The sequence below is a fragment of the Candoia aspera genome, chromosome 18 (genome assembly GCF_035149785.1).
Source record: "Candoia aspera isolate rCanAsp1 chromosome 18, rCanAsp1.hap2, whole genome shotgun sequence".
Classification (NCBI taxonomy): domain Eukaryota; kingdom Metazoa; phylum Chordata; class Lepidosauria; order Squamata; family Boidae; genus Candoia; species Candoia aspera.
Genome location: NC_086170.1, coordinates 4269056 through 4328376, shown reverse-complemented (window position 1 = coordinate 4328376; position 59321 = coordinate 4269056). Strand labels below are relative to the sequence as shown.

Here is a 59321-nt window from a genome sequence, read left to right as displayed (position 1 = left end):
TTGGTTGGGTGCAGTCCAAACAGGTCCAAATATCCCTTGGGCACTGCAAGATAGGAAAGGACAGGCTGTACACTGATTGAGTACGAGAACCTGTAGGATCTCCCAGGATGGGGGTCTTCAGACAGGAGGAGGATGCCTTGATTCTAGATTTCCATTACTCAGCAGGGGGATGCAACAACTGATCTCTGGTGTCCAACTCAGTGATTGCTCAGTATCCATATGTATATGTAGTGGTGAAATGCATTCATTTCATCCCCATGCCTATTTTTAACCTCTACTGAACTGGGGGAAAGGACACAGCTTCTGAATGACAGTTCCAGCTACCCATAGTAAAGACGGTGCAGAAAAGTCCAAAATAGGAGGAGCCCATAAAACGGGGGCTATTAGCAAAAAATTGGGACCAGCTCTGCTCAGTATGTGTGCCTGGAAAGTTCCTCCCAGTCCTATGAAATCATGGTGATCTTTCACGGTTAGAAGGCATGGTGAGAAGAACTCTTTAGGAGGTATTGCTAACAACTACCTGATCTGGCTAATAAATCGCTAAACAAACTCACTGATGTTTGGATGGGAGTTTTCTGTTTGCTTTTACATTGCAGGGAATTTAGCAGACGAGAGAGGTTTTGCATGCATCTTGTGCTTGCCATGGCCTGCTTCAAGCATCTCGCGCTGTCCAAAATTTGAAATGGGGTCACTTGGCCATCCGATCTGTGCCACGTTAATATTCTTCTTTCAACTCATCCTGGCTTCAAAACTGCTTACAGGAGAAGGGAAAAAGGAAAAGGACTGCTGTTATTTCCGCACAAGTTTTAGATACTTCTTTTGAAAAGCGGTAACTTCTGTCCTGTTAAATCTGGTGTTCTCCAACTCATTTGTCTCTCGAGTAAAACCACTTGGTAACCTGTCCAGGTTGTAAAAGATTCTGGACAGCATTTTCATACGCATCCTATGTATCAGTGTATCTGAACATGTACTGTTAATGTCAATAGGGAAATGACCCTAAGAGCACAATCTGAGAGCCACCGTTTTGCCAGTTCTGGAAGACTTGCCATATTCTCCCACAAAGTGTTCCAGTGCTTATTGCTGGTCAACTCCTTTGCCCAGATTCAGATAGGTGGTTTTCAGCAGGTTCCAGATCAACAAAACAAAGACAATTGCCTGGCCTTCCCCTACAGAATTGTTGCTTCAGCCATTTGACAGAAGCTAGACGTTCCAGCAACTTTTTTGCCTTGAGAAATCAGCTCACAAAGTAAGTACTCTGAGAAAAAGCTGTAAAAAGTGGCATAGTGAAATCAAGCTGTTAGCCGCTGAGATTAAACTTGCCGCCTTTCAAAATATCAGCTCTACAAAGTGCCATTCTCCAGCAAACCTATGGAACTCTTGTTTGCAATAATGTATTGGGTACATATGATACGCTAACTCAGAGGCAAAATGACCCATTATGCTTATCTTGAATGCACAGTGTAAGATGTCCTGACCTTCCCCCCTCTTTTGTCTGGACCGTGCCTCCTTATGGTAGTCTGCCTAACTCGACCCCCACCCATAAAGTTTGGAGTCCTGTGTTTGAAAACCCCAGTTGAACTTTGAGGCAAAAAAAAAAAAAGTCTCCAAACCAGCCTTTATAAACTTGGGAGACCTCATAAACTATACAGAATTTCCAAACGATCATTTATAAATTTGGAAATCTGTTATTCTCTGCCAACACTTTACATATGTTCCAGGATTTTTTGCACCTTGAGACACTGTATTGCTAAACCGTGGTAATAATTGGGAGGGGGGGAAGGTTCCAAATTTTTGCATGCTTCCTTTATATCAAATTCAACTAACATTGAACAAATGAAGTACTACTATCTTTATCAAAATGAAGGGCAGTTTTGGAAATTGGAAAGAAAAAATTTATATCCTGCCATATACTTTTAAGGAAATGTGATATTCTGCGTCTTATACATTCAGCTATTCAGAAGGAATAGTTTTTAAAGCAAAAGAGAGAGAGAGGAAAAAGAGGAAGGGTGTCCTAACAGTCAGGAACCACGCTGAGACGAGGAGTAGTTCTCTAGTGTTTATTGCTGCTACATAAACAGAATCCTAACAAACTGAAGAAGCGTGGGAAAAACCCAGACAGATAAACCCCAAAGGCTAAGGCGGGTCTGATCTGTGTCTCTTTGAATGGCCGCTTAATTCCTCGGTACTACGCATGCGTCTTCCCCCCTGGATCGAGGCCCCCTCCTGCTCGCCATCAGTACTCATGACAAAGGGGGACTTTTGAGCTCAAAAAAAGGACAGTTTTATTTGATTTCATCTTTCTGGAACTCTGAAATCCATATTTGCGTGTGCATTTGCAGCCGAGAGAACCTTCTCTCGTGACCTCCCCCCAGCCAGTTGGTCGAGAGCTGCTGTGGGAACAAAATGCAGCACCTCAGCCTGCTCCAGAGCAGATTCCAACCCTTTTGGAAGGCCCTTTGCCTGCCTTGACCTTCCAACGTTGAGGGGGCGCTTTCCTTCAAACAAAATGCCAAGTTTGACTTCTACATTGTCCTAACAGCCAGGAACCACGCTGAGACAAGGAACTGGTCTCTAATATTTATTGCTAGTACTTAACAGGAATCCTAACAAACTGAAGAAGCGTGGGAAAAACCCAGACATATAAACCCCAAAGGTTAAGGCGGTCCCGATCTGTGTCTCTTTGAATGGCTGACCAATTCCTCAGTGCTACGCATGCGCTTGACAGTCTGGATGGGAGCCCCCTGCTCACCATCCTTACTCATGACAAAGATAGGCTGTTTGGAAAAAGAACCCCGGAATGGCCTTGGGAAGATCTTTTGGGTGAATAGCATCTTTATCCTGTTGTTCTGACTCAGTTTGAGTCCGAGGTCAAAAGCAGTAAAGAGTGAGGACCTCTTTGGAAGCCTTCTCCTGATGTGAAAGCGGGGAAGCGTTTGCAGCAACAGCTGCAACAATTAGCAGGGAGGAAGATTCTGCATTGGTTGAAAGTGCTATAAATACCCTGCACTTCCCTTGTCTAGCCAACACAGTGAATCAACTCCAATAAGAATATAGCCTTCTCAATGGGGGCATCTCAGTTCTGGAATGGCCTTCGTGGTGGTGGTCGTCATTACATTACATCGCCAGGATGATAATGGTGATTGCCAGGCTGCCTTTCAAACCATTCACATTTTCAGCCAAGAAAATTTCAACTGGCTGTATCTCACTCTGCTCAGTCATTTAAAGCATTCAGCGATGTTGATTTTTCTCCAGCTAAGGGGAGATCACTGTGCTGCATTTTACTGGGTTTTTAAAATTGTTTTGATTGTATTGTGATATTTTGTTTCTACATTATAAGGCATTCAGAGAACTTGTCTTGAGAGGCAGCAATATACCTATTTTTTTTTTAAAAATCATAATCTATGAGACTATGATAGATACAAACTATAAAGCAATGTAAATGTAATTTAATAGGTAATCTTATTTCATTGCTAGCATTATCTGCTTTCCCATGTATCTGGTTTCACAGGTGGCAAAGTCAAGCCTTTTTTGAGCTAGTCCTAGTGATTTCATAGATCCGTCCATGTAATTTTCTTTAGCACAAGAAATACCTGCTGATTGGTGGCTAGCCAACTAGTAAAAGGGCTGGAGCTGGTGGTGGCAAGGCTTGGAGGTGTTCAGCAGCATGATTTTGGGGGTGTTCGCTGTAAATTTACTACCTTTTAAAAAAAGTTGGCGGGCCACATGTTGTGTGGGCCTGGTTTAGACACAGATATCTTCAGGTTAGGTAAAATTTAGATACTTTGTCCAACACTGGCTGCTCATTCTTTGATGAGAGGAGAAAAAAAAAACTTTAAATACACCTTTGATCTTGACAAACGCAGTTCTAAAATTCCCCAACCCTTCCGTTATATTTGTTTTAATCTGACAAGTTTACCCCATCCTTCCCGAACCTGGTGCTGCCCAGAGGTTCTCAAGTTCAATTTCCACAATCTGCAATTATGAGAACTGCAATCAGGCACATCTGGGGTGACCGTTTGAGTCTATGGCCTCGTTCGCACATACCCAGTCATCTTATTCTGAAGCCTTTCTAGGCCTTTACAACCCTAGAGAACTAGTTTGGCACTATGGTTTTGCTTCCCCTTAATGGTCATTTCTCTTACTGCAAGCTCTCTGAACCTGCTTAAAATTAAAGGCAGCTTCAGGACACAAGGAAGGGGTTGAGGCAGCTAGCCTGTGCTGTGCTTAACCATGGTTGACTGATCAGCCATTGGCTGAGTTTGCCCAAGAAAACTGAAACATGCACCCTGCTTTCCAAACCACAGCCCTGGGGTTCCTACCACACATTACACCAGAGGATTTAGGGCAATGTGTGAATCCAGTTGTGGGGAGAGAAATAGGGTTGTTGTTGTTCTTTCCCCCAAGCTGGGGAATTCTGGGAGTCGAAGTCCAGACATCTGAAAGTCGCCACGGTTGAGAAACCCTGCCCTAGGGAATTAGATGAACCCCAGTTCTAGCTATGATGGCTGAGAGCCCAAAGGGAAGGATGCTCCGGGGTTTTCATCTGGTTGCCCACTGGAGGGAACAGCCTGCAGACCTGGATGGGCTCTTTGGTCCCAGTCAGCAACGGCCCCTTTGAGGCAGCTCCCCTTTGGCCAACAGTTGCTGGACCCGGATCAGACGCCAAAGGCATCGGGCGGCCACCGCGGAAAGGAAAGCGTGTATCTGATTTAGGATACCTCTCCGTGATGTTTGTTTTGAAATCTGGGAAGATACATATTAGATACGTATTAGATACGGAGGCAGTTCCGCTCCCTGCCCCTGGAGAGGAAGGGCTCCCCCCACCCCGCCAGCTGGGGAAAAGGGGATTTGTAGTCCACCACATCCACAGTGTGAGTTTCAGCACGGCTGGTCTCCGTAGTTCCCCAAAAAGCGCAGGCGCTTGGTCGCCCGTCCTAGGAACTTCCCTCCGACTAAGGGAAAGGGGGTGTAGCGATCACCTGACCGCCGAGGAGCGATCGCATTGGGCACCTCTGCAGAAGGGGGTGCTCTCGCTCTGCTTCTTAAAGCGCCACCTCATCAAGCGCGTGCACGTCTGAGCCGGCGGGGGGTAGCCTCGCCAATCCCCCCGCGCCTGCCCCTTTGATTTGAGCTGCGCGCGTGCGTAACTGCGCTGCGCCTTTTGCCAAGAGGAGCGCGCGTGCCTTTTCGCTTCTTTGCACAAAAAAAAAAAAAAAAAAAAAGACCAAACAAAATCGGGTCCCTTTAAACCGGGTGGGCGGAGAGGAGATTGTCAAGGAGAAAGGAGGGCTTTGGAAGGGGAGAGGGAGCGCGCGCGCGCGCAAAAAGACGTTTATTTTGCTCGCCCTGTTCAGCCACCGATTCAGCTTTGGGGGTTTGTCTTCCCCCCACCCTGCAAGCCATAACCTTCCAAATTCAAGCTGCTTTGATCCTTTTCAGCATCGCGACGTTGCCGGCGGCCGTGTCCCGATTATGAGCCTTGATTCGCTATAAACGCAGGCAAGGGGAATCAACCGAGAAAGAGATAGCTGCTGCTTTCATTGCTGCTATTTTGTTTTTGCTTTTTGAAGTCCACCTCCTTTCTTTGGCGCTCCCCCCTCCCGAGTTTTGGAAGAGACGATCCCCCAGGCAAGGGTGCAATTTTCACGCGGCCGCTGCCCCTCTGGAGAGGGGAGAATGCTTTGCGGGGAGGCCTTGCCGAGCTGCCTTTCTCCTCTTCGGCCGCTGGAGGGCAATATGGGGCGCCCCAATCCTTCCGCGCAGGGCTTGCTACGGTAGCAGTCAGGCATTTTCCCTTCCTGTTTGGAGACCAACCTTGCCTTGTTTAAAAAAAAAACCTAGAAGAATCCGAGGGACTGGCACCTTGAACTTGGCCTTGGTTTATTTCCCCTGTCCCTCCTTTTCTCCCTTTTCCACCCCCTTCTCAATCCTTTCTCCCCTTCTGCTCCGCTCTTTAGCAAACCTCTCCCTTCTCCTCCTTTTCTCCTTCCCCTCTTCCCCCCTTTTCCACCCTCCCTCCTTCCTTCTTCCATGGCGGAGACAAAAATAATTTACCATATCGATGAAGAGGAGACCCCTTATTTGGTGAAATTGCCCGTTTCTCCGGAAAAAGTCACTTTGGCGGATTTTAAAAATGTCCTCAGTAACCGGCCGGTGCATAGCTACAAATTTTTCTTCAAGTCGATGGACCAGGATTTTGGGTAAGTTGGCCTTGTATTATTGTTTTTATTTTAAGATTTGTTTGGGGGTGGTTGGCACTGTGACTGTTTTGTTTTTGCTGGCGTTTGAGAACATCTGGCGTTCCCTGACTTTGTTTTAAAAAGCCCCGGAGTGTATTTCTTAACATTTTATTTTGTGGGGGGCAAATCTGATTGGTTTTATGGAGCTTCCATGCCGTACACCTGTCTTATATCCCATGGGGGAGATACATTATATGCTTGCCTTGAATCAGTGTGTAATTCTTGCCTGTCTTGGAAAAAACAGTGCATCAAATGTCATATTTTACAAAAAAGAGCCTTTTTTGTGTGCTCTCGGTCAATAAACAAGTCCCAGCTAAAATGGGGTTTTCGAACATCTACGATCAGATTCTTATGTTCTACCTGAGCTGTCAAGAGTCATTTGATTGCAGCTGGATAGAAATGTGATAAAACACGTGGAGAGGGAAGAAAGGTACCTTGAGCCACACTGGAAAAGGTGGGTATGTTCAGACAGCAAGGGCAGAAATATTAAATTTAAAAAGGAGGAGCCTAGATTTTCTGAGATAGGAGGCCCTGGACAGAAGCTGGGCATGTGTGACCCTGTGATTGCCTGGAATTACGAAAGTTTTTGAAGACAATTCTGTGAGTGGTTGGGGGTCCCTTTACTCCACCTCCTGGCAAAGGTAGTCTGAAGTTTAGCTTTTCAAAAGCTAGGTTGGCAGCAGCATGCAGGGCCAGCCTTTCTGGTGCCAGTCGCTGTTTCTGAGATGCCAGCCAGGCCTATTTATGTATGTATGTATGTATGTATGTATTTATTTATTTGGGGTTACTACAAAGGAAGACTTAACAGCAGGAAGATTTTTTCTGGGGGGGAGTGGGAATGTCACTGTGATACTGATCATTTACTCGGCAGAAGGTTTTGTGTTCCTTTTCTTTCTCAGGAAAGCAAAAAGGTTGTATTTCTGCTGGAGGTTGGTTTTGTCTTTCCTATCTGTGTTGGTGGTGCCACATAAGCAGGGACAAGGAACTGTGATGTGCAAGTCTCTCTCTCTTAAACCTAGGTTGCTAAGGAGGACTGAGTCTATGTGGATTATATTGATTATTCTTTTCTGAGATGTGATGTTTCAGGTTTGGGATGTTTTATATTAAGGAGATTGGGGGTGCTTGGTTTGGCTTCCCTAGCTTTTAAAATTGATACCTCTTAACATGGTGTTAACAGTGTAGGAGTACTCTGCTTAAAAGGTTGGATTTTTGTTTGTTGTGGGCTGAAGGGGAAGATGACAAATAGCTGAAAATGTCAGAGCAATTTACTGGGGCTACAGAGCATTCTTGTTTGGGCCATTGATACATGGGGCACCGGGATTTCTATTAAATGATAATTGTGTTTCAAAGGCTGGGAGTGACTCATATGTAAGAGTGCCAGCCAGGCTTTCAGATTTATGAATTTTAAAAAAAGTAGTTAAATGTAATCATATTCAGGGAGCGGAAAACCCCAAGAAGGGTAGTGTCTCCTTAATAAAAGGTTCGAGGAGGGGAGAAAGGCTGGGCCGTAATGTTATCTTGGGGTTAGGAGAACTGTGCCTGTAAATACCAGTTGCAGAGGAGCAATGGTGGGAAGGGGTTATGTCTCTGATACCTGCTTGTGAGCACCCCAGAAGTATCTGGTTGGACACAGCGAGGAAGAGAAAGCTGGACTAAGGTGGACTTTGGCCGGATCCAGCAGGGCTGATCTTGGGACCGTCTCCTGGGGTGACTAGGAACAAAGCTGGGGTTCTTCTTTGCGAAAGTTTACTTTGGGTGGCCTGTTCTAAGTCTTCCCCTACTGTTTGTTCTGCAGGAGAAGAGATGACTAAGAGCCTTAGATCGCCCTGCTGTGTACAGTACTGGGGAAAAGGCTCTGCCAAAGCCCCCTTTGTTATTTGCACAGCAGCAAAGGAGCAAAACGTCCCTGATCATGCCTGTGATGGGCAGGAATATCAATACTGCATGTATATAGATATAATTGAATAAATGAAGTGGAATCAGGGGAAGAAAAACTGAATGAATGTACCCCTGCAAGAGTGCAAGGTTTAGAAACGATCACTAACCTAAAATGTGAGTGGCAGGGTCTGTGGGAGCTGACACATTACATTAAGCCCTGGGTGGTTTAAGCATAGTGTCTTGAAAAGCCACAATCGGCTGGTTTTACCTATAACATTAACCCAAGAATCATGGCTTAGAAACCACAGAGGCTGTGTTCCTCCCCTGCACGCTGCCAAAATAAAACAAATCATGGAAAGGCATGGTGTGTTATATGTCAACTTCATCTTACCTGTAGGCCAGGCCACTATGGCTTATTCAATGAATCATGGTTAAAGCAAATCACAGCTTCCTTTCTACAGAGCCAAAATGGTGCCCAAGGTACCTGTGACCAAACCATCTGTCTGACTTAAAACAAATCTGGCTTCCTTTGGATGTTCTGCCTCTTGGTTGAGGCTACTGGGAACTGTAGTCCAAAATATCTTTTTGCCTGCCCCTGCCCTAATTTAAGAGCCCTGATAACTGAAGAATAATCTTCTTCCATATGAAGTTAATTATGTCTGTAATAACAGTGAGTTTTACTCACCAACCTGAGTATAAATAGAGCCTCTGATGAAGATCTTAAGTTTTAATTTAGAGTCTTCATCAGAGGCTCTATTTATACTCAGGTTGGTGAGTGCTTGAGAAAAGTCCTTTTCTGTAAAAGCCCCCCATGAGAGTCCCATGCTATAGTGGGGAAAAGGTTGCCTTTATTATGATTTTAGCTTTATTCCTAGTATCATAGCTTACCTTGGTTACCTGGCTGATTATACCTTACTTCTGAGACCAGTAAATGACATGATCCTACACTCCCAGTTTTTCTCCATCTGAACTTGATCTGTGCCTTGGTGAGAACTCAGTATCATAGCAATATATATTTGCCCCAGGTGGCTTACACTATGAATTTACATATGATATCATGGTCTGAATTTTCCCATTGTTTTTTAAGATACAGAATCTTCAGTGTTCTAACTTCGTGCTCAATCTGCCTTAAAGAACTTCTAGCACAACCGGTTTAATTGGCTTTTTTAAAAAAAGGAGTTGGACAGTGTTATAAAGGAAATGTCTGTCGGTGATCATTGACATTATTTGATGAAAGAGATATTAGGCATAGAAAATAGTTCCAGATGTGGGGGATAAACAAAAGATATCTGTTTAGTTGTGAGTTTCCACAAGTAGCTGCTGTCCCCTCTCTGGAAACAGTAAACTGGATCAAACTTAATGAAATGAACTGTGAGTTGAAATATGAGGGTGCCTAATTTAAGGCCTTTAAGGTGAAGCCTTTTTTTCCTGGCTTTTAAATTTTTTTGATCTGTTGGCATTTAAATAATTTGTTTTAAAAGAGTCGTAACACTCAGTTCTTTTATTACTGTCATGAATCAGCATTTGAAATGTAATGATTGCTTGGTAATAAAATCTGTTCCTTCTCTGTTGGATTTCTGGTACCTGGATCTATTTCTAGCTTGAGGAACTGGTGTTCTATATCATTCGGAAAGGTCAGAACCAAGCAGAGGAAATATTGTGGAAAAGCACCGATGGATTATTTTCATGCCCTATGATTACATTAGCATGATGAAAAATTCTGCATCTTTGTATTTTATTTTTTTTTTGGCCTTGATTCCCCCAAACCAATTCTGGCCCTTCAGGTTATAAAGATGGTATGTGTGCCCATGGGGAGGGAATCAATGGAGTTTGATGGCCAAGTAGTATTTTCCGTATTTGTGGTTTTATAATTTAATTCCTGGCATTTCCAGTTTTACAAGATTAAATAGCAGATAAGAAGGAAAAAATCCTTGATGTCCAAATCCAAATGTCGTTGGCTAAGCCATAATGTGGCACATTTGGTTTTGGCTTACTATGGTGTACACATCCAAGCTTTGTGCTAATTAAGCCATGATTGATGGCTTAGCTTGGTGCATAGATCCCGCCAACTATGGCTGGGTGGCATTATTGCTTAGCATGTGAGTTTGGCTGGCGTCAGGCAGATTTGACAGGGACTTGTTCGTTCATTGTATGAAGCTGTGGTTTGCTCATTGAACCAACATTGTACTAAACCACAAATAATTATTTATAAGCCTAAAATGGTTGGGTTTACACAATAAGCTAAACTGAAACCAAGTAAGTTAATCTCAGTGTTTTCTTTTCTGAATGTATATAATTCTCTTCTTTGTTATCATAGTATTTTTGTACACTGCCCAGAGTCTTTGTAGAGTTGGGTAAGCCTTCTACATTTGACAAATAAATCAGATTATAGTTTATGGTGATAAAAGAATCAAACTCTGGCTGAGCTCACATAAATGGAGTTGGGCATGGAGGTTTGCTTCAGCCCCACTGGCATTCTCATTATGGTGCATAACATTTTGCCAGCTGACTTGAGACCGTCTTGCCTTCTAACCATCCCCCTTGAGTTTTGGAGTTTTTCCTCCAAAATGACAACGCATATTTTTTTCAAATGCTGTAACATCTCTGGCTGGCCTTCTCCAACATGGTGCTCTCTAGATGGGATGAACTAACCTTCCGTCATCTCCAGTAGGCGAGCCAGTTTTGGGTCCTCGGTTGGCTGCCCGAAGGGAAATCCCTTGACCTCTGTGTCCGATCCTGGATGAAGCAGATTACCTTGATCTCTTCCAGGCTGGTTTCAGACCTGCTTGACCTCTCAGGGGGCTGCCTGCAAGGAATGGGGATAGAGAGCCCCACTGGATGGTCATTCTGCTCCTTCCAAAGTGGATAGTTCCCGTCAGGGATCATGAGGAAGAGCGGTCAAGCCATTAGCCCCTCTTCTGTGGGGTGCCGGAGAGCTTCGTCCTCTCTCATATTCATTTAATGTCTACATGAAACTGCTTGGAGGCATCATTTGTAGCTTTGGGGTAAGGTATCTTCTACAGTATGTGCTGCTGATCCCCAGCTGTGTACCTCTACCCCAAGCCATGTTGGAGAAGCTTTAGATGTCCTCACCTGGTGTTTGGGGGTTGTTAGGGACTGCAGGGGATGAAATAAGCTCAGGCTGAATCCCAGCAAGATGGACTTGCTGTTTGTCCAGAAACCATCTGGCTCACTGCCTGCTCCTATATTAGCTCTAGATGTAGTCACACTCCCACCCACCCCCATCCCTCCTGGTAGGAGCAGATCCATGATCTGGGGTTCCTTCTGGGCTCACAGCTTCCCTTTGTCCATCAGGTGGAGTCCGTGGTCTGGGAAGCCTTTGCCCAGGCTTGGCAATTGTGACTATTGTGGAGCGGAGGGCCCTGGCCACACTAACCCATGCCCTTTTTACCTGCAGACTAAGTTGCTGCAACCCTGTCTTCTCTGGGCTGAGTTCAAAGGCAACTCAGAAGCTTTGGATAGGGTTGGCAGCACAACTAATGACAGGTGAGAACTGGATGAACAGAATTGTGGGTGCTGCACTGGCTGCTCCCTTGTTTCCAGGCTCAGTTCAAAGTGCTGGTGATGGCCTACATGGCTTGGGTCCAGGTTACCATGAGGACAGTCTGCTCTAACTAGAATCTGCCCATCCATTGTGGTCAAACAAGGAAGGGATGTTGGGCTTTCCTGTCCCCTGGGCAGTTTGAGAAGTAGGTGCAAGGAGGCTGGCCTTTTCTGTGGCTGCCCCTATCCTAGTTTGCCTAGTTTGAGGTTCAGATGGCTCCTTTATTTTTATTTATTTAATTTTTATCCTGCCTATTATTTCTATAAATAGCTCAAGGCAGCAAACATCCCTAATTCTCCTTCCTCCTCCTATTTTCCCCCCAACAGCAGCAACCCTGTGAGGTGAGTTGGGCTGAGGGAGAGGGACTGGCCCAAGGTCACCCAGCCGGCTTTCGTGCCTAAGGCGGGACTAGAACTCACAGCTTCCTGGTTTCTAGCCCAACACCTTAACCACTAGACCAGCTTGGCTCCTTGCTGTCCCTTGGCAGATGAGAGAGCGTGCCTTTTCCTGCCGAGCCTGTGTGAGCCGTCGTTGTGGTCTCAACTGTAGATAAAAAGCGTCACTCCAGGGCAAACCAAAAGGCCATCTAAAGTGGTACTGTTTCCCACAGAAGCCATCCCGTCAGCAGCACACAGAAGGATGGAATGTCTTCCCTCCATTTCCCCTCTTATTCTGGAGGTAGCAGGCAGCTGTCAGTAGTCCTTGATACTTTTCTTCTCAAACAAATCCTTCAACAAATGCTTTCCACCTGAAGGAATGTAAGCATTGTACGATGGCTTGAGGGTGAAAAGCAGTTTACCAAATTTTCAATGTGAATTAGAAAGAAATAAGTGAGCCTGTAGTTGACTCTTCACGCAGGGCACTGGCTTTCTTTGCCAATGATAACCGGCAGATCTTACTGTTCCTGAAAATATTTCTCTCCTAAGATCTTCTCCCCACCCCTCTGCCTTGCAAGTGGTAATTAGATTAACTGTACAGCTTGAAATAAAAATCCAGCCTCGTTTTCTTGGCACAGTTACAGGGTGGCTGCAGAGAGCTATAATTTGGCAAGTGGTTTCCAGTTTGGCATGTTTTTCCCCCCCTCCCCCATTGAGAAGCACAGCCAGGCATGGGGAGAGGAGGGAACTGTGGCATTGAGAAGGCAAATGGATTTGGGGAGCTGAGCCTTGCAGCGGGACTGCCTGGCCGGATCTGCTGTGTGGTACCGGACATATTGTCATACAGGCCTGGCCTTTTCCTGGTTTCTCTTGGAACAACCCTGAAGCAACGCAATGCGGCCCAAGAATTGATGGGGCAGCTGAATTGGTTCCTGTCCACAAAGGATAAGGGGAAACTGTGGTCAGCCACGGACTGGAGCTCGGCCAATATCTGGATACGATGCAGCTACAACCCGGGTTCAGTTTCCTCTGTCTGTTTCTTCAGCGGAACATTTGATCAGTGCATCGCAGAGCTGTGGGGGGAGTAAGAGGAGATGAGATTGACTGCGCCACGTCCCTGTCCTGACATCGGACAGATTCTGTGAGCTGTGGTCCAAAGTGTCTAGAGAGCACCTGCTTGCCAATCCACCTTTGCTGCATCCCAAAAAGAAGCCCTTTGCTCAAACCGACCTACCTGCAGAAAGGGAAATGCACTGGTGGACTTTTGTACAGCAAAGCTTGCTGTTGAACCCTCTCCAAGCACAAAGAAATGGGGTGGACTTAAAAGAAGAGGAACCCACTGAACCCACTCGGGGTAGAGTTGTGGGCAAGGTGGGGGAGAATTGAGGGGTGGAATGGAGGATGCTCAAAAAGGGCACTGGCAGCTGGCTGGCACACTGGTTAGCACTGGGGCAAGGTTGGAGAATATGGATGGGAGGTGTCCTTGGACTGGTTCCCCGTGGCTGGGTGTTTGCAAGCTATTTCAGGCCAGCCTTGTAGCAGTTCTAAGTAGGCAGCCGAACCAAGGAAACCATTCTGGCCTGGCTGGGTGGGGCACGTTCTTTATTACACGCAAACATGGAAATACGGCAAGGGATGCAGGAGGCCATGGCCACTTCCTGCAGTGGGGGTTTGGAGGACAGGCCCGTTAGAAAAACAAACAAATGGCAGGACGTCCTGTGCTGCCCTTTCCAAGAAAGTTTTCTGCCCTGCTTGGGTTTTTTTTTTTAAATTTATCTCTTTGCCAATACTGAAGGATCTAAAGAGTGCCTCTGTGTCCAGAAGCAGGATTCTAGTGAACCCTGACAGCTAGGCAGATACAGTGGGAAAACGTTTGGGCGACCACTCTCAGAAATAGTAGGGTGGGCCAGGGGGGTTTGGATACTTAATGGGGCTCTTCTTACATAACGAGGAGGCAGAGGTTGAGCTTAGAAATGGCAGGGATCCGTGGGTGAACTCTAGCCTGCTGCATTCTGCAGACAGAGGGTAGAGAAGACCACCTAGCAGATTTATTTTGAACTTTGAGCTTTGGCACTGACCATGAGAAAGAAGCACCTGGTGAATGGAAGGCTCAAAACATGTGCCTTTGGGGAGCTGACCAAGGTGCGTCCTCACCTCTCCCCTCCCAGCCTCATATGCTGTGCATTTGGTTCTTACTCCACAAATGACTTTTCCTCTTCTTTCATGCCCTCTCTTGCACCTTAGCCCCGTGCTCATGTCTAGTGGCTGGCCTTGGACAGCTCTGAATCCACTCACTGCTTTGCCTGGAGCTGGGCTTGCCCCTGGGACATTTGAAGAGATTCCAAGGAGAGGGGGCGAGGATATGAATTTTTAAGAAAAATCAATAGTTGGGAAAAAGCACGATGATTTTCACGTTAAGGTGGGAGGGTAGCGTTGTAAAGAGCAGCAGGGGTGCAGTGGGAAGATCGAGGCTGGGTGGGCTGACGGGGAGATTTGCGAAACAACAGACGGATTTAACGGACGTTTGGGTGGAAAAGTAGAAGGGATTCTGAAAAGTCAGAAAGTGGATTCTGAAAAGTCAGAAAGTGGATTCTGAAAAGTCAGAAAGTGGATTCTGAAAAGTCAGAAAGTGGATTCTGAAAAGTCAGAAAGTGGGGTTGATGCTGAAAAGATTGGGAATCCCTGTTCTAGATTTTTGGGTCTCCCATTTGCACTGGGCTTTTCAAAGCATGGAGTGGGAACTTCCCCTTGAGGTCATCTAGTCTCACTGCTATGGCATGCGTGATTGGCAAGGCGGAGTCAAGTACAGAAAGCCAGTCTGTGCTTAAATGCTTCTAGAAGAGACCCTCTACTTCCTTGGGATGGATTGATTCAGTGACAGACATTTCTTAATTTTTGGATGCTTTTCCCTTCACATTTTGCTCAAACCCACTTCCCTGTACTTTCAAGCCATTGGTTCTGGTCTGTCCTTTCAAGGGCAGAGGGTGAGGCAGGATTTTGCACATCCAGCTAAGCTATGGTTCGTTTAAATCATGCTTTCTTGAATAAACCGCAGCTGGGTGGTTCGTTCACGCTGCTGAACCATAGGCCATCATTAGACAGCTATCCAAATCTCGTGACCCCCTGCTTTTTAGAACGGTTTCTAGAAAACTTGCTTTTGTAATCAGACTTCTTTAAAAAAAAAAAAAAGACTTTACTAATAACTGAAAAGGAAAACAAGTCTTGGATCTCAGGTGCTTAATCGGAACAGAACCAAACTGAATTTGATCTGGCATTGAACAATTCTCAGCCTCCCAAGCTTTTTGGTTAGTTTCTTGCAAGGAATCGGATGGAGATCTGTTCTTCTTCCTCTTCTGTGCTATCACTCAAAGGGGCATCTTTCAAATGATTCAGAGGCATGGGAGGTGTTCTGCCAGCTTTTGCAGTGTATTTTCCTCTTTTTTTAACTGCAGTGGATTTTTTTCCCCTGCCATTCCTTTCTCGAGGAGTCTGATTGAAAAGACACGTCGGCCGTCTTAATTCTCCCGCACCCCTGCCCACTTTCCTTCCCTCTTCCACTTCCTCTGCTGTCTGCCTCTGCGCTTAATAAAGTCACCTACCCGTCTTTGCAGGGTTCCTTCTGGCGAGATCTGTCAGAGCAAAAATGATCAAGAAAAGTTGCCTCCTTTCTACGTCTGTACTTTTTGGATCAAGGCTCCTTGGAGGAATAGACTTTGCCTTTCATCCCTTCTCCTTATGTATGGAAAATGACTCAAACCTGCTGGCTTTGATAAAGTTATCTAGCGTGCAACTTTTCGATTTTGTACTGGAAGGGAATCTGTGGTGTAACGATTGGTATTGTGGTAAAATGCATCTTCTAATTTTGCAGAGCTTTCCTTCCCTGCAAAAGAGCCTTTTTCTTTTCTAGTTCATTCCTTGGGTTGCTTTAGAATTGGGGTTTTATTTTTTAATGTGTGTGCTTCTGCTGTTGGGGAGAATCTGGGGTTTGAGGAGTTTTTTGTGGGGAGGAGCTGTTTGCCCACCTCTCCTTTCCTGTAAAGCTTCCTTGACTACTCACCATTAATCTGGGGGGGAAAGGCCCGGGAGGTGTTCCTTCCTGATATCTTCCCTTGGGATTGAACGGAAGCCTGGGAAAACTGTATCCTTTTGGCACAGAACTGTTATTGCTTTAGGAGATGGAAAAAGACAGCTGGCAAATGGGGAGGAGGTTTTAGATAATGGCTTGGCCCCAGAAAATAGGTATTTCTATTCTGGGAAGAACTCACTAAGGTGCAGTACTTAGCCACCTCTGGATGACCTGACAATGCTAAGCAGGGTCATGCCTGATTAGGAGTTAGATGGGAGAACACCAGAGAATCCCAGGATTAGAAGCTGGACTGGAATGTTGGATAAACAACCTGGCAAAGTGCCTCCATGTTATTGCCAAGAAAACCACATGGATGTGTCTGTGAAGTTACCAAGACTTGGCTCAGTGCTACAAAAAAAAAAAAAAATCCTACTTTTTAATCACAATATATAAACAACAACTTCGTCTCCCCCTTTTCCTCCTCCTGGTGGATAAGGCCATCAGATCCAAAGCCTCAAGCCAGTCCAGCCCAAGCTAGCTCTCAGGTGAAGCGGGCCTTTTCCATCATCCGCTTTCTGAATCTTTAAAATGGACAGGCTGAGGACTGAACCAGAGGGAGGCCTTCTGTGAACAGAGTCAGGTGCCGTTAGAAAGTTATAGTCCTCCTACTTCAATCATCCTGTAGAATCAGCAAGTAAAGAGCAGCAAGTCAAGGTCCCAGGATTCGGGTTCAACTTGGATGGAGTTAGAATTAGTTGGATGAAGCCAAAATGACTGAGATTTTTTTTTTTTCTGGTGTAGGGCCTAGCCCTGGACATGTTGGGGAACATAAGGATTTGCTTGTTGATTTAGCTTCCCTTTCCTAAAAGACACTGAGTGCAACCCCTGGCCGTAATAGCTGCCCAGCTGTAACTTCTGGCTTTACCCCTTTGAATTCTAAGTTTTGTTTGAATTCTGGATCACATCTTTGCCTTCCAGATTATTGTGTATTCCTACAAGCAAAATATTCCACTGCTTGGAGTGCAGGCAATAATTGCCTCTGCCCACTGAATCACCACATTATCTTTAACTGCATCCTTGGCCACTGTTTTAGATCTGGCTTTGGTCCGTCTACTTGGGAGGCCCAAGTGGCATCCTAACACTATCATTCGCCCATTTCAGGACCTCGGAGAGTTCCGAGGGGACATAGATGTATCCATGTCAGAGTGACTGATTTGGGTTTGGATCCCTTGCTGAAGGTGATTACCAGAGTAGTTGTGGTGAGTCTGGGGGCAATGCAAGAATCACAGTTTCCTCAGCTTTGTGCTAAGATGTCAATCAGTGCTTGCAGATTAAGGTATATTGGCCACATGCGATGAGATAAACCAAGCCCAGGGAGGAATGGCATAATCTTTAAATCGACTCCATCTGTTCTGTCCTACATAAGAGGTTTCTGTCTTCAGCATCAGGCTGTCGGAGGCTGGCTGTGCCGAATGATTAATTCAGTGGTGAGCAGATACAGAAAACTTCATTGTGTTTAAGGGTTTGCTTTGAACTCAACCTGTGCCAAGTCCCTCCCCTCTTCCAGAAATGTTCCTTTTGACTGAGCGACCTGGACACAGGGCTTCCTTGTCATCTTGTAGACTAATGTAGCATTCACAAATTGTACTTTTATTGTGCAAAATTGACTAGTTGGGTTAAAGAATCAATAATCCAAGTGGGATCTTCCAGCTAAATGTTTGGACCTGGAGCTCTGTTTCGATTCCTTCTGAATCAGTTATAGGGTTCAGGCATCAAGCTATGATTTGTTTATTAAGCCACAGTTGTTTGGTTTCGCACAACACACTGAGCCCAAACCACTGTTTTACAAATCACAGTGACTAGATCCATACAACATGCTAAACCAAAGCCAAACAAATAACCTTTTGGTTTAGCACGGTGTCCAAACCAGGTTTATTTATATAGGTTTATATCCTCAGTTGCTGTTTAATGGAAATACATTGTATAAACCCCAAATGTTAGTTTTTTAATCCGTGTTTTAAAAATAGATGTATTGTTAGATGTATAGCTGCCTTGAAGGTCTTCAGGAATAACAAAATACTAAATTGATTCCATCATTTGGGTTGTAAAGGAGCTTTATGTGCAGAGGCAGGGCCTGTAAGTAAAACAAATATCCCACAATTGTTTTTTTTCCCTCGACTTAATTATCTGTGTGTGGCTTTTTCTCTTTTTTAAAAAAAGAAGCAGAAGATCATTTTTCCTTATAGCAAGCCACATTTTGGATGAGCACGCTAACATTACTTAACCTAAGGGAAGAAATGTTGCCAATAATGAAAACCTTCCCATCTGCTAAATATCATCTTGGCATAAAAATCATTCCCTGGTTTCTGTAGAATAAACCATCCACTTTGGGTCAGTTTTTCTGGAATGAATAAAAGATGCCTTTCTCTTTGTATAATTTCGCATCATAAATAATAATCTAGGCTTGACAAGCAATGTAGGTAAATGCTAAGCAATTATTTCCGGCGTGGTTAGTTCACCTTGATTAGAAGTGCTGAAAGAAGGAATCCCTCTTGCTGATGCATTTTTATTTTATTGCTGTCCCCCAGGAACAGTTGCCTCCCCCTGCCGGCTCCCCTGACCCCATATTGCAGTGGTAGGGCAAGTGCTGAAAACAAGATCCGTGAAATGGATAGATTCTCCAACTAGGGCAGGGAGAAAAAAGATAAAGGCTCTCTTAAGTTAAATGGACTCCAAGTGGCTGCATGGGCAGAGGCAGCAAGTGTCAGAGTGATTTGCACTTGCTTTCTTCTAGCGTGTTTCTTTATGTATTTCCCAGTCTAGCCTTCAACCCTGGGCTTTCCTGGTGCTGTCTTATCCAAGGACGAATCAGGTTTACATTTCACGATCTGCCAAAGCAGCGGAATCCTGCCACCTGACCCGAGTCCGCAAAGTTTAGAAACCTGGTTGGTTGGAGAATTAATTCACCAGCTGCCTTTTACCCTCCTGCCTTTCTCATCTGGGCCTCCCTTAGCAGATCATTGGCAGAACAACGAGGTAGCGGGGAATCAGAGGATCCTCCAGAGGATTGAACGACGGTCCTGGGAAGAATCTCAGTTGTTTTCAGTCCAACTTAGAGTCATGGTTTTAGACTGTAATGGCTTGGGTTTTTTTCACCTGATAGGAAGGAGAAATATCTAAGGCTCATTCCGTATTGCTCCAAACCCTTGTGCAAGCCAAGAAACCTAGAACTGGAAGGGTCTTCGGAGGTCATCTAGTCCAACCCCCATCTTGGTGCAGAAATTTTAGAGCTCCCCATTCTTAGCTAATGCCTTTTAGATCTCGGAAAGAAATCCCACCCTGTTCTGGCTCAGCCTGAGCCTGTCCCAAACCCAGGTCTGTTAGACCTCCAGCTGCCACCAGTGCAGCTTGGGAGTGGTGGAGATTGTTGTTCTCCACATCTGGACAGTAGCAGGTGGGAGCCAGCTGCTCCTGTCTCATTACTGGATGTTTGACCAAATTCTCCATCAGTCGAGTCAAACCCTTTGGATCTAGGCCTGCGGCAGCTGGAGCAGTTATCTGGGAATTCAGTCTGCAGTGTTTACCGAAGCATGTTTGGAATAATCTTTACAGTATGTCTCTGGAAATCAGCAAAGTGGTTGGTTTTACAAGGGAAAATAGATCCAGGCTCCTCCCTCAAACTATGGCGATGTTTCTCAACCTTGGCAACTTTAAAAAGGCTGGGGAATTCTGGGAGTTGAAGTCCACACACCTTAAAGTTGCCAAGGTTGAGAAACATGGCTCTGTGGGGTATCTATGGGAGGTGTGGTAGAAAATGCATTAATTCCCTTGCAGTGTTCTGAATGGGGGTCTTTTTTAGACCCTCCTCTCACTCTTCAGTACTTGCCGTGCAGACTCAGCGAACACTTCCCCAGCTTTTCTCCCCCTTGTTTAAGAGCACCGTGCTGTTGAAAAGCTGCACGGTCTCTCCATTGAAGAGAAGGGGAGAACAAGCCGACTGGTGGGTCAGGATACCTCATAAGGTCTTAGGTCTCTTGGACGGACCTAGCTCTGCAAAATCCCTGCCTCTCCGCCACAGCATCAGCAAGACTGATTGTGTCCCCGCTTTAATTTTAGATATTTGAAGAACGTTAGGGGTGGGAAAGAGAAAGTGCAAGGGGGGGAAAAGCCCACATTTAAAGGGAATCAGCTTTTATGTCCTCCTTGCTCCGTGCATGTGTTTCCCTCTCCTCCCCCTTTTGCTTCCAGGAGAAAAACTTTATGAACAAAAACGGGCCAAAAGTTATTGCGGGAGGAATGCGCAGAGGAAGGTTTTTAATTGGAGGGAGGAAGGGCCATTGTGTCTGCTGCGGCAACCAGCCTGAGACATAATTGCTTTTGCCAAGCCTGACAGGCTGACAATGAGCAGGTCCTGACGGTGGCTTTAATGCCTGATTGTCTTTGACAGCCTTGGGTCTGTAGCTGCTATAGCCAGGTTGCTTGGGACTGAGGCGAGGCTGTGCATTTCTCTCCCATTGTTTGTGCTCAAGTCACGTGAATACCGCTAGTCTCGACTCCTGGCCAACATTTGGATGCCAGGTCAGCTATGCCTGGTCAGGGCCCCACTCCTTAGCCTCCTAACGCATTCCTATCTAGTTCTCTATGTGATGCACAGGCTGAGGCTGCCCTGCTGAGCACAGCCTTCCTGCAGAAGTTACCCAATTTTAGAGGCAGCGGACAAAGGAATAGGTTGTGGTCCCACTGGAGGAAAAAAAAACATGGTTATCTAGATTCTGTCTTGCTGCCTCTCCAGGTTGTTTTCAACTTTGAGTCCATATTCTCTACCTGCAACTCACAGCTCTGTTCTGTTGATGGGATATGAGGCTTAATCCTCTTCATGCCCGGTGCAAAAGCAACCCTTCCCAGTTGTTTCCAGCATTTGTGTTTGGAGAGGTAGTGCTCCTGATTGCGGAGGTTCCATTAGGATCCCCTGACAGGTATTCGAAGACATTTAACTTTTGTAAGGCTTAGTCACCAGATGTATGCTGAAGTACTAACTTGTTGGGTGAGGGAATAACGTCTTCAAAATGGCCTGATGCGAAAATCTTTGTGAAGACCTTTTTAACCCCCTATTTTTGAAGGGACTTCTTTGAGAAAAAAGTTAACTTTGGGCTGGATCTTGGATCTTCCTGTCATTTTTGGTGAGAAATGGCCCCCTTGCACCCTCTGAACTTAGGAACTTGAGCAGATGGAAAAAGCAAATAGAAAAGCTGGCGATGCTGTGTAAACAAAATGAGAACATTTTTTTCAGTTCAGGAGGAGTGACTTCAATTCCCAGTGTTCCGAAAGGCTAGGAAACATTTGCTAACTGTTCTGGGCACGTGGCTGCGGTAAGACAGAGAGCAAGTCAAGGAGAAATGAATACATTAAAACAACAAGAAGCTTCAGTTCTTCAGGGAACTAGTTTGGTCGCTGTCCTACAAGACTGAGCTTAGGATGACCAGTGCCTCTTTTTACTAAGTTTTAATTAGCCAGCCCCCTCACACCCCAGTCCCTGAATCCCGGATTTAATCCCTTTGCCAAGGGAAAAATATTGAGCCTGACCTCTACAGCATGTTTCAGACTGCTCATGTCAGTGCATTTATTGGCTGCAGAAAACCTCCCAGGATTCAGGAAATTGGAACAGAAAAAGGGCCCATTTGGAGGAGTTAGCTCTTGGCCAGAGAACAGAGGATGTACTTCGGGGGTTTGAAAGATGAAAAGGTTGGGCCTCCCATCTTGTTACGCTCTGGTAAATATCTTTCAGTTCCAAGGATGTGCACAGGCCATGAGAGAAGGACAATTGAAGACTAATAACTGGGGACATTGTTCCCAAGAAAGTAGAGGCAAGTTGGAGTGGGATTTGTGGTCCCAAAATATGCACAAGTCAACATCATCGTAGTTGAAAAAGCAGGGTTGTCTCCTTTTGTTGACCATCTCTTTCCACAGCGTATCTTTATTTTCTTAGCAATCAGCATTTTACCAAGGGGTAAATCATTTGAAAGCTGTAGCCAAGGCAGGCATCCTGTTAATCAGAGGGACAGTAAGACGGTGGGTGTGCAGTTGTGGTGTGCCTGGAAGTTGGGGGGAGATGGGCGGTAACAAAATTTGAAAAATAAATAAATAAATAGACAGACAGACAGAAGGTAGTTGTATTGTGTAAGAAGTGTGTGCGTTTTTGGTCCGGTGTCTCTTTGGTGAGCCAGGCCCCTTTGGCACCCAACAAGCACTTGAAACAACTCTTCCAGCTGGAGACAAAAGTGGCTGAAATCGACCTGTCCAGAGAGCGAGGAGAGTGATGGATCAAGGGGGATTTAAAAGAAGTTTGCAACATGCTTTTTTGAAAGCAATCACTGCATTAATCTGCAAAGTGAGGGGACCGGCAAAATGGTCAGCCAGCCTTAGATAGAATGTAGGATGTTTGTTTGTTTGTTTGTTTGTTTTATTAAATTTCTTTGCCGCCCATCTCATGTACGACGACTCTGGGCGGCTTACGAATAGTAAAAATAGCAAATCACCAGACCATATTTGAATCCCCCAGTAACATGTCCTTGCATTAACCAAGATGAAGCTATAAGTTGGCAAGCCCTAGTTTTGACTGCTTCTCCTGTTCAGCTTCATTTGTCTTTTTTCCCATGCTTTTCGGTGTGTGAGTTATTATAGGAGGGTTGTGGGTAGTGAGAGAATTAAACTGTTCAGGTCTAAAGGGAGCTAGCTGAGCAAGTCAAAGCACTGGTGTTTCTAGCCCAGGATTTGGCATGGCTGGGCTGTTGATAAGTACATATAGTAAATATAATAGAAGAGAGCAGAGATATGGGAAACGGTGGAGCTTCTGCTCTCTCTTTCTCTCTCCAAAAGTGGATTGTCATCAGGATGCGTTCAGACACGATCTGCTCCCTTTGTTGATCTTTATTCCTTCTGGGTTGGGTCCCCCTTGAGCCTCGGTGGCCTTGATTTTGCCTGGAGCGGGGCAGAGGGAGACGGGAAGGTACAGAAGGTTTGCGTGAAAATGAAGAGAAAAGGGAGCTACCCAAATGGAAGGTATTTCAGAGAAAGCGACTGGAGCCATTTATTTATATAGCCGTCTTGTCTGAAGGAGTGTAGCACAGACCAACTTCAATATGGTCCATGAAAAAAAAGTCAGGGTTGCTTGGTGTGTGCGCGCTCTCTCTCTCTCTCAAAATTATTCAGGCTATGAATCCCTCTTGGAGACCCAAAATGATGGCTGATGGCTTTCAAATTAAAGGCCTTTTCATAAGGTTGGTCTCCAGCAGGTTTGCTGTTGACAACGGACAGGCCAAGGGTCTTTTTCGCTTTTATTTTGTGTATGCCAGAAGAGCGTAGAGCTTTCCATCATCCCCCAAATGCCTGGAAACTTCAAGTGACCTTTTCTGCTCCGTGCGTACTGCATTTGGGGCATTATCCAGCCTGCAAAGGGTCGACATCCCTGTTACCAAATTCCCTTGCAAATTGTAATCCCAGAAACTTGGTGTTGTGGCAGATTTAGGGCAATGGGATATTCTTGAGGCTGGCGAGACTTTATAGACAGGTGACACCATTCAGGAAAAGAAAATTCTGTCACTATCCTCACCCCGCAATCTGCTGTAAAGCTCAGTGATGTATGACGAGTTGCTAGAGAATTAATATTTTCCTTCTAGTGGCCCAGTTAGGAAAAAGACCAAACGGAGGGGGAAAAGGGGCACGCCGCACTGGGAGGAAATTTCGGTAAAGCAAACACAAACTTTTGGGGTTTTTTTCCTCCTTTTCAGTGCTTGTTTTTTTGTGGACATGTGGCTAAGTGGTGAGGATATTTTGATTAAATTATGAGGGAGTTGTGAGTGCAAGTGGAAAGAGAAGTTGTGTGTTAGGCATCAGTTATGGCCTTGGACCTTTTGGGCAATAGGAGTGGCTCAAATCTGGCATGTGGGTGGGATTTTAAAGAGAGCTAAATCAGAACGTAGAGGACAGGGGTGCTTGTTGGTGGATATAGCTGCTTGCCAGAAACAGGCTACTGGCATTCAAGCTTGGTCTCATCTGTTGGGGTTGTTCCTTTATATTCCTGAAGACTTTCTTCGGAGTTTGAATGCCTGAAATGCAAATACCCCCAATTTAAAGGACTTTGGATTAGCAAACTTTGGAGGCAACCAACAAAATTCTGGTCATACATAGAATCCCATCTGGAGCTACTGGACATTCTGCTTTGATAAATATCCCTTCCTCTTACTACTCTGTTAAACAGAGGATTTACCGTATCCCCATGCGTTTTGTAACTTCAGTTGGGGAATTAAAGATTCTTGTGCCATACTTGGCAGTAGGCCGCATATGAGAGTATGCTGGCGCTTGCTCTCTTCCTGGCTTATGTTCCAGTGCTCCAATGAACCTTTTGGGGTTGCTGGCACAGGGGAAGAACAGAAAGACCGTCCCAGGTTGTCACGAGGGTTAGTGAGTGTGCTTGCTGCCCTTCCTCCGTTCCCTTTTCTGCCCCAGCACCTCCATTTTATGCGGAGACCCCTCTCTGCCACTCTACAAGCCCTATCTCACTGGGGCCTGTGTGGCTTTCAGTGGCACCTTTGCGCTGCGAAATGCCTCGTGATAAATGGCTCCTTCCCCTCCCACATTTCCAGAAATGGCTTTGACTGTACAGAACGCTCAGTGTAAAATCCTATAGGTATCACCTGGCCTCAGGGCAAAAGCGGTTCTCTGGTGTCATTTGCCACATTTGAATAATGATAACAACAACAACAACAACAACGGCTTTTACTTTCTGGAGCTTGCTAATAGCACAGTACCTGCCTCAACAAGAAACCCGAAGGACAGCATTAAGAAAGCTCAGGCTGTCCCAAAATGTCTTTTGCCCAAGGGGGAGGAGAGAAGGAAAGCCAAATGTTAGGGCTGGTAGTGAGTTTGAAAAAGGCACTGCTTGCCGACTGCCAAGCATTTACTTTTTTTTTTTTTTAAACCATACAATAACCAAAGTTCTCTGGGCGGTTTACAGTGAAGCGTACCACAAAAATACCATCTGAGTAAAAACATATACAATCCAAAATAAAAACATATGAACTAGGCAGGTTTTGAGCTTAGTATGGTAAGTGTGTGTGTACTTGGCTGTTTGATTTGTTGCCAACAACCTTTAATGTTTTGAGTCGAGAAGCAGTGACATCAGTTGCGGAGTACTTGTGTAAATGGAGAAGGGCAGCAGACTTGGACCTTAGGAGGCTGCTAGTGATACAGAAGCCTGCAGCAGAAGATCAGATGGCTGTGTGTTTGTGTGTGTGTGTGTGTGTGTGTGTGTGCGCGCACACACACACACAGAATTAAGAAAGAGGAATTTTCCACTGCTTCAAGAGCACAGTGACTATTTTTTTCTTGGTTGAGGGGTGGACTAGATGACCTTCAGGGCTGCTTACAACAAAAGTTTTGTATAGGATGCTGAAACGGCCGTTGAAAGAGAGAATGAGTGAGAAGAAGTCTCTTGGTTTGGTGCTGGCTTTTCCATGCTCCAAAGGTTGTGATCTGAGCATGGCTGGGAGAGCCTTGAACTAACCTCCTCCGCTCCTCTTCCTGGAATGGGGGGAGGAAAAAAACGAAGCCAGAGCTATTTTAAGAATCGGATGTTCAGTTGGCTTGCCTGTAATTGCTTCTAGGAGAAAATGGGAGTGGAGCTGGCCACCAGAGGGGAGGGCTTTGCACTGAGCCCCTTACCTGTTAAAGCAGGGTTTCTCAACCTTGGCCCCTTTAAGATGTGTGGACTTCAACTCCCAGAATTCCCCAGCCAGCATGGCTGGCTGGGGAATTCTGGGAGTTGAAGTCCACACATCTTAAAGGGGCCAAGGTTGAGAGACCCTGTGTTAAAGCAACCAATGGCAAGAATGTAATTGATGGCTGGCTGGAGCTTTTAAATCTCCAGATATTATCCTCCCATTTCCATCAGCAGGGGTAAGGACTGATGGGCCCTGGAGTTCCACGTGCAGATCAGTATTGCCAGCCCCCTGCAGTTCACTCTCCCAGGAGCGATTAATTTTGCAGTATGAAGCCAAAAAGGTTCATCGTATGAGTTCTCTGGAGCAATTTAAATTCATTCACCAAATAGGGAGGGGTAATCTCATTGGACATAGCCAAGTTATTAAATATTATTTTAAGTTACTATTTAGCATTTGTATTTAAAAATGACAACACACCAAGTTGTATTGCCCTGCCTTGTCACTGCCTTCTTCCAGGACTTTCTCCAATTTCCCGGTTTGGCTTATATCTTCTGATTTCCTGGTGGTCTCCCATCCAAAGGCTTACCAGGCCTGACACACTGCATCGCTTCCAAATCCAAACAAGATCAGCTGCATGCTAATGGAATGGGAGGAAACACGAAATCACAACTGAACTATCTTTTTAAAACAAATCCGATACCCTATCTTAAGAGTTTTTAAAGTTGTTGTTCTTCTCCGCTGTTTTAGTAAATAAAAATAAGAGTTTTATTGCCTCTTGGAAGGATTTTTATTTTATTTTACTTTTATGTTTGCACATACAAAAGTCCACACATGGCAGTTTCTTTCGGTTACTCATACTGGTTGTCTCAAGAGTTGCTAACCATGCTGATTAGGAAAACAAGTGGGCTATTTTTTTTTTTCCTCCTAATCTTACCCTCCTTTTTTTTCTTTTTATTCCTAGTACTTGGATGGGAGACCACCAGGAGACCCTAGGCCATAGGCTAGACTGGGAAATTGAAAGCTCAGTCTGGAGGAATCTTTACCCTCCTCTGTGCTTGGCTTGACCTGAGATGTCTTTGTGCTGGGAAAGAGAGGCTGATCAGAGGTCAAAGACTTGAGTTAACCAAACTGGAAGATTTTTCAGGATGCTGTCTGTAGTCCTTTTATACCTGCAGGAAGGCTGACAGTTCTGATTTTACCACATCAAGGCCCAGCCTCTCTGGGTGATGCCCAGGCATGATGAGCGCAATGCGTGGAATGGTGGAAAGCTGCTGAGGGCCAGAGATGCCTGCTTGATCAGGTTCAGCATCTTATCACTGAACGTTGGCTTTGTTCTGCCTGGTTGCCTGGCAGGAATTCTTTTTTGCCCCAGGCGGGTGGCGTTTTCTATACAAGCCTGTACAGATTTACCACTTGCCTCAGACAGGGGGAAAAGGTGGAAAGAGAGGCTGGATGCTGTGTTCTTCTCTGCCTGCTTCCTTCCTCCACTGTCTTCAACCTAATATCGTTTCCTTTTCTTTCCACAACAGCGCTAAGAAAGGCTTCCGAAACAGTGAGAAGATGCAAGTCCACTTTTTGCTCATTCGGGGGATTAAATTGCTCCTGGGTATTTGTGACGCAATAAAACGAATGCAGCAGAGACGCCACCACTGACCCTGACATTCTAACATTTCAACAGACAGCCTGGGCCCAAAAACATCTAATAATTGCCTTATGATGCATTTTCTTTCTGCCTCACGTTCATATAAACCTCCCCGGGGCTTAGTCAACAAAGCCCTGGGGAGGCCTATATGAACTTGAAGCAGAAAGAAAATGCATCATAAGGCAATTATTAGACAATTGTTTTTGTGGTTAGACAATTGGTGTGCCCAACAGCCCCTCGTAACCTGTGCGCAGTGTAGGTGGCTTCCCTGATGAAAAATAATTTCCCCCTCTGCCCGTTGATTTTTGTAAAAGCGGGTCTGTTGCTATACCCCAACACAGGTTTTTTGCCCGGGGCGGGGAGCCTACTGCTTGATTTCATAACATAGGAATTGAATTGGTCACTTTGCATTGCAGCTGAGGCTCCTGAGCCGTACCTCTTTGATGGACTGTATGGATTGCAGAAGGGATGGCTTCGTTGGGTTGATAACAGAATCATTTTGTGCATGACAGCAAGAAAGAACATCGGGTGGCCGTGGGAGCTTTTTACATTATAGGGAATAGGCACAGGACAGTGGAAACTGCCTTAGAGAGATTAGATCAGTGTTTCTCAACCTCAGCAACTTTAAGCTGTGTGGACTTCAACTCCCAGAATTCCCCAGCCAGCATAAGAGTTGAAGTCCACACATCTTCAGGTTGCCACGGTTGAGAAACACTGCCAAGGCCTCATGGATGGTACAGAACCTCTGTGTGAGCACATGTCCCTGTCCCAAGATTTCCTTTGCTTGCAGAGAGGAATTGTGTGCACATGTATGTTTTTTTTTTCCCTGTGGCGTCAGGCCCACAGGTTGGGCTGGTGGGCACGCTCCTGTAGATGTATGCTTCCCATCAGTTGACGGGGTGGTGCACTCCCTGGCAAGGGGCATCATTAATAGCAGGGCACTTTCTGATAATCATGTATTGCTGCTTAGCCTTCCTCAAGGCAGGTATTTTATTTCTTGATTATTTTCCCCTCCCCCTTCTAGCATTTTTTAGCTCACTGCCATGAGTTACTTGGGAGGGGCCATTTCTCTGTTTTCCTCCTGTGGTCTGAGGCTTGGCTCACTTGCTTGATCTTGGCATTTGTGCACCTTTGGGGATCTTGTAGTTGAATGATGCCAATATTCAGATGCAGATATTCAAGGGAATCGACTCCATGCCGTCTTTTACCTGGGTTTTGTTATGTTTATCCAGTGCAAAGGCTTGATGTCTCCCTTTTTCTTTCTTCCTCCCAGGGTGGTAAAGGAAGAGATCTCGGATGACAATGCAAAGCTCCCATGTTTCAACGGACGTGTCGTGTCCTGGGTATGTGGGGTTACTTCTGCAAGACCATCTACATGTGTGAAAGACACAGTTGGGGTCTCTGCGAAACGGGACTCATCACTCGCCAGGTCTTGCATGCACCTGACATGTCTTTAAAAGGGAAAATCCAATCAGGGCAACTTTCTCCCCTCCATGAGACATGGGTACACACAAGAGGTTGCAGGCACGTGATGACTATTGGCTGTTCCCCCAGCCGCAGCTCTGAGATGCAAGTATCCCACGGGCTTCTGAGTTCCTTTCAGTTGCTTTTGAATTCTTCCATTCATTTTCAGACCTAACTGTGGTGCGCCCTCGCTTAGCCCCACTGCACGATCTGTCCACTGTGCATTCTGGATTCATCTCTAATTGCATTCGGTGGTTTGTGATTTTGTTCCCCTTGTTTGAAAGGCTGCTCCATTTTTCGGCTGAGAAGCCATGCTCAGCCACCTGCTGAGGCTGACTCTGTTTGCCAAAAAGCCCCTCGTCTATCTGGGGCTGTGTGCCGGCTGATGCAGGTTGCGCACAGTGGGTTGGCCATTGTAGGCAATTTTCTGTTTCATCCGCTGCAATAACGGGACGTCATTCCCCCCCCCTTGGGAAAACCCCACCTGATTCGCCGCTTTGGCACTGGTTCCTGATTGGACAAGAATGATGTCACACTTTCTTTCCCCATCAACCACGTCCCGCCATCCAGGGTGGTGCCCCCCCTGCCAGGCTATGGTAGATTTTCATTTTAATGTGCATGGTTCTTTCCCAGGTCTAGTGTTCTGATTCCGACAAATGGGTAAAATCTGTTCAGCCTTACGTTGTTCTGAGAAACAGCAAGGCAGGGGAATGGCTGAAAAGTGGTTGGCAAGCAATCCATCATGGCGTGGCAATGGCTTTATCTGTATGGAAGGAAACACATACCTTTAGCGGGGGGCCAGTTCTACAGAGGTGCTTTTGAGGAATTGTCCCTTAGAGCTGACTTTGTCTTCTACATCCTTCCCCAACCTGGTAACCTCCAGATACAGGTTTCCAACTTGGCCAGTCTAGATGGCACCAGGCTGGAGCAGGCTACATGTTGGATAAATCAAAGCACACACTCTTCTTGGTATGATTAAAATCCTGTGGAAGCTGTGTCTGATGTTGTTTCATTTTGATGCAAGATTTTGCACCTTGCACATGCCCAGAGTCCCTGCAGTGTGCCTTAGCTTTAGATTCTCAATTTGTCCAGCAAAGGATTAAGCTTTGTTTTCCAGCCCATTACAAGTTAGAATTGGCTGGCTTTTGAGATTTTTTAAAAAGACAGTTCTTCCCCATGTTAGAGCATATTTTCAGGACAACAAAGATTTTAATGGTGTGTGCTTCTGTAAATCAACAAAGATTTTTAATGGTGTGTGCTTCTGTAGAATCTTGGCTGGCTAACTTCACTGCTCCCAATCCATATATTTTTCCCTACAGCCCTAGAAATTTTTTATCTGCTCTCACTTGTCTTGTTAGTCTTTTAATGAAGACATCATTTACACCCTCCTCAAAAAAACCACCTGCATTGAATCCTCACTCTCTCTTGGGGAAGCATTTTCCTGTAAGGAACCTAACAGGGAAGAAAAAAAAAACACATGTAGCATTTGCATCTTTCCTTTGATTTCTCCCTTCCCTCCCTCTTTTAATTCATGCAAACCTTTTCATCAGCAAAGATGATGCCAGAGGGGTAGATAGTCCCCTGGTATTTCCCACCCACCCCTCTTGTCAATCCATCTCTGTGACATTTCTTCCTGATGAACATTTTCCCTGCAGATCAGCTCTGGGAATACCAATTTTGTGGCTTCTGTCACTGGCAGGTTTTGCCTTTAGTATTCTTTTAGCATTTCCCCAGTGGCTACTTTTTCAAAGTTGGGGAGAGGAGGGGTTCACTGATATGAGAATCATGCAGCTATTTTGGGACTTCTGGGGAAGAAATGGCAAACTGAAGACGGCTCTGCTAAAAGTGAAGCCAATGACTGCAGCAGAACGAAGGGCCGGCGAATATACCGGCTATTTGTAATTCTTCTCTGGACAAGGAAAGGACTTGAGATCGCCCACAAGTGCTCCAGACAGTTGCTCCTTGTGAGGAGACGGCAAGACAGCAGTCTCCAGTGTGTTTAGAATCTGGGAGACAAGGGAATAGCCATCTTGCTCAAACCACGGTTGGTGCCTTCAAAAGGACACTGGGTTCGCATACTTCCTTTTCTAAATGCTTTCGGAAGTTGCTTGTTAAATGCTTTTCAGCTATTAGGAACCTTGGATTGACAAGTTTTACAGCACCAGGTGAGTTTCCTTCAATCCTTAGCGAAAAGATTTAAATACAGGTTTGACTTAATTTTTTTTTTAATAAACAGCAAAAGGGCAATTAGAACATTGATTTTGGAAAATTACAAATGGACTAAGGGTCCAGATGGATTTGAAATAAGGTTTTGAAATTAATTATAAGAATCCTTCCCATGGGAAAATGCTGTTGCTTTGAATTCTTTAGAAAAAAAAAACACCAGGGTAGGATGGGACTTTGAAGGCTGGACACTAGAGGGAACCAGAAGGAGCTAAAGATTACAATTAAAGGAGAACAACACTTAAATTTGACTTACCAATATAGAATGGAGCAAAACGCTTTAACATTGGATGATATTTTTGAACAATGGACCCAGAAGTTAATTTTAAGAGTGTCTGCCCTTATACACAGACTGTGTTTAAAAGATGTTATGGAAAAGGAACAAGTTTTACCGGACAAAACTGAGACTGATCTGAAAGTGGATATAAAAATGACAGGTTACAAGAATGACATGGAAAAAGATGCTACGCTGGATATGCAAATGAAACCAACTGATGTCTTAATAATTAAAAGGGATGTACAAATAACAAGCCAAAAGAATGACCTGGATAACTTTCCTATATTGGATTTACAAAAGAGACTTGTTAAAGCTTTGAAGAATTTTGTGAGAAGGGACAAAGAAAAAATGAAAAGAAATCAAGTTCTAGGACATTATTTGAAGGGATTAAAGATCAAGGTTGTTAAAACTAAAAGGAAGGAATATAAAGTTGGTGTATTTGATCCAGGTTAAAATAGGTATGTTGTTATCTCTGGTGACTCTTAATGGACTTTTGCTGATCAGGACTGAATGGCAAGGCTTTAATGATTTTTTCATAGACAAAGAGATATGGGAAGATCATTCGTTACATTTTAAGAGAAGGTAGTAAGTTATTAAAAAATTTTATACTTGTGATGATGGGAAAAGTCATTTCTTTATCTGTTTTCTTTTTCTTTAACTATATTCTTTTTCTATTTTTTTCTTTTTTGCACTGTTTTTTCTTTTTCCTCTTTTTAGTTTGCATTTTTATCTTTTTAATTGTAATGTTTAATAAAATTACTATATAAAGAAAGAGAACTGTGCAGCTATTTTGTGCTGAATTTGGGGGAAAAAATAGAACCTCATTATACTATGAGCCTTTAAAAAAAAAAAGGCTTGTTTGAGAAAGTGAATCTGTTACTGTGAGACTGTCCTGAGGCTGCAAGAAAAAACAGACCCAACTGGGACCCAGAGTAGCTTTGAATACAGTCCTGATTCTTGCTGCTGGAGGACCAAAATGGCCCACTGGCTTCTGTATGCATCACCTGCAGTTAGAAAGTTTGGATTTCACTAAATATAATTGGTTAGTATTGGGGTTGGGCTGAAGCCAGGATGGGCAAATCATCTTTTCTTCTTTTTCTGTCTAGCAAGCCACTCAGGAAGAGACAGATGGCTCTTTTTAGAAGTCAGGATAATTGTTAACGGCACTTTTTTCAGATTAGGTTGCGGGCCAGAGGTTGCGTACCCTTGGCCTGACACCCTCATTTCATTCACCTCCTTGTCTTGCAGCTGGTCCTGGCCGAGAGCTCACATTCAGATGCCGGCTCGCAATGTGCCGAAAGCCACACGGATCTTCTTCCTCCCATTGAGCGAACCGGAGGCATTGGAGACTCTCGCCCCCCTTCGTTTCAGTATGGTTCTATTTGAAAATCACAGAACTTGCTCATTCTGCTGCAGTGTTTGAAAGCAGGCAATTTTAATGTGTGCATATTTTCCAGAATTAAAACTGGAAGACGTGGGATTCTGTGGAAGTTGTTGATCTCTCAGCTTCCAGCAGCTGGAATGGCTGATGGTCAGGGGAGATGGGAGCTGTAATCCAGCAAAAGCTGGGAAGGCCTCAAGCTCTCCGCTCTTTGGTCTTCTCCCTGAGACACTGGATTTTTCTGTGCAAGGAGTCATCTTTTTAGAGAGAAGAATACACCCGTTGGAATGTTTCCTATTCAGTTGACTGTCTTAGAGAAGGCGTTGCACGTTATCAGATAGAGAGAAGTGAGCAAGAATTATATGTAATCATCTAATCAGAAGCGTGTTTAGATTGTAAGAGCCAGTGTTAACGCAAGTTGTGTATCCTCTTGTGAAACTCAGGTTTTGAAAAAAGCTGGCACCTTTGGCTGAGTGGCTCTCCACATACACAGAGTATTTTTACCCTGACCAGAATATTTGTTAAAATTTCTTAAGCATGTATTAATGGGGTATTGCAGGACCTTGTTTTTAAACAGCATCTTTTATTTTTTAAAAAGTCTTTGGATGGGGACTGGTGGTCCTGCGGATATTGTAGCTGATCGACATCTGCAGGGCCGCTGGTTTCTTATTCCTATTTCAAACATGTTTTTAAACAGACTACAGTTTGGCCTGTCTTCAGTTTAAAGAGTGGGAAATCCTAACCAAGGGTGAGCCTGAAAGTTAAAAAAAAAAAAAAGATAAAAATAAAACAAGGAGTGTGACACTTAGAGCTGATAAAATCAGGAGTTCTGCTTCCGGGATAATCTCTTGACTTTTTTTCCCTGTCCTGGGAATGGGTCACACCCTGTATAGCATTTCCGCCCAGGAAAGTTAGAGAGCAGGAGACCGCAGTGTGCTTCAGCCCTCCTGCTTCCTTCTTTTGCAAGGAAGCTTCTGCCCTCTCCTGGCTTTTCCCTTGCATGATTCAAGAAACTTTTATAGTTTCCCTAATGTGCATGTGAACTACTGAAGGCTCTTTGGAGTCTGCCCACCACATTCACCAGAAGACAGGCTGATCCAGTCAGCAGGCTGAATGTGCTGTGCAAACCCAGCTGAACGGCGGCAGTTAAAAAGACACAGTCACTCCCCAGAAAACCCAAGTTTCAGATCTGTGCTCCTCCCAGAAGCTCATCTGCAGCCTGCACCCCACTTACCAGACCTCACAGGCTTTGGTTGGGATAAAATGAGCAGATGAAAAATAACAGAGATGCCACTTCTTGGGAGTTGCGTGGGGCCAAAATGGAATTTAAAGCAATTGTTTGCAGTCCTTTAGGCCCTGTGTGCTAACCAAATAGAAACCATCTATGAAGCGCCTTTTAAACAACAATACAAAATATCCTAGAAGCAAAATTAAGGTCAGAAGAGTGAAAGCCGCTGGTATATCCCCAAAAGCTGCAACAGTGTATTCACTTCCATTTAATCCAGGAACTCATTTTGCTCAAAATAAATACCTTTCCCTTTTGTGCCTTTGTTACTTTTCCTACACAAATGGACTTTGGTATTTGTCTTCATATATTCCTCTTGGCATATATCTGGCCTTGAAGCCTGTCCAAAATTTATAATGGGCTTTGTAGTAGGAGCGCTGAAGATTTATTAATCAGAAAGAGTCTGGTAGCACCTTTACCGACCGACACATTTTATTAAAAGGCATAAGGCTTTTGTGAGCTTGTGATGATGAAGATTTATTAAAGGTCACCGTATAAATGGTACAGCCTGGCTTAGAGTGTGCACCACATTTGATGCCATCTCTTCTTCCCCTTCTCCAGCCCGAATGCCTCAAGCAGCCGAGATGGGCTGGACAATGAAACAGGAACAGAGTCAGTGGTCAGCCACCGGCGGGATCGTCACCGACGGAGGAACCGAGAAGGCCATGAAGATGGTGAGTTGGTTCTTCTCCTTTGCCTCTGAGCCATCCCTTGGATTGGCCCGCATTTCTGTTTTGGAGCCCAAAACACAATGCTGGGAGGGTTTGCAGAGAAGAACCAGGGTCTGGGTTGGAACAGGAAAGTTTTTAAGATGGCATTAAGTTTTTCAGACGAAGGTCTGAAGTGGCGTCAGCAAAGACCTGCTCCCAAGATACCCACAGAGTCACGTGGTGACTGCAAGCAAACTTCCCCATATGATCTTAATAAGCATGCAAGTTCACATAGAAAGAGGTGCTGCCTAAACTTTAAAAAATACAGAACCTCCTTTGAGTTGAACTCCTGGTGACTTCATGGTCCCTTCTATGTTGTTTCCTTGTCAAGATGATGGAAGTAGCTTGCTCATGTTTTTGTCCCGGATATTTGTTTAACTCCCCACTCTCACACCCTGCCCCGTGATTTTCTGGCAGTCTGCCATCTCTGTGTTAATCCGGGCTGACCCAGTCTACCACCAAAATCAGTGGCAAATGGCCATTTCAGAACCAGAAGGTGAAACAGCATGCAGTTTAGGATCCCCACTATTCTCTCCTCCCTGGATATGTGTGGGTGCATGTTTTGGTATTTTAAATATTCCCCCAAGATTTAGAGGGTGTTCTATGTCAATTCCCCCAGCAGACAGGTCCTCTGCAGCCTTAGCAATGAATGCCAGGATTGAATTTGAGCTACAGCCCCTCTCAAGTGCCTTGCAGTCTGGGATTGCTGGCTTGCCTCTATTGCTGGGCTCCCACTAATGTGAGCGTGTTACTGTCTGCTTGCCCACCGGCCTCCTTTTGTGAGAATGCAGGCAATGTCAGTACGCAGCCAGGGAAACAGGCCTTCTTCTGAACTATGCCCTCTGTGGTTGTCTTCATGCCCTTTTGCCCTTTCCTTCTTTAGAGGGGGTCGTACTGTCTGTGAGGCATACAGCTTTGTTCTGTAATGCCAGTCTAGGTCTTGGGCAAGCAGATCCTAGCATAAGACTGCGGGAGGGGGCAAAATCCTCCTCTGCAGAGAAATAATTGCTCTGACAGGGAGTGGGGCATATGGAAAGAAGCCAGAGATGGCTGTGCTTTCCTTGTGTGCCAAAATCTGCTTTTATCCCTGTTTGGGGTCTAATTAAGGGAGCTTCTGTCTGTGAGTTTGGTGGTTTTATTTCATTTTAATGGAAGCAATATGCCTGCTGTCACAGCGGGACTGAGGGACGAGTCCCTTGCCCTGGGTTGAAACAATAAATGCCATCCAAGGTTGGGACAATTGACCAGTTCCGATTAAAAGGAAAAGCAGAGTAGTTAATTGGATGTTTTGGAGGTCTGTTTGGGGTACTCATTATGAACTGAGGCTGCTTTGTAACTACCAACCCCCCTCCCTTCTGTTTCCTAAAGAGAAACCTGAAAAGGAAGGCTCTAATTAGAGAGGTAATTAAGAACTGGAGTTCTGGCCAGACTTGGGACATTGGTGGGGGTCAAAGGTCATGATCAGCATTTCACCAGTCATTCTCTTGCTACCACATTTGTCTGGGGAGGGCAAGGAGGTGGATTTGACTGTCTGAACTTGGAAACCCATGTCGGGCATCTCCCGAAGGCACAGGAATCAGCAGATGGCTGCTTGAAATGTCTGCGACAAACAATGAGGCATGACCGGTTGGTCTCTGTGTGTGTGTGGTGTCTGTTTTATTTGTGTTGTGTTCAGACCTCCTCTGGCATGCCTCCCACTGGACTCTGCGCCTTTAATTTGATGGGAAAAAAATTGCTTTCCAGATTTCTTTTTCCCAAAGGTGAAGAAATGTTTTAGTTATAAAGACTAAAAACCCTGATAACCTTAGCAAGTTCTGCCACCGCGCAGGGAGAAAGTGCCACCAGAGGAAATTCTCTTGCAGTTTAAGAAGGAGGCAGAGAAACCACAGAATGGGGGCAATTGGAAGCCAGCTCGGTGTCCCTTTGGGGAGGGGGATTGAAACACACAGATCAGAGCAGGAGGAGGACACAGATCTTTGGATAGCAAAGGTAGCCTGTTCTTCCCTCTTGACTTGCCCAGTGTTTTTTTAACCTTAGCCTAAGGTGGGTTGCCTTAACCTCCTTCTAAGCAGTTTAATAAACTGCAAAGGCTGGTGGGAGGAGGGCAAGGGAGGCACTCTTATCCCAGCCTTCCTACATCCCACTTCCGAAACTGCTGCTGAGGACACAAACACAGGCAGTAACATGTGGATCAGATTGTGGGCATTTCTGTCATTCATGCTGTCATACTCCAGATGTAGCTGAAGGGTCGTTCCAAGGCAACCTGGTGCTTAGCAAGAGATGGTAGGATTTGGGGATCAGCAAAATTTGGAAGGATGAGTCCTTGCTAGGTTACTCTGGCTTTAGAAGTGTCTCTGGTTGCAGACCTCTGGTTGCAGATCCTTTTCCTTTTCCTTTGTCAATGAAGATTCTCAAGTCATCCAGGTGGAATTGTCTTTAAGTTGAGTCAGGGCCACTGGATTTCTTTCTTTCTGGTTGAAATGTTCACTGCTTGTCCAAGCAGCTTCTTCAGTCTGGGCAAAGGTTGGTGAGGGGACCCCATGTATGTCCTCCAGGGTGGCTGCATCGTCCCTACACCTGAATGGCTGTTAATTGTGCCATGAAGGTGTGGATTGTCTGTGTTGGATGGCCCAACGCAGGAGGAGCAACGCCACAGGACCAGAACCAGCAGTTTACCTTCCCCTAAAAGAAAAAGGACATTCATTTGAGGACAACAATGTTCACATTTTGGACATAGAAGATAGGTGGTTTGAGAGAGGGGCTAAGGAATCTATTTGTGCCAAAGTGGAAAATCCTTCCCTCAACAGAGGTGGAGGCCTCAGACACAACCTGTCCCCCCATTTTTCATGCTGCTCTTTCATCAGTCCCCAGGAAGATTAAGACCACTTCACAAGTTTACCAGGAAGGCCACACTTAACGATCCACTTGGGATGAGCAAGGGATTTAGGAGTAAGACATCCCAAAGGCAATCCACACCTCCATGGCACAATTAACAAGCCATTCAGGTGTAGGGACAATGCAGCCACCCTGGAAGACATATATGGGGTCCCGTCACCAACCTTTGCCCAGACTGAAGAAGCTGCTTGGACAAGCAGTGAAACGTTTCTACCAAAAACAAAGAAATCCAGTGGCCATGACAACCTACAGACCTTTCCCTTCCCTTCCCTCCCCTTCCCTTTTGTCTCGCTTCTGTTCCAGCTGCTTGGCTGGAAAGGAATGGTTGATTTCTAGCAGCCTGAAAAACGGCCATCTCCATTCTCATTGGCTCAGCTCCAGAGCGGAGCGTGGCGGTGGGAAATCTTCCAAGTGCCTCCAGAGGGTTGGAGGTTGGACTGGGGGCTGGTTCAGAGATCCCTTTAAGGAATCTGAGGGGATCACTGTCTGGGAAAGCAGGCAGGTTTTGGCTGAGAGGAGATAAAAGGAAAGGAGATGAATGTTTTTCACATTTGCGCCTAGGCACTAGCAGTCTGCAGGTGGATGGGTGAAGCCCTTTGAATTTACAACTGAGAAGAGATGAGAAGCAGAGCCATTGCTGCCAGTTTACAAGCGAATTAGGAACACCGCCGTTCTTTTTGTTCTCTGCACCAGCAAAATCCTCGAAAAACGAAAACATTTGGCTGCCACTTGGCTTAATCTCACCGCAGCTTAGGGGGATGATCTACGCTTAAATCCAAACCCTTTGATTTTCACTGGGGCTCGGGATTAAGTCAACTTTTTGTATAAGTGGTGTGCATGTGTGTTTAATTGTGTGAGCAAATAATTTGATCTCTTCCCTGGGGATCAAAAATATAGCTTCCTTTTCTCAGTATTTGATCAGTTTCACATTCTGGGGTCATGGAGAAAACAATGCAGCTCAAGGAGAAAGCAGATGGATTGGGTTAAGCGAAGGCAGGGACCTTCTGTTTGTCCCCCAGGTTTGCTGAACTGTGGCTCCAAATATCTCTCACCTTTGTCTGGAGGGCCGTGGGACCCCACTCTAAAATGTGGGCTGCATCATCATAAGCCTGCCCGTTTGAATTTTTCCAGATGTTGCGGTACTTTTTCTAACAGCCACTGTGGCAGAGAAGCCTTGGTGTGCCTTAATTTGCCCATGCCAGTATTGAATTGATGCTCTTGGGACCCTTGCAAAGAAAAGCCCTTCCTGCAAGCACAGCTCAACTCTCCGAACGTAGAGAGGCCCATTGATACCCAAGGGTAGTCTTCCCTCCCGCTCCACCGGAAACCAAAACCTGCTCCAAATTTTCATCCGAAAGAGCTGAGCTTTGAAGAGTGTCTCTGCAAGGACGGACATCATATGCTTTGTGCGGTTGTGTTCGAAGCCGGCATGTTAAATGCGGATAAAACAGCACGTGCTGAAAATCCAACCTATTCTTTCTTTCTTTTAATCATGTTTATTAAAGAAGTTTTCAGTGGATTGAGATGGATTGTTTCAAGAACAATACAAATTTTGAACTGAAGAGAAAAGGGGGAGGAAAAAGTCATAAGAAAGTGAAAAAGAAATAAAGCAAACGAAATAGAACAGGAAAAAGGGAGGGGCTTCCAATCTTCTTGACAGCAGTTATAGGTACATTTATATTTTGCCCCCTCTCTCTAAGGTTACATCATAATTTTCTTCTGTCTGTAATCTCCCCTTTCTAATCATCAAATCCATAAATCACCAGTTCGTTTTTTTCTTTTTTCAGCAAAAAGCCCATAAGGGGTTTCCAGTCACTAATAAATGTAGTCCTCTATCTTTCTCTAAGCAAACAAGTCAATTTTGCCATCTCTGCTAGTTCTGTCGTCCTCACCAACCTTTCCCCCGTTGTGGGTATTTCAGAGTCTTTCCATTTTTGCACATATAGTAGTCTTGCAGCAGTGATCATATATAAAAATAAAAATCCAACCTATTCTTCAGAGTCCAACAGATTCACCCCTCCCTTTTTCTCTCTCTTTCCTCCCTCTAGGAATAACCCACGTAAACAACTATATGGGCTATTAATTCTCTGTAATACAAGGGAACAGACACAGATTTTTTCCCCTCTTGTTTTTCTTAACTCTAGGGGCAGCTATCCACCTAGAAAAGAACAAGGATTCAGTACATGGGCTAAACTGTCCATTCCTGCTAATCTTGGGGTGGTGGGTGGTGGTGGAGGGTGCAAAAGTATAATAGCCAGTTTGGTCTAGTGGTTAAGGCAACTGGCTGGAAACCAGGAGGCTGAGAGTTCTAGTCCTGCCTTAGGCACGAAAGCCGGCTGGGCGACCTCGGGCCAGTCCCTCCCTCTCAGCCCAAGAGCCAATCAGGTGTGGTATGAGAGTTCTAGTCCCGCCTTAGGCACGAAAGCCGGCTGGGCGACCTCGGGCCAGTCCCTCCCTCTCAGCCCAAGAGCCAATCAGGTGTGGTATGAGAGTTCTAGTCCCGCCTTAGGCACGAAAGCCGGCTGGGCGACCTCGGGCCAGTCCCTCCCTCTCAGCCCAAGAGCCAATCAGGTGTGGTATGAGAGTTCTAGTCCCGCCTTAGGCACGAAAGCCGGCTGGGCGACCTCGGGCCAGTCCCTCCCTCTCAGCCCAACCCACCTCACAGGGTGGTTGTTGTGGGGAGAGGAGGAGGAGGAGGGAGTATTAGGTATGTTCGCCGCCTTGAGTTATTTATAAAAATAATAAAGGCAGGATATAAAAATAAATAAATAAGAAATAAGAAAAGTTCCCCCACCCTTGCAGTCCATAAATTCAGCAGTACAGATTGGTGGAGATTCCAGGAAACAAAAAGCTTTTCACGATGCCCAAACACGTTTACCCTTTATTGTACCAGATCAAATAATAGCAAAGAATGTTCTCCGGCCAGGTTGCTAATCCTTTTAGATTTGCGGTCTCTTGCTTAAACTTGTGGCAAGGCTGCTGCCGCATACCAGCAGCTGGTGGTGGGGCTGTTTGAGTCGGCTGAGCTGGATCTGAGTGCTGGACGCTGTCTGGGGGCAACCAGTCAGGGATCCTGGTTCCCAGCAGCCACGGGCCAACTACGTTTGTTGGTTTGTTTAAATTTATTGGCTGCCCAACTCCAGCGGATTCTCGTTCTTTGCAGTTGTCCTGCTGTTCTTTCTATTCTCTCACAAGTTCTCCAGCTGGCTTTTGGTACTCTCACTTATCCCATGGGAAAGAAGGAAGCAGAAAGTTCTCCAGGGCCTACCAAAGCGGGATTCATGTCTGTGAACTATTATTACGTAGGGTTATCGCTTGATACTCGTTTAAATTTAACTTTGGAACTTCTGACGAAGCTGGTTAGGTGCCTTGGATGCTCACTGGAGGCAAAAAGGACAGTGCAAATCACATCAAATAAGCCAAATATGGCGATTGTGTTTTCTGGCATCTTTTCTGCAAGGAACTTGAGAGCGTTGGACTTGTCCATCCTCTGCCTATTTCTTTTCTTCACAACGTCCCTGTGTGGTCGTTTACTACCATGTGGTTTGTGGCTAGGCCCTGTGGAGTAGCTTCAGCTCTTTCCAAAGAAAGCAGGGACAGGAGGTCCTGTCCTAACAGCCAGGAAACACGCTGAGACAAGGAACTGGTCTCTAATGTTTTATTGCTTGTACATAACAGGAATCCTAACAAACTGAAGAAGCGTGGGAAAAACCCAGCCATATCAACCCCAAAGGTTAAGGCGGGCCCGATCTGTGTCTCTCTGAATGGCTGACCAATTCCTCAGTGCTACGCATGCGCTTGACAGTCTGGATGGGAGCCCCCTGCTCGCCATCCTTACTCATGACAGGTCCCGTCGCTAGCTGCTAGCCACTAGCCTACACTGTGCGCATCACGGCAGCTGGGCCCGTTGTCCGCCTGGCATCATCGCATCTCAGCCCGGGGACTCTTGCCCGTTAACCCCGCTTTGCTCTCTGCAGTCTCTCGCATCAATGGGCACCCGAAGCTTGACCGACTTTGGGAGCCTCCCCCCGGTTACGACAGCTCATCTACCGTCATGAGCAGTGAACTTGAATCCAGCAGCTTTGTGGACTCGGACAACGAGGAGAACACCAGCAGGTAAGGAAGCCCTCAGCCGTGCCGCAACCCTTTCAAGGAGTGTCTCTCGGACCACATCTGGGCAATGGCGGGGGGGGGGGGCTAGAGATGTTTTGGACCACAATTCCCACGGTTGCCATTGAGTTAGCTGGCTGGGGCTGATGGGAGATGAACTCTTTTGAAGATGCCACCGGTGGTTGCTATGTCTTCACGTGGAGACTGAGTTGGAGGGTCCCTGAAGACCATTTAGTTTGCCCTGCTGCTCAGTGTGGGAATCTATAGCTAGGGTATCCCTCACCAATTGTGGCTAAATATCTCCTGCTTGAGAACCCACTGTCCCTTCAGGTCAACAACAAACAAACACCCAATCCCTCACCATTTGCCATGGAGGCTAGAATTCACAGTTCCTTATTTACCATGCCCAGAGCAGTACACAGCACTCCTAATGAGGAACTGTCCCTCCTTCTGTTTTGAGAGCCAGCTGTGTGACTAGGGCACAAAACTACATTGGCCTTTTTTGCCGCAGCGCCATACTGCTGGCTCACGTTCAGCTCTGATCTGCTGAAACCTGGAGAGTCTTTTCACATCTGCGGTTGTGAAGTCAATCCTCTCTCCCATTGCCTGTGTGTGCATTGCAGACTCCTACGCTGGCCTTGCCTTGTTCTTCTAGGCTGGGTCGCAGCGCCGTCGTCTCTGCTGATTAGCTATTCTGCCTAGGACTGTCGCAGTCCATTTCAGCTGGGCATCACGGGCTGCTGAGGCTGGGCCCGCAATTCAACTCCACTTGCCTTATAATACCAAAAGAGAGTCCAGCACCAACAAAACAACCCCCCCCCACCACCCCTAACACACAAAACTCCAAAATTGGAAGCCCTGAGCATTGCAGTTGGCAGGTCCCCCTTTCCTTTCTGAGCTGGCATGGGCAAGCAGCCGGCCAATCTGCCGGCCAGCCAGCCAGGCAGAGCAAGAGAATGGAATGTGTCCAGGTATGTTCTTCAGTATTACAAAGATTATTTTCATACAGTAAGCTGATGAGATATTTGAGCAGGAGGGGGGTGACAAGGAGGGGCTGCATGGGATGGCAGAGACAACCAAGCTTTTGTCCAGGGCTGCAAAAGGACATTTTCAGCCAGCATTGGGTAGTCCTGTTGTGGCAGTTGGGGGTTGGGGTGCTCAAAGCTTGTTCTGTTTAAAAAGGGGGCAATGTTTCTGTCCTGCTTGCATGTGAGTATTGGAGTTTTCTTCTTCTTTTTCTTGACCTCTGTCTATGTCTCAGTCTTTTTAATTCAGAGAAATGTTCCTTTCTGTTCGCTTAGGTGTATCGGCTTCAAGTTTGGATAAAGGGGTGCGGGGAACCTTGTCTTTTTTTAAATCCGGGATGCTTCTAGGCATGTGAAGAGAAGTCATCTCAGCCAGACTTCCTTCCTCCAGCCTGTAGGGAGAGAGGCTTAAATTAATAAGGGGCTAACCGTGACCCTGAGTCTCATTTACCTGGGTATCCCATTATTTTGCCTGGTGAAGTATTGTCTCCTCAGGTTATGTAAAACTTCAGTGCTGATTCAGTAGAACCTCTGAATCCATTTCCTGGATTGAATTGGAAATTTGAATGGAACCAGACTGGCTGCCTCTCAGCTGATTTGATTATTGAGAAAGGCTTTTGGGTATGCAAAATCTCCCTTCCCCCCAGACCAGTTTGGAAAATCACATCGGCCCTATTCGGTATTTTGGATTTAGGATTCAAATTGACTCCATTCAGTGGATTCATAACACGGAGATCTGTGAGTTAGTGTTCACTACCAGGTGAGTGAGTTCTCACCCAGCAGCACAACAGAAGATCTGACCAAGTGTGTCTCCTTGGCAAAAGAAGCAACCTATTATATTGGGTGAAAAAGAAAGGCTTAAAGGCCTTTGCATATTAAATCTACAAACAGGGCTGCTTCTTGCCACACAGCAATTGCTGGAATTTTTTCCTAGTTTTAGTAAAAACAGCTAACCAGAAATTCCTGAAGACGTTGCCTAGTCTGGCAATGAAACGTCTGCAAGAAAACCACACGGCTCGGAGAGCACCAAGGACTGCACAATTCTTGAATTCATGTGAGGTTGCCGGATTAGTTCCAGCCTGGCCTGCCTCTTGAAGCCTGAAAGAATTGAATCAAACTGGCATCTGGAGCTGACCCACACTCCTTCACTTTTTTTTTTCCCCCTCTCTCTCCCTCTCCATAAATTTCTGTCTCTACGAAACCTGGTATCACACCAGCAGCATCTTCCTCACGCACCCCAGAAGCAACAGCCCTCAAGGAACCGGGGTGGCTGGACGGTGCTCTGCTTTTTCAACTCCAGTCCTCTTTTCTTCTTCACCCAGGCTGAGCAGCTCGACAGAACAGAGCACTTCGTTCCGTCTCATTCGGAAGCACAAGCGCAGGCGAAGGAAACAGAAAATGCGGCAGATTGACCGGGTGAGATGCTGGGATGCAGCCGTTTGCCATCAGGGGTGGAAACGTTCCCGCCATCGCTCTTTCTGGATCGGGCTGCAATTCCACGTTTGGTGGTGGTTTTTGACCTAGATCAGAGGTGGCTTAACCAAGGGACAGCAAAGGAAATGACACAGGAATTATTAATTATTATTATTATTATTATTATTAACATTTTGTTACCGCCCATCTCCCCCCAAAGAGGGACTCTGGGCAGTTTACAACAAAATTAATGCAATAACAATAAACATTAAAATCCGATAAAAATAAAAACAAGTTACAAATACAGAATACAAGATAAATAAATGTGTTTGAATTGAAAGGTATTGAAGAATACCTTTTCACGGCCTTACAGAAGGCTCAGTGGGGTCTGGTTCCTCCTTCCCCTGGTTTGTGGTAAGCAGCAGCTTTATTTGTATATTTCTGTTTCAAACCTAGTCACTCAGAGAGCGACTCTGGGCAGTTTGCAACAAAACCAGAATAAAACCAAAATAAATAATCATGAAAATGCAGTGCAGTAAACCCCGATTCTTAAACAAAGATGTAACCCAAGATATAGGTGTTAAAATGTTCTTAGTTCTTAGATGCTCACCTCTGGCGAATAACAGACACCCCCAGACAACCCGAGAGGTTCTGCAGCCGGCTCTGGCAGCCAGCACGCGGAAGCTGTGTCGTCTTACCCCTCTGTGTCCCTTTGTGTCTTCCAGTCATCCTCCTTCAGCAGCATCACAGATTCCACCATGTCCCTCAACATCATCACTGTCACCCTCAACATGGGTAAGCCCCACTGGCTCCACCAGGCAAGATTTGTGGGCGTTTAAATCGCGAGAGCGAGACGTGATGGCGTGAGGCCCAGTCGGTGTCGGATCAGCACTGGGGGGTCAGCACCGTTGGGCGGCTGCCGCCTTTTGCCCCGGTTTGGGATGCCAGAGATCATAACCCCATACGCTGGGAGGGCACAGGGAAAGTCTGCTTTAGAAGGTCGTGTCCCACGTGACATCCTGTATTGCTGTTCTCCTTCCCTGTGTCAGAAAAATACAACTTCCTGGGGATAAGCATTGTCGGCCAGAGCAATGACAGGGGAGACGGCGGCATTTACATCGGCTCCATCATGAAGGGCGGGGCAGTGGCAGCCGACGGGCGGATTGAACCAGGCGACATGCTCTTACAGGTTGGTGCTGGCCCAGGTTGAGGAGATGGCAGCGGACACGGCTTCTGAACCAGGCCTCGCCCGGTCTTGGCGCGCCTGCTTTCTCCAGCATGGCACTGACGTGCTGAGCGGCCGTTCCCATAAGCCCCAGACAGCATGCTTGAGGGAGGCGGGCATGGCAACCTGAAGCGCCTGAAGAATATAGCAGCAGGGAGGGGTTGTGTTGCATCCTTGCTGACCCGCACTGTGATGTGTTCCAGGTGAACGAGGTCAACTTTGAAAACATGAGCAACGACGATGCCGTGCGGGTCTTGCGGGAAATTGTCTCCAAGCCCGGGTGGGTGAATGTGTGAGTGCTGCCCAAGTAATGCTGCCACTTCAGTGCTTAGTTAGTGCTTAATTCTTTTTTTTTGGTTTTCTTTTCCCAGACCCATCAGCCTAACAGTGGCCAAATGCTGGGATCCTACCCCCAGGAGTTACTTCACAATCCCCAGGGGTGAGTGACCGATCCTTGCTTTAGCCTTCGGCATTGAGGAATATCAGGTTTAGCAGCCACCCTTCTAAGTTTTGTAAAACTGCAAATAGGAAAAGGGTAACACGTCCTGGTGGCACCTTGCTTAGGGAATCGATCTTCGCAGACTCTTTTTTACGGGAATATGATGCTGAGGGGGCATGGCTTAGGTTTTCTGTGTTGCAAGTATGGAAATCATTCAGTAGAGAGGTGGGGTAGAAGCTTTGAAATTCCCCTTATGGTTAATGAATTGCGTGGTCACCTTGGGCGATCAGAAGTAATATGCAGGTGAACGGATGGTACTCTGTGCCAGCAAGAGAGCAGGCTGTGGCAGCGGAAGCAGACTGTGCAAGGGGAAGGCAGGTGGATTTTTAATAGCCCGCCATGATGCAGCTACGTGGCAGAGCATAGACCGTCTTGGCTGATCTTGAAAAAGCTAAGAAGTGTTGAGTCGGGTTAGTCCTTAGATGGGAGACCACTAGGAAAGCCCAAGACAAGGGAAGTCAGAAAACATTCCATATCAAGGCAAGAGCAAACTGCTTCTGCATCGTGGCTGCAAAGTTACCAGGAGCTGAGCGTGACTTGAAGGAGTCGATACCTGGTATTCTGCATTGTTGAGCTGGCCACGGAGAAGGAGATTTTTTTTTTCTCCTCCGCAATCAAGTTGGAAGCCCAGGCTAGTAAACGTCCTGCAGAGTTTCTTAACTTTGTGCAAAACATTTAATTTTCCAAGGTTGAACTGAATCAAAATAACGTTTGGCTGACTTTGCCCTATTTTTCTTCTTCCCTCCTCCTCTCTCCTTCCTCTCGTGATCCAGCTGAGCCGGTGCGGCCGATCGACCCCGCGGCCTGGATTTCTCATACCACGGCTTTGACGGGAGCATACCCCCGTTACGGTATGAGTCCTTCCATGAGCATCATCACTTCTACCAGCTCCTCACTAACAAGCTCAATTCCCGATTCGGAAAGTAAGTCACCCTGCCGCCAGGACCAGGCAGGTTTCCTTCCTGCGCAGGGCTGGCAGTGTAGAGATAGTCAGAAAGGCAGTGCCTCCCCAAAGCCATCCCTGTTGGCACTCAAACCTTGACCCCCCCAAATACACTTTAAAGTGATTTAAGAGGGAGCCGCCATCGGCCAGTCCAAGAACGGCGGTGGTTCTTACTCCGCTCCTGAGCAGCCATAAAGGGGGCCAATCCGTCAGCGCCAAGAGCCCTCTCCCAACAGATGCCTTCAAGCCTGCAGTCGTCAGTCCAGATGCTCAGCTCGCTCTAGGATTAAAGGGCCTGTCTGAGGCTGCCCATCCAGAGTACATCCCAGGCAGCCCTTGGGATGGCCATAGAATCCTAGGCTTGGAAGGGACCTAAGAGGTCCTCGTCCAGCCCGGCACTCAGTGCAGGATCCACTAAAGCAACTCTGACAAGAACTATCCAGCCTTTGTTTGAAGATCTCCAGCTGTGCTAACCATTCCTAGCAAGGTCAGCAGCGAGGGATGCTGAGAAACGTCGTCCAACAACCAGTGGAATCCCGCTCCTTCTGTGCACAGGCTTCGAGCCCAACGTGCCTGCTAGAAAGCATGAAAACGAGCACGTGAGACCAAAAATCACACTTTTGGCTTGGTGACCGCCCAGTTGTACTCACCCTTTACTGCCACGGGCCGGCTTCACTTTTCGTATTTACAAAAAAAAAGTCCCCCGTTACTACTTGCCAGTTGCAGCCCTGACTTTGAGATCCTTGTGACTGCCAGTCCCTTGGCTGTGTGCAGCCGGCAGGGAAGCATGACATTCTGTCGGAGACGCTGAGATATCGGGTGAGCTGAAAACGCAGAGGAAGGAAGGGACGAACCCCGATGGTCGGTAGCTGAAATGTGGGCAGACGTACGCAGGATGGGCCACCCTTCATATTTTAGCAGCGGAAAACTGCTAGGAAGTCTGTTCAAGAGAGAGCGGATGCTCTGGCAGCTCCGGCTAGTTTCTAAGCCAACCCAGACTTTTAATATCCACATGGTGTGGATCTGTTCCTAATACTGCAATGTTGGAAGGCCGCCCTTCCAGCTACCAGGAGACTTCGCTCAATTACCGCCGTCCCTAAAACGGGCTGGCAGCTTTGGTTCCTAGCTGCCAGCTCCCACAGTTCCTTTTTCCTTCTTTCCTTCTGAAACTCCGGCTTCCTCTGTCACCCCCAAATATGGAGGTGACCCCTTCAGAGCAGTGATCCTTCCTGAAAGCAAGACGCCCATTTTGGGAAAGCCAGATTGTTTCCTTGTCACCCTACAGGACACAAACACAGAACATGTAAGAGAGGCTGCTGGAATAGGAGAGCCAGCTGCAAGTGGAAATAGAACAAGACGTGAAGCTGTGGTGGGCAGCAGTGCCCCCCCCCCAGTAGGGACCTGGTTATCCCACCCTTGGCACTAGCACTGGCTTCAGAGCCCCCCAATCCTCCCAATTTCCTGCTGCAAAAACTCTCCAGTTGGCCTACGATGGGAACACTGCAAAGCAAAAGCCCACATTGCTTCTTTTGCTACTAACCAAACTACCTCCAATGCTTAGTGCCCCCAAGTTTTCTTCAGAGACTTGGTTGCATCCGGATCCTGGGAGCCTTGGGGGCAAATGGCATAGAGGGGTCGATGCTGTGGCATGTGTCTCGTGTTGCATGGCCTGAGCCAGCTGAATGTTCCTGGTGTGTCCTCGTGTTGAGCTGCTATATTATTATAATTATTTACAATTGCTGAGCATAAAATGCAGGGAAGACAATGGAAAAAGACCTAGGAAGAAAAGCCCCACCCAAAATGGGAGGAAAAGGATTCGAGCCGCCTTTTTTCCAACCTCTCCCCAGTCATCCAGGTTTCTCTTCCAGCCCTTCCCATTTTCAGCATCTTCGGCATTTACAGATCAAGCTCTTAATCAGTGTTGGAGGTCCAACGTTTTTCCTACAACTTTCGGAGGAGCTTGGATTGAAACTCAACCCTTTCCAAGGCGTTCTCCGTTGGAGAGTCAGAGGCAGGCGGGTAGCAGGTACCTCCGGTGGGTCATCGTAGGGCTGGAGAAGGCTCCAGGACTTTGATTAGCCCCACGAAGAGCCAATTTTGCTCCCTGCAAGACTTTGCTCAGTTCGTGGGCCTCTGTATAAACATTGAAGAAAATCTTTCTCCGAGAAAACAGCCAGTTCCTGCGGGATGGGTATCTTGCCCAAGATAAGCCCCTCATTCTTTTTAATTAGGCTCTTGCAGACGAACTGCCTGGCAGGTGCAAGCTAGCAAACCCTGTTCGTTACTGTGGTCCCCCTCAAAGCAGCCACCTGAAATTCCCGCCCCCTCCTCGTGGCAGGTGCCCCTGCATGAGGCCGCTTCCCTTCCTTCTGCCTTGCTCTTCCTCGCCTCTCCTGACAATCCCCGTTCCGCAGAATCAGCGTCTCCGATCTTGCTTCCCTTTCAGAGCTGAATGAGACCCCTTTGACAGTGAAAAGCGACATGGCCACCATTGTCAAAGTGATGCAGTTACCAGATTCGGGGCTAGAAATTCGGGACAGGATGTGGTTAAAAATCACCATCTCCAATGCGGTGATTGGTAAGTTCCCCCCACCCCTGAAATCAAATTTCTCTCTGGGTTTTCTTTCAACTGCCGCAGGGAGGAAGCTGGCAGGACCTTGGCCCAGCTCAGCAGCTTCCTGCGTAAGGGTTGCTCAGGACTTTCTCCCTGATCAATCCAGAATGACCCAGGACAACCTCTACCCCTTTGGATTCAGAAAGGCAGTTTCATTGCACACATTTGCTGGATTAGCAGCGGGTAACTCAGGCTGGCATCTCAGCAGCAGGCAAATGTGTAGCTTCCCAATTGTTTTGAACGTTGACAATTACAGGATTTCCCATCAAAGACCTCTGGGGGTTGCCAAGTGCCTAGGCTTTCCTTGTCCTAGTTGCTGCCTTCGCCATACCCCTCAGACGGTCACTATTGTGTCTTTATACTTGGGTGACTGTTGCAGCGGGTCCCACGCAATCAGGGATCACCCTGTTGAGATGAAGCCAAAAAACACTAGCTAGGCAGTTAGGTTTGGCCATGTAGTGACATCACGGAATGTCAGCCTTGCGAGGTAGTCCAGACAAAAAGCACACCCAGAAGCACTAGTTTTAACTCTATTGTAAGGTGACATTAACAGAATCTTGCCAGTCTGAAAGTACATCTCTCCCCCCTCGCCTTTACAGCCCAAGAAACTAGGGAGGGTCCCTTCTGATATGCTTCCCACACCCCGTTCCTCCGGTGGGCTCAGCTGCCTCTTCTCCGACCACTGTCTAGTCTTCCCCCTGTCTCCCGAGGTCATTCCCACAGACCATTAAGGGCTATAGAGAGTGAAGGTAACCTAAATGCACATGCCCAAATTTGCAGGGTGAAAAACATCAGGCGGAATCTTTTTTTGTTTGTTTGTTTGTTTCAATCTTGCTGAATGCTGGAAAAGCAGGGCCGAGATACGGCTTAGAATTCCTAAGAACCCGCTAAGCTACGTTGCTGGGCGTTGCAACGGGAATGTGAATACGCAGTATTTTCCTGCTTTCTGTTTGCAGGAGCAGACGTCGTCGACTGGCTTTACTCCCACGTGGAAGATTTTAAAGACCGCAGGGAAGCCCGGAAATATGCCAGCAACATGCTGAAGCATGGCTACCTCCGACACACTGTGAATAAGATCACTTTCTCAGAGCAGTGCTATTACGTCTTTGGAGATCTTTGTGGCAGTAAGTGACCTCCGTGGCACATCTGCTTTGGAAAAGCTGCTCCTGTGAAGAGTTTCTTTCCCTTTGCTTATCTAGGGCTGGTGCATTTTTCTGTCCTTTGTGGCAGAAGAGGATAAAGCACAGCAAAGTTACGGATGGATATGGGCACTTGGGTGTACTGTACAGACAAAAAGGCTTTTGTCTCTTATTGCTTAATCCTTGATGTCATGCCCTAAATAAAAACAGAAGCTTAGAGTTTTATTTTTAGAAGTGTAAAATAGTCAAGAGTGGGTTTTTGGATATGGATTGCTGTTATTTTGGCATTATTGAGGGAGGCAACTCAGTTTGTCAATTCAATTTGTTGATTTGCTTCACTTCTTCGGATGGAGAATCGCCTTTATTTGGTTGTGTGTTTCTGTTTTCAGTGTCTATGGATTTGTGTGTGTGTGTGTGTGTGTGTATACACAACCAGAAAAGGGTAAGTTTACTTGAAATTAAACCAGGCCCTTCAACTCCCAAGTTCCTACAAGTGTCTGTATTTGTAATACCTTCAAGCTGATAATTGCCTCTTTCCCATTCTTGATACAGTAGTTGGCAGCAGCTAGCTGACCATGGTTGATCGTGAAAAGCTGGTTTGCTCTGGGATGGGAGACCACCAGGAAATCCCAAGAGCATAGATCAGGAATTAAAAAAAAAAAATTACCAAAGAAGGTGGTGGCAAACCACTTCCGTAACACCTCCCAAGGGTCAAGCTTGACAATGTACAGATGTTAGCATTCTAATTGAAAAGGCTACTTTCCTTGGCCTGAGCTTGGTGGATCAACAAAGGGGAAAGGGGCCATTCTGGGGAAGCTGCTGAGCTGCACACAGGAGTGCTCTTGATGGAGCGCTCTGCTCATTGGACTGTTCCTCTGTCTCTCTCTCTTCCAGATCTGGCTGCAATGAACCTTAACAACGGTTCCAGCGGAGCTTCTGACCAAGACACCCTGGGCCCCCTCCCGCACCCCTCCACGCCGTGGCCGCTGGGGCAAGGTTACCCTTACCAGTACCCGCTCGCCCCTCCGTGTTTCCCGCCAGCCTACCAGGATCCTGGTTTCAGCTATGGGAGCGGCAGCGCGGGAAGCCAGCACAGCGAAGGTAGGCCCTTGGATGCAGGTTTCTGCCTTCCTGCCCCTCTGGCTCTTTTGCTTAATCCTTCCTCCCTTGCATTCCCTTTGCCTGTCTCTCCTCGCGGTCCCTTGCACCCATCTCGCATCGAGTCTGATTCCTCTCTGCTGCCGTGGAAAGCCCAGGCGTGGGGTGGGGGAATGATGTTTAACTGAGCTGCCTGCATGGATTCACACCATTCCCTGGACCCGGTCAGGGAAAGATCTAGCGGCTGCGCATCATGCCCGTACTCAGTTTGGCGAGCATTCAGTTGTGGCCTTCCGTGTTGCCTACTCGATGCGTTTGTGATTCACTACATGCTGGGCAAAGCTGGAAAACGAGCTCATTCAGTCAGCAAGTTACAAAGTATGCGTGTTGTTCCCGTATAATGTTTGGCTGGGTTTTTTTTCCTTCTTTTCCCCCACTGCCCCAGCCCAAATTACACCATTTGGAATAAACCACAATGGTTAGGCTCACCCCGCAGTCTAATAAAGAGCGAGAGGCTTTTCAGCTACTGCGCATGGAACATTTCTGGAGTCAGCGCTGGTTCATGCAGAGCTCCCAATCTGCCAGCAAAGTGTGTGGTTGTCTTAAGAGCGTATCTGTCAAAAGAGGACCGGGGTGTCTCTAGTGGCTTTTCCGGCTGACGTGTGTTGCTATTTTAGTGTTGCTGCTGTGACATTTGTCTTGGGTTGAGGGACTTTTCTTTTGGTAACTGCTATTCCCTTGTTTTATCCTGAGCAAGCCTTAGACTGAAGGATTCATAAAGGATTGGTAAGCATATTCTTCCTCCGTTTGAAAGCTCATTTTCAGTCCATATAGATTCTTGTGTCTTTTCTTTCTCCCCTCCTTTGGAATTTTGAACTTGTTCCTCCCCACTTCCTCTCCTCCCCATCTACAGTCCTTTATTTAAAATAAGAAAAAGTGCTTTGGGCACCACGTGCCCTGGCCTTATTGCTTGCAGAATTCCTGGCAAGGCAGAAGCAGATCCCAGTGGGAGCTGGAGTTGTGCACCGTTAGCCAGAAGTCATTAGTCGACAGTTTTAAATTGCACATCAACCTTATGTGGACATTTCAGCACCATGGAAAATTCCGAGGTGAGAGAGAGGTTGCTCCTGCAGAGATTTCAGAGGCCGGTCAGCAAAGCTAGCCTGTTGAGCAAACAAGGATTACAAGCTAGCTCTGAACTTTCATATTTTGCTGTCTTCTGCTGGCATCTTCCTGGTGGGATCTCTCCTTGGCAGCTGAGAAAAGAATAGCTGGAGATGGGGGGAAAGCCCTCTAGCTCTTTTCTTGAGGAAAACTCATCCAGGAAAGAGGCACATGTCAAGGGCTTTTTTGCCAGAGGGTCAACGAATGGCTCTCTGTTGGGAACGAGCTATGGGGTGCTATCACAACCCCCAAGAGAAAGTCTTGTTTCCCTCATTCTCTGTCTCTGAATCACTGTGCATGGCATCTGAGGATAGGAACCTGAAGGCTTTAGTCTATTCTCTGCCTGCCACCTAATTTTGCTGTCTTGCATCTCTGGGGAATGTCTTTTCTTAGCTCAGCCCCCATAGCTCTCCTGGCCAGTGGTAACTGTTGAAGACAGCACGCTCAGCGGGAGCCATTTCTTAACCAGTTATATCGTGCGTTAGCCGATTTCTTCTAACACCAAACTTCCAGGGTGAGCGCCAACAGGCCCGTAGCCAAAAAAAGCAACTACGAAACAAATGGCAGGGGGCACTGACCTCCATGAGACCTGCCCAAGCATACAGAAGCAGAGAGCTATTTTTACAAAGCAAAGGAGAGAGATCACCTTGCTTCCAAGCTTCTGATTGCAGGGTGGCTGTGGAAAAAGAATGGGATATTTTGTTAGGAAGGGCAGAAAATGGCCAGAAGATAGTCACAGTGCAACATTTTGTGGCAGGGTCCCATCTGTGAATCTAAACTACCAAAACCTTGGGAGTTTAGACTCCGTATTTGCGCAGTACACTATAGACTGGCATCCAGTTTCCAGAGGGGTCTCTTCTCTTCCACTTATGTGATCCCCCTTTGCTTCATCAATAGTCCCTTCAAACACCGCATTGCAACCACACTGCTGCTTCGGTTTGGTCTTTGAGCATTTCTGCATGCTGCATCTTCATCTGCATTCATCCCGCGGGCTCCGCTTCGTGAATCCTGCGACCGCCAGCCCTCCGCCAGGACTCTTCTCTTGCTCGCTCTGAGCCATCGATGGGCGAGTGGCTAAAACCACCTTCCCCAGGGCCTAACCCAGATTCCTCTTCTCCTTCCCCTTCCCTCCAGGAAGCAAAAGCAGCGGCTCGAACCGAAGCAACAGCGAGAACAGCCGGCGAGCCCTGAGCCGGGAGAAGGATCGCAAGTCAGCCGGCGGCAGCAGCAGCGGGTCGGACCCGGCCAGCTGGAGCGGGGGTGGGGGGGGCGTCCTGCGGCCTGAGCGGCCCCCCAGCCAGCTTAGCCACCGCAGCCACGTCTCGGCCACCCCCAGCGAGAGGAGTCCTCGCAGCCACCACTCCTACGGGCCGCCGGGGCTGCCCTCTCTCGGGAGTTTCCCAAAGCTGGGGGGCAAGGTCTACATGACCAGCGGGCCACCTGGAGGACCTCCGGTGCGGGAACTCGGCTCTGTCCCTCCCGAACTGACCGGGAGCCGCCAGTCCTTCCAGAAGGCCATGGGCAACCCGTGCGAGTTCTTCGTGGACATCATGTGAACGGAAGTGCCTTCAGAGAGAGTCCGCGCAGAGGGTTCCTGTTCTGTTGGCAGACTGGCGCTGGGCTTTTTTCTTTCTAAGCAAGGGGGAAGAGAGCAAAAGCTTGCCCCCACTCCCCCCACCCCCACCCCTGACAATCTTTTGCATGTCACGCCCTTCTGACTCTTGATTGTGTTTTGCCAGCAACCAGGGAAGAGCGGTTGATTCCAGGATGTTAATATCTGCCAGTCAGGCATATTTTGTCGTCCTCCCCTTTTTCCCCTTCCCCTCCCCTTCCTTTTTCTGAATGTGATTGATAAGTGTTCTCTCCACATATCTTAATGAGCTTTGTTATGCGTGGCACCTTTTCTCAGTGCAATTTTACTGTGTTCTCCTTGGCTTAATCAAGGGATCGTATTTTACTTATAGTACTTAAAAACAAAAAAAACAAAAAGCAACACGCAATTCTCTGGTCCTGCATATTTGCACCTTTAAAGAATACTCTGGTTTCTTTCTTTCCAATTTTGGGGGGGAAAAGCAAAACTTACAATGAGGAGGATTTGTTCTGATAAAGACAACGCAACTAACTAGGGGCTATGAAATTGGGGTGCGTCTGTCTGTGTTCATTTGTTGAGCCCCATTGCAGCAATGGGTAGAGATCTCTCTGTGGGTCTGTTTCCTCCTTCCTTTTGGCAATTTTTTCATGAAGGTTTCCTTTGCACATTCTGGCCATGGTTCAATACTGGTGGAAAAACCATGTTGTGAGATACTTGACAGGTTGCATTTCTCTTCCAAAACCGGGTTTGGGTTCCATATTTTACACCATACTTTGGGTTCCATATTTTACTACAAGGTGTAAAATATGGAGCCCAAACTCTTGGGTTCCATATTTTACACCTTGAAAGAAGATTCTGGTGATTGTAGGGCTTCAGCAGGTACTACAGGCAGTTGTGCCAAGTGGTCTTCCATCCATCACTTTCCTTCAGACAGAGAGAAAGAGAATTGCTGCTTTCGTCGATCACACACCCTGAAACTGGCATTGTGTCTTGCCACTCTCTGTCCTTCTGCACAATTTTCCCTTCCTCTCTGGGACTGGCCCAGCCTTCCTATGGCACAACTGAACTCTCCTTTCGTTGTCTCGTCTCCTAGCAAATGGTCAACCTTGGAGAAGCATCTCTTGGGGTGCTCCTGTTTCCATAGATGATTTGGCCCAAGTGAGGTCTTTTCCTTTGACCCACGTATTCTGTGTCTTAAAAAAGCTGAAGCAGCAAGGCAAACAAACCCCTCCCAAGCTGAAAAGTCAGATGGCAAGAAAGAACATAGCTTTGTTGGCACTTGTTAGAGAAATCCTACCTGCGACGTGGTGTGTTTTTTTCCAAATTTTACTATTCTAACTTTGTTTTATTATGGCTGTGTTTGCACCTGGATATTATTTGCAGTTTTTTAATGGTACTGGCTCCCCCCCCCCTCCATTGCTCTGAGTTAAGAATATTTGGGGGAGTGCATAGGTTTTGGTGGAAGATCTGGGGAGCCTGGTTTTCCGGAAGGCCAATGAAGATCGGAAGGAAAGAAGAGGGGTGCGTAGGAAGAGAGAGGGAATTACACAGAGCGGTGTTTCTCAACCTTAGCAAGGTGTGTGGACTTCAACTGCCAGAATTCCCCAGCCGGCAAATTGCAGAATTCCCCAACCAGCGTGCTGGCTGAGGAATTCTGGGAGTTGAAGTCCACGCATGCTGGCTGAGGAATTCTGGGAGTTGAAGTCCACGCATGCTGGCTGGGGAATTCTGGGAGTTGAAGTCCACGCATGCTGGCTGGGGAATTCTGGGAGTTGAAGTCCACACATCTTAAAGTTGCCAAGGTTGGGGGACATTGCACTAGAGGGACAAGGTAGTTTCCTGCTTACATGATGTATCATCTGTGTACTTTTGGCCTCCCGGTGAGAAAACTATGACAAATGGTGAAAAGGCAGAAGAAAAAAATCCCAGGGTGATTTGAGGATAAATGAGTGAGGCCTGTTACAGAATGTTTCAGATGCCAGCCAGCCACCTGTGCCCCTCCCCCACAGGATTCCATTCCATGCCTCCCCTCCATTTTTTACCATTGGATATGGGAATGTGATGTTGTGAACCAGCAAATGGGAGCCACAAGACGCTTTTGCTCCGTAGAATGTTCCAGTGCCTTCCAACCGGTGTCTCTCTCCCTGGATGTAGATGATGGGAATCAGTGGGCACCAGCTTGTGAAGGCAGGTCTTAGACCACTCCTATATAACAAGGGCAGGCAGTGGGTCCCTATGAATCTCCCAAGGTCTTTGTTTTTCCAGTCCTATTGATCAAAGGAGATCCTTCAAGGTAACTAGAGAGTCTGTGCCCAGCTGATGACCCACGTTGGTTTTTCACACATGCCGTGCACACTGTTTTTCTCTCTCTCTAGTTCTCTATGGTTGTGGGTGTGAAACAGGTACCCTTGACTGGCTGTTGTTGTTTCTTTAAACAATTCTGGCTAATACTTGGATATTTGAGAGCTGTGCCTAATGGCAAACTGTAGTAGGTGTTACTCTTTTGAAGGAATTGTATTGTGGTCCCAAATGGTTGGTTTATCTTGCTGGGCAGCACGATCCAACCTGTTCATTCAGAGAAGTTAGTTCTCATAAATTCATTGAGGAAAGCATGTGGCAGTTTACTGTTGCAGAGACTATTTTGAAAAGATGTGTTTACCCCTTTAAAATCTCTGGCACGTTCACGTTTTCTGTTTCAGAGGGATATAAAGTAGCTCCTAAATGTTTTACCCAAATGTGATCGGATAAGCCAGCCATGTTTTGTGGGCATGACCTTCTGCCTTGCCTTTAATCCTTTCTCTTGCCAGCCGGTGAGCCCATCTCGGGCACAGAGAAAACATTGAAATTGGAGGGTTCGTCTTAGCTGCTTTTCCCCCTTTAAAGTTGCATTTTACTGGATAGTAAGGAATAATGTCAAAGGAACAGCCTAATTCTAATCAGAGATTAGAATGATGCATAGAAAATTTATGTACAGTAGAGGGGAAAAAATAGAAATAAATGAAATAAAGGCAGGGAATGAAATCCCTGCCCATCAACTCTAAAGGATCCTAGCATTGATTTCTTGATGATGTGTGAATGGCACACTCCCCTCATTTTCAATATCTTCTTCATTTTCTGAATTTTGGGATTGGTCTTTTTTTTTGTAGATATTGTATGAAAAACTCCAGTTGTCTGTATAGTTAATATATAGCTGCTTATGTGTAAATGCTATTTTAAACTCTAAAAAAAAAAGCTTTTACTTTTATGTGACAAATGCACTTTCGTGATTTTTCTTCATTGGTGGTGGCAACATTTTATTCTGAGATATTATATATATATATTTCTGTTGTCTCGGTCTTTTGTTTGTTTGTTTCATGATCAGCATGCAGATTTCTAACTGCGGTTTTCTCCTCTCTGATAAGACTGTCTTAATGCTTCAGATCTGATTTGAGAATAAGGTAAAAAGCCTCCCATTTCCCCCCACACCCACCCAGGATGTAGCAGATGCTGTGTGCATTTCCACTTTCACCGGGTATCAAAAATATCTTAAATGGAATGGATCAGTGCTTGAAACGTCCATATGCGTCAGCATGCCAATCTGTCACAAGGCCTTAGACCAGTGTTTCTCAGCCTTGGCCACTTTAAGATGTGCGGACTTCCACTCCCAGAATTCCCCAGCCAGCATGGCTGGCTGGGGAATTCTGGGAGTGGAAGTCCACATATCTTAAAGTGGCCAAGGTTGAGAAACACTGCCTTAGAGTGAAGTGCAGGATTGCAGAACATCCACATCCTTTCCAAGATAGCATAGCTCAAGTGACAGCCCCTAGCCAAGACAGGTCCGACTTGTTGTGTGGGTGGATAGAAGACCACCAGGAAACCCACAGCTTAATCTTTAGACTCGGAAGTTGGGGGGGAAAAATCCATCAACTTCCATATTCTTGCCAAGAAAACTACATGGATGGTCCCTCTTGATGCTAGGAATCAAGCCTCAAAGGTGCCTTTACTTGTTAGCTATCTTTTGGTCACGTCTTTTGCCCAACATAAAGCCCCATGTCTGTTGATGTGGGTGGAGATCCCTGCTGCCTAGCTAAAAGAGTTAATCCCAATCACTTGCGTCTCTACCATTGTTGAAATGCCTCCCCTTCCTTCACCAGCATACCATCAATAGTCTCTTGGAGAGCGTGTTGGGCTCCAAAACCCATTGCTCCTGGGTCTCTGGGATGGGGTGGACACTGGAGGCTAACAACACCCGGGAGAAGGCCACAGATCCTTCACCCAGTTAAGCACCACGTTTGCTGAGCTTTTGCATATCTCTCAGGGTTTAATTTGTGTTTAACCTCAGAAAGGAAGGATTTGCATGAAGGATCTGAGTTGGGTGAAACCCAGGATAGGAGGCTGAGCGTTCAGATGGGTGGAGAACAAACCAGTTGTGTTGTGCTTTCCTCCTCCCTTTAAGCATATCTGGTTTCAGCCTTGACCTTGGCAAAGGAGGAGAACAGTTTGGGGGATTTAGATTAGGATATATGTGAGACTTACTTAGAAATGCTGGAGAACAGACTTGGGAATCTCCGCAGCAGAGCAGAGCTGGTCACACCAGGTTCCTACTAATCTTCCCCCACCCGTTGTCACTCTCACTCACACCAGCTTTGAGGATCAATCCAAATGCTTCTGGGAAGTTCAGAAGTAGCAAGGGGTAGTGGTCGTGGAGGAGAAGAGTTAAAACCAGCTGAGGCAAAAGACCAAGTCCTTGTTTCATCAGTGTGAGATGGCTTGCTCTTTAATTCCAACCCCATCACAAAG

At 46.4% G+C, this 59321-nt stretch overlaps 2 protein-coding genes across 3 annotated transcripts in view; both read left to right on the top strand.

Annotated features, from left to right (window-relative positions):
• MXRA8 (matrix remodeling associated 8) overlaps nt 1–553 on the top strand; it is a 15049-nt gene extending 14496 nt beyond the window's left edge. Inside the window, exon 9 of the mRNA XM_063317355.1 lies at nt 1–553. This exon is cut by the window's left edge and continues 1496 nt beyond it. The gene's annotated coding sequence lies outside the window, so the exon portion shown is untranslated.
• A 4836-nt stretch (nt 554–5389) lies between these two features.
• DVL1 (dishevelled segment polarity protein 1) lies at nt 5390–57870 on the top strand. Of its 2 annotated transcripts, none has more exons than XM_063317689.1 (15): nt 5390–6200; nt 28760–28829; nt 32699–32820; nt 34678–34790; nt 41699–41837; nt 44179–44272; nt 44995–45064; nt 45319–45458; nt 45698–45774; nt 45866–45933; nt 46767–46916; nt 49383–49514; nt 50507–50674; nt 51584–51790; nt 54086–57870. In XM_063317689.1, the coding sequence occupies exons 1-15, from the start codon at nt 6031–6033 to the stop codon at nt 54505–54507; spliced, it is 2142 nt and encodes a 713-aa protein (XP_063173759.1). In that variant the 5' UTR covers nt 5390–6030; the 3' UTR covers nt 54508–57870. The 2 variants fall into 2 exon arrangements, with proteins under 2 accessions (XP_063173759.1, XP_063173760.1); XM_063317690.1 differs by having other exon boundaries at nt 5391–6200; nt 46767–46844.
• The last annotated feature ends 1451 nt before the right edge of the window (nt 57871–59321 follow it).

Bases quoted from the DNA above. Each gene is read 5' to 3' on its own strand.
- DVL1 (XM_063317689.1), top strand. From the start codon at position 6,031: ATGGCGGAGACAAAAATAATTTACCATATCGATGAAGAGGAGACCCCT. The intron at 45,459-45,697 runs GTTGGTGCTGGC...GATGTGTTCCAG, and splicing joins CAGGCGACATGCTCTTACAG to GTGAACGAGGTCAACTTTGA. The intron at 46,917-49,382 runs GTAAGTCACCCT...CTTCCCTTTCAG, and splicing joins CTCAATTCCCGATTCGGAAA to AGCTGAATGAGACCCCTTTG.